Here is a 72,089-nt window from a genome sequence, read left to right as displayed (position 1 = left end):
CTTCGGGGGTACCTCAACAATATAAGTCAAATAAGGCAACCATGAGGGGGATGGAGTACAGTGAATGAACACCCAAGTTCATTAACACCTACAGGTGGCGAACCTACTAATGTTTCCACAAGACTATCTAGAAAAGTATGTGGTCATCATCTAAACTCTGCTAGATGACTAAATCAAACAACAACGAGGCCTCTCATCTAATTATTACACACCAACTATCTACTCATGTTCTACCCAACATATTAGTAGATAAAAATATACGTTTTTATACATAGATAAAAACCTGTATAGCATGCTTTAATCAACACATATTTCACATAACATATGAGGCACACACACACATAACACATATTTCATAGAGAATAAATCATATCTATGAGTTAGAAGAAAATGAATACACATTCACACACATAACCACAAAATTATACACCTAATACGTATTCCGTATAAAATACTTCATAATTATGCGTTAGAAGAAAGTAACTACACACTCACTTGATCAGAAGATGATCGGACAGCACTACGACTTGCAGAAGTAGTAATCCTCAGCAGATCTGGAAGATCTTCACAAAAATCAAACTTCTCGCGGGTAGAGCTTCGGCTTGGGAATCACGCTCTTCGGGATTATCGGGGCTTCGGAACTTGCTTCGGGGTTCAGGAATATTACCGGGGCTTCGGGGTACTTTGGGCACGCAAAACGAGGTAAAACGGGAGAGAGAAGAGAGAAAATGAACAAAAGAATCGGCTGCCTTCGGATCCTATTTATAGGAGGCTGGAGACTCGGAGTACGCGGGGCGTACTGCGTTACGCGGGGCGTACTGCTCCGAAACATCATTGCTTACGTACCGAAGTCCTCGAGTGTGAGTGTCGACATCCTCGGTGTACGCGAGGCATACACGAGTACGTTGGGCGTACTCCGGGTGAGTCCGGCGGTGACCCATCTTCGGATAATACCAAATTTGATAATTAAATTTAATTATAAAATATTTAATAAACTTCAGAAATTCATATCTTCTTCATACGAACTCCATTTTCGACGTTCTTTATATCCACGCGTAGGTGAGACTACGCTCTACAACTTTCTATTAGACTCCGTCGGCTAATTTTGAATTTATTTTTATTATTTATTTTTAATAGGCCGGGACAGAAAATTTCGTTATCAATTCATAACTTCTTCGTTTGACGTCCGTTCTTGCCTAACTTTTTATCGCTTCGATACCAACAATGAGACCTTCGATCCTCGTTTAGATTGCTTCGGCTAAAAACCGCTCGATCTCAAATCGAGTATTTCAGGCTGCACACTACTAAGCCGAAACTTCGATAAATCATAACTTCCTCATACGAAGTCAGATTTTGGCGTTCTATATATATTCGGAAACCTTGTTTCAACTACTACAACATTATCCAATGATATCAAGTTTATTTTACACTTAAATTTTAACACTTATTTTTATTCTTAATTAATCAAACCACATAATTAAGCAATTAAGGACAAAACACATAATACTCAAATAATACAATCTTATTATTTCAAAACGGGGTACAGAGGTTAACCTAGACTATTACATTGCTAAAAATGGCAAGCCCAGAAACATAGGCGTTACATTCTCCATCTCAAATTCATTCTCCCTCTCCCGATCCCTAGCAATCATGTCATCCAGCGTTTTACAGCTGGACCGGCTCACAAACTGGCGGATATTGCTCTGCAGCATCTCATGATAACGGGCCTTCTTCATTTCCACATCGACTACATACTGAGGAATGAGAAGAGCCCTCTCTCTGAATTTGGCGGTGATCTCCGCCACGGTCTCTGTAGTCTGGGTGAGGTCCTGAAACTCTCTGGCTAACTGTTGCACCTCAATAACTGGTGCAAACTCCGCCCTGAACCTGGTGGAGAAATCAGCCCAGGTCATGGCATCTAGCGCTGCATCATCTCCAATGGTATGCCCGACCTCTTCCCACCAATCTCGTGCCCTGTCCTTCAGAAGACAGGACGCCAATCTAACCTTGTCCCCCTCAGGACACCTGGTCGTGCGGAAAGCGTTGGCCACATCTGCCAACCATCTAGTACTTTCTATGGGGTCCCGCGCCCCGTGGTAATCTGGAGCTCCACATGCCCTGAACTCCCTGAACGTAAGTGTGCGCGACCCCATCATGGCTGCCACCTCGGCACGGAAGGTGACCAATCTCTCATCCATCAGCTCTAGGATACCCTCCTTGATCGAACCGAAGATCACAGGAGTCTGCTCCAGTATGATACGAGTAATCTCTGAAGAAAGAAACTCTCTGGTCTGCTCATCCAACTGCCCGGCCTCCGGGCCTGATCCTGATCCCCCTCCGACACTTGAACTGCTGACTGTTGGCCTCGAACGCAAAACTACCATTCTGAAACAAATCATAGCAACATCAGAAAACTAAAATATCTCAAGGGATCATTGATACCAATACTAGTTTCCTGGTCTTGGCTCAGCCTTCCTTGATTCGAGTACGGATCCTCTGCTTTCAGTAGTACGGGCCCATACTACCTTCCACATCTATCCGTACTTTCCTCAAGAACTGCCTTGACTCCACCAAGTCACTTCTACTACTACTGATCTCTACTACTCTCATCCTAGGCTTGCCCTAGGGAAATCTCTGACTCCATTCAAACCAGTCCTCAATTGCTGAAGGCCTCCTTGTAATACTAATTAGTCATCACCTGAATACCCTCACATGTGATGAGGCTCAGATAATCCTTCGAGTAAAAGACTCGTCCCTACAACGGTTAGACTCAAACAAGAGCTGCGCAATAGGTCCAAATCCAACACTCTGAGATTATTCAACCCTGATCCCATATGATGTGACGTATTCACCTAATGGCTAACTCCCATCACTCAGAGTCCCATAAAGCACGAAGCAAGCAGCATTCGGATACAGGAAACTACTCAAGCAAATCTATTCTCATAACGAGATACTGTACTAGCATACAATGCTAAGCTCATACTATCAAGCATAACCTAAACAGGCTATCCTACTATTGTCTACTCAATACTAGCATGCAAAACTTGTAAAGCTGAAACACATATAGCAGGCACATAAGGCATCCTCTTAGATCCTTAGTCCTATTCTAGCATGCTGTTCTACTGAAACTAAAACTGACAATCATAACATAAGTTGTATGGGTAATTTGGGAGTACTTACTTGAGCTCGGTTGATCGCATATGCCACACCATTTTCCTTTTATAAAAACTCTTCTTCTTTCTAAATTCTTTTTCAAAAACCATTTTCAAAGACATTTTTCTTTTGAAAATCTTTACCGTTTCCTTAGTTTGAGTTCAGACACACCCGAAAGTGCATCTGAATCCCTTAAACAAAGTATCTGATACCAACTTGAAACATCCCAAAATACGACCCAAAATTTTTTGTTTAATAATTACTAAAAACACCATGTTAATATCATAAAGTAAAACTCGTACGTCAATATCTCAAAAACAATAGCAAGGTGTTATGAGTAAACTGTATCAAGACTGTATCAAATCACATAGATAAAAAAACTAAAAACAACTCCCAGGACAACTGAAACTGTGGTGTGTGCGATACCATCAACCCGAGCTCTTCCATTTGCTTGAGGAAGTACCTGAAACCAAAACTGAAACTGTAAGCACGAAGCTTAGTGAGCTCCCCCAAACTATCACATACCATACAATACATATAAACAAATACTGGGCCTTGCCCACTGCATCAGACCGAAGTCCGGAAACTGCATCGGACCGAAGTCCGGAACTAACCAAGGCCTTGCCCTCTACATCGGACCGAAGTCCGGAACTACTGAGGCCTTGCCTCCTGCATCGGACCGAAATCCGGAACTAACTGCATCGGACCGAAGTCCGGAACTAACTGCATCGGACCGGAGTCTGAAACTAACTACATTGGACCGAAGTCCAGAACTAACTGCATCGGACTGAAGTTCGGAACTGAATGCATCAGACAGAAGTCCGGAACTACTGAACATATCATAGCATAAACATATCAACTAGCATGAACACATAAACTGCATAATGCATCGGGCTGAAGCCCGGAACACATAACACATAAATCCTGTCTGAGCCATGAAGGCATCAAACATACTAAAATCTGCATCGGACCGAAGTCCGGAAACTACTACTAGCTAAACGGGCCGGCATTGTGGCCTTAGACCCGTTCCTACTGGAAGGAACCTCACCTCGTGATTTGGCTGCTGAGTGTATGGCTCTGGAAGCTATCTACTGCTGCTTTGGTATCTCCCGGGCTACAATTCCACAAATACACTCAATCAAATACTAATAACTGTGTTGGGGTAAAATGACTCTTTTACCCCTGGCTAAAGTCAACTCTCCTGTTCAAAGTCAACTTACAGTTGACCTGACTTGCCGAGTTGGACCGCCAACTTGCCGAGTCCCTACTCTCACTTCTCAACCCTGTTCGCTGTTACTCGTCGAGTATGGTATCAACTCAACGAGTTCCCTTTCGATTCTAGAACTCAGGTTATCTGCATCCGACCCGCCGAGTTATATGAACAACTCGACGAGTTGTTCTTGAATCTATGAAGATTGCCTTAGACTCGCCGAGTTGTATGAACAACTCGTCGAGTCCCTCCATTACTGAGTCTAACCTCCGGCTCACTGAGTCCATTCTACTACTCACTGGTCCCCACTCGGAATCACTCAAAGGGGGAAAATCGGGGACTCGCGGCTCGACTCGCCGAGTCGCATGCATGCAGTTATTAAAAACTCGATTCTGCTTACAATTTATAGATCTGGGTTCCTAAGGCTTGTTTACCATGTAAAGTTTCCAACTTTACGTGTACATATGCATGAAAAGGGATTTAAAGGCTGAAAAGACACTTAAAATAGTAGATCTAGGGCTATTATGCAAAATGGCTCCATAATGGTGTTAGATCTACGTTTTTGGAACTGAAACATGGGTAGATCCGAAGGCTAAACAATCCAATGTGATCTCTCTACTATAAACAAGCTAAGAAATGGATAAAATGGACTAAATGTGCTTATAATGGAGAATCAATCATAGAAACAGAAGGAATCCAATTATTACCTCAATAAACTCTGTAGTGGATGCAAGATCTTGGATCTTCTTCTACTCCTTTGGATCTAGCCTCCTTCTTCTCTTCAAAACTTCAAGATTCACACAAGAAATGCTCAAATACTCAAGGGAATGGTTAGGGTTTGCTAAATGATGCTCTGAGGGTGAAGGAGACGAGTTTGGGACTCATAAGATGGTTTAAATAGGGTGCAAACCCGGGGATTTAGGGTTTCTACCTGGCAGGCGGACTCGCCGAGTCCCAAATATGGACTCGTCGAGTCACCGATCTATACGCTGCTCAAAATCCCGTCTCTACTCGACGAGTCAGGAAATAGACTCGTCGAGTCCCTATTGAAACTTCTAAATAAATAACATGAAAACAACATACCAGAGACAGGTCGTTCCAAAAACCTAGTATAAAACATATTTACGTGTAAAAATGTTCGTTTGTTCTTGTACATGATAGTAACTTCTTGAAATAGTATTTCCAGTATGTAAAAGTTCGTAGTGTTCTCGTAAAACTATACCTATTATAGTTTCTTAAAAGTGTGTTTCATTTGTATAAAAATCCCTAGTGGAAATATTCACGTGTTATGAAAAGTATAATCTTTGTAGTGTCCAAAACCGACACACATAATATAGTATAACCAGAGTGTCTGATTTACATAAATACATAAATCATTTCTTATTTCAAAAGATAAGATGTTAACGTGGTATAATTTGCATATGAAAGTTTCCCTATAACAGTTATAAATCGCATATGATTCCGTTGATAAAAAGCATATAATGAACTTTATATAACACACAATAATAATCGTGTGTTTTACTTGTATTCCCCCCCCCCCCCCTTAAAAGCATATAAAAGTACTTATAAAACATTTAAAAGTGTGAATTATAGGGGTATGAACTCACTTGAAAGATCAGAGAAGGCGGGATGAAAACCGGACAGAATTTCGACTCGAGAAAGCGGATTTTCTCGGGAGCACAAACAACCCTCGGGACTTGAGAAATGTGACCGGGACTTTGGGATACAGGCACGGAAAACGAGGCAAAAACGCAAGAGAAATGAGAGAGAAAGGCCCTTTTCTTCGGAACCCTCGCATCCCTGTTATAGGGGGTGTGAACCGACCTCGTACGTGGGGCGTACGGGCGTACGCTGGGCATACCCGTGCGTCACGCATGAGCGCATCCTCGACTGCTTTGGACTCCGGATGGGACGGGGCACAGCTTCGCATAGGGCGCGACATGGACGATCTGAGGTCAAGGCCTCGCGTACGTTGGGCGTACGAGCTTACGCTGGGCGTAACTCGGCCCTATCTGATGACTCGCCTTCGGATAATACCAAGGTTTATAATTAAAATTTATATTTTAATTATTTAATAAACTTCAAAAATTCATATCTTCTTCATACGACCTCCGTTTTCGACGTTCTTTATATCCACGCGTAGGTGAGACTACGCTCTACAGCTTTCGTTTAGATTCCGTCGGCAAAATTTGAAATTTTTTTTATTATTTATTTTTAAAAGGTCGCGTTAAGAAAATTTCATTAGAAATTCATAATTTCTTTATCTGACGTCTGTTTTTGCCAGACTTATTACCGCTGAAATACCATTGTCGAGACCTTCGATTCTCGTTTAGGTCATTCCGGCCAAAAGTCACTCGATCTCCGATTCGAGTTTTTAGCTGTCTGTTGCTAAGCCGAACTTGGAAAAATCATAACTTCAATATATGAAGTCGGATTTGGGCATTCTTTTTACGTACGATCACGGGTTAATGACATCAGACATAGTAGGTAATTAAATAGAAACTTTTTGGACATTTTATTTTCGAAGTTAATTTCATTATAACAAATGTGGTTACAATACTTGACTTTTTAGGTCGTTTACATAGAGTTGAAATATCGGGTTGTCACATCATCCCCCTGTTAAAGGGAATTTCGTCCCGAAATTTAAAGTAAGAAAGACGCAAGTGAATCAGAGAAAAAGATGTGGGTACTTTTGTTTCATCTGATCTTCGCGTTCCCATGTGAATTCAGGTCCTCGTTTGGCGTTCCAATGGACTTTCATGATGGGTATGCGACTTTGTTTCGTTTGTTTGACCTCTCGGTCCATGATTTCTACCGATTCTTCCACGAAGTTGAGGCTCTCGTTTATCTCGATCTCATAGAGTGGGATAACAAGAGTCTCATCGGACAGACACTTTTTCAAATTCGATACGTAGAAGGTTAGGTGTATGTTACTAAGTTCCCGTGGTAGATTTAGTTTGTAAGCTACAAGGCCGATTCTGGCGAGAATCTCGAAAGGACCTATGTACCTTGGATTTAGCTTTCCACGCTTTCCAAAGTGTATTAAGCCTTTCCACGGCGAGACTTTCAATAGAACGCAGTCTCCTACCTGGAATTCCAAAGGTTTCCTCCATTGGTCAGCGTAGCTTTTCTGTCGGTCTCTAGAGGCTTTCAACCGTTCACGAATTTGCACGATCTTCTCTGTTGTTTCTTGTATGATTTCCGGACCGGTGAGAGTGTTTTTAGTATGTCATCCTTTAGCTAACTGTGTGTTGCCAACTTCAGCCCAGCACAGAGGGGACCTGCACTTACGGCCATAGAGGGCTTCAAATGGAGCAGCCTTTATGCTCATATGATAACTAGTGTTGTATGAAAATTCGACAAGAAGTAAATGGATATCCCATGCCTTTCCAAAGTCAATCACACAGGCTCTCAGCATATCTTCCAAAGTTTGTATCGTTCTCTCACTTTGCCCGTCTGTTTGTGGATGGTAGGTTGTACTCATGTCTAGTCTAGTCCCTAGGGAACTTTGTAGCAATTGCCAGAATCTTGATGTAAATCTACTATCTCTATCAGAGATAATAGACATCGGAACACCATGTAATCATACTATTTCCCTTATGTAAGTTCTTGTAAGCCTTTCCATCTTTTCAGTCTCCTTGATTGGTAGAAAATGCGCGGATTTGGTCAATCTATCGATGATGACCCATATGGTATCAAGTCCACCCGTTGTCTTGGGCAACTTGGTTATGAAATCCATAGCAATTCGTTCCCATTTCCATTCCGGTATCTCTGGTTGTTGTAGTAATCCTGAAGGTTTCTGGTATTCGACCTTAACCTTAGCGTAAGTAAGACATTTACTTACAAAGGTAGCAATCTCTGCTTTCATGTTAGGCCACCAGTACAGTTTCTTAAGATCCGGATACATTTTATCTGAACCTGGGTGGACGGAATACCTCGTGTTGTGCGCTTCAGTCATGACCACATCCCTAAAACCACCAAGCCTTGGTGTCCAGATACGGTCCATGAGATAATAGGCTCCGCCACCCTTGATTTCTAGATTCTTTTCCATTCCTCTCAGGGATTCACCTGTCACATGCTCGGGTTGTAAAGCTTCCTGTTGAGCCTCCTTAATTTTTGTGGATAAGTGGGAATGGATGGTCATATTCAGAGATTTGACTCTCCGACCAGTGTATTCTTTTCGACTGAGGGCGTCAGCTACTACGTTGGCCTTGCTAGGATGATAACGAATCTCACATTCGTAATCATTGAGTAACTCGACCCATCGTTGTTGTCGCATGTTAAGCTCCTTCTGATCGAAAATGTGTTGAAGGCTCTTGTGGTCAGTGTAAATAGTACTCTTCGTTCCATACAAGTAGTGTCTCTAGATCTTTAAAGCAAATACCACTGATCCAAACTAAAGATCGTTTGTTGTATAGTTTACTGCGTGTGTCTTAAGTTGACGGGAGGCATAAGCAATAACCTTCCGTCGTTTCATAAGAACATAACCAAGCCCTTGATTTGATGCATCGCAATACACTACAAAATCTTCTATCCCTTCGAGGAGGGATAGTATCGGTACAGTGCACAAGGCTTGTTTCAGTGTTTGGAATGCCTTCACTTGTTTTGCTTCCCAATCAAAGACCACGCCTTTCTAGGTTAATGTAGTAAGAGGTTTCGCAATGCTAGAGAAGTTCTTTATGAATCTGTGATAGTAGCCAGCTAGACCTAGAAATTGACGAATCTCTGTGGGTGTCTTTGGTGTCGACCAGTTCTTAATGGCCTTAATTTTGGAGGGGTCCACATGTATCCCTTTTTCGCTAACAACGTGGCCCAAAAATTCGACTCTTCGAATCCAAAATTCACATTTAGAGAACTTTGCATAGAGCTTCTCTGAGCGTAGTGTTTCTAAGACTCTTCGTAGGTGTTGACTATGTTCTTCCTTACTTTGGGAGTAGATAAGTATATCATTAATGAATACGATGACAAACTGATTCAAGTAAGGACGGAACACTCTATTCATTAGGTCCATGAATACTTCTAGTGCGTTGGTTAATCCAAACGACATCACTACAAATTTGTAGTGTCCATAAAGGGTTCGGAAGGTTGTCTTGGGAACTTCTTCCTCTAGCACTCGTAACTGGTGATATCCGGATCGTAGATCTATCTTTGAGAAGTAACTCGCTCCTTGAAGTTGATCAAATAGGTTGTCAATGCGGGGCAGAGGGTAATGATTTTTGACAGTGAGTTTGTTCAGCTCTCGGTAGTCGATCCACATCTGGAACAATCCGTCTTTCTTCTTCACAAACAAGACCGGTGCTCCCCAGGGTGAGAAACTTGGTCTGATCAATCCTTTTTGTTGGAGTTCGTTAATCTGACTGGAAAGTTCTTGCATCTCTGTTGGTGCCAGATGATAAGGCGATTTTGCTACAGGGGTAGCCCCTGGAACTAAATCGATTCTGAACTCGACTTGGCATTATGGTGGTAATCCCGGTAGTTCTTCTGGAAAGATATCCGGAAACTTATGTACCTCTAGAATGCTATTAATATCCTTTACTTCGGGGACTCGTATTGACGATGTGTGCAAGAAATGCCTAATAATCCTTCCGCAAACACTTTCGAGCTTGGATGCACGAAATGATGCGAAGGTTTGTGCTTGATTTGTCGTCGTAAATCACTAATGTTTCATTGTTATGGAGATTTAGACGAACGGCTTTTTCATAGCACATGATGTCGGTGCGAAGAGGACTTAACCAATCCATACCAACTATGACGTCAAAACAATTGATTTGGACTGGCATGAGGTTGATTGGGAAAGAGTGACCATCTAAAGTTAATGTACAACCCATGTATATGCAGTTAGTGTTTTATGTTTTTTCATTTTCCATTTCTACAGTGAATGATTCTTCTAACATGCTAGGTTTATGTTTAAGTAAGTGAATAAAGTTTTGGCTCACGAAGCTTCTCTCTGCTCCACTATCGAACAGTAACCATGCATATGAATTATCAAGAAGAAATGTACCAGCAACTACTGTAGGATCAGCTACGGCTTCCTCGTGACCCATAACTAAAACTCGTCCCACTCCGCTGGTATTCGCTGCCTTTGGGCAATTTCTTCTGTAGTGGCCCACCTCGCCACAACCGTAGCATGCTTGGCCTACACCAGTACTGGGAACTTGAGTGATCGGCTTTGCGGGGGCCTTGCAGAAATGGGCAGTGTGTCCCTTTCTGTTGCAGTTGGAGCACTGCATTTCCTGAAAAGGTCCATGGTGATGGTAATTACATTTAGTGCACTTTGGGAGGTTGCCCACATAAGGCTTTGTTGGGTAGAGATTTGTAGGAACGGTAGTAGGTACAGTCGTAGCATTCACTGTAACCAGTTGTTTTTTCTTCGAGGATTCTTGAGAATTCCCACTCTTCCCTTTATACCACCCTCTCTTCTTCTTGTTGTTGTTATTGTTGTTTCCCTTTTGTGGTTCTGGTGCAGAAGTTGTTGAGTTTTGATGATTTCCGTGATCAATAAGCGTCTGTGCCAGCTCCTTGGCACTTTCAAAAGTGTCAGGTTTTGAAGCTAACACGCTTGACTGAATTTGGGGCGATAGTCCCCAAATGTATCGCTCTATTTTCTTGCTCTCGGGAGAAATCATATATGGGCAAAGGATTGCCAGATCGCAAAATCTGTTGGTATAAGTTGTTATGTCTGTACCAATCATTTCTAGAGTCCAGATTTTGTGCTCGAGTTTTTGAATCTCTCCTCGTGGACAGTACTCCCTCATTAGCATGATTTTCAAGCTTTCCTAGCTTATTGAGTTTGCCACTGTTAGGGTAAGTACCTTAACGCGGCCATTCCACCAAGTTAATTCCCTATCAGTAAGTGTGTAAGTTGCAAACTTGACTTTGCTCTACTCGGGGCAAGAACAGATTTCAAAGATTGATTCTGTCCTTTCAATCCACTGCCTTAAAATCATCACACCACCCGTTCCATTAAACATCCAGGGTTTAGCATTGGTAAAGTCTTTATAGGTGCACTCCCGGAGTTGCCCATGACTATCGCCATGGTTTGAAGGGTGTATCCCAACACCTGAACCAGTAGTAGCAGGGGTATTGATTTGTGACATGGCAGCTGCTACAACTGCGGTGACTGCTGCCAGGAACATGACAACATCAAATTGAGGAGGTGGAGGTGGTGGTGGTATCGGTGCTTCCCCATTGTTGTTTCGTCTCGGATTTCTACGTGGAGGCATCCTTCAACTAAAGATTGAAAAGACAAGGGTAAGAAGTCTGTAGTATAGAAAATGTATGTCTCATGAACTAAATCGCTATAGTTCAACAACAGATGATAGTATGAGTCTCAAAGATAAAAAGAACAAAGTTTATTCGTAACTCCAAATATATGAACAAGCGTATGGTTTTCGCCATAATTTTTTAAAGATTGAATGAGATACTCAACGTAGTAATAATAGCGTGCAAATTATATTAATATAATAGATGATACAACGATCACGAAAATTTAACCCTTAAAAGGGTCTCCGATTACAAGAATTTTAAGAAAGTAAAAACTTTTAGCCGAGGTCCTAACTTATAACAAAATTTGAGGTTCTCGCAAGTACTACTTGCGATGCGTGTTGCGCTTGGAGCTTGACTCCGCATCCGATTGCTTTGACTTCATAAGACGCCTATCGAAGGCGGCTTGTTGTTCCCTCAACTCTGCGAGGGTCGCATTCATTTTTGTTTGGAATGCGTTGGCGCGAAGGTGGGTATCATTCTGTAACATCTCCAGACGACGGATGTCAGCCGTGTGAACTTGTGCTTCCACGTTGACTTCGCGGATTCGATTTGCTTGGACCCCTGATTGATAAGACTCGTTGGCCAGTTTACCTACCATAACCGGAAGTGCTCTGTCGGCTGAACCTCCGTTCCTGATGTCGTAGAAGTTTCGACACATACCGTAGGGAGTGCGTATCCCTTGTTGTTGGCTCCAATGGGTGAGGTGACTTACCCAAACGGGAGTCGGTCCCTGAAAGTTCCTCCTAATGGCTGGAGGGTTGACTACTTCTGGATCCGAGTCTGTACCAGATTTGTCCCCTTCTTCCAACTCGATAGGTTCTTCATCCTCTTCCGGATCCTCCTCTACCCATCCTCCGTTGCCTTGGTTCGGGTAGTAGGGGTCCCCTTGTGGGTGAAATCCAGCCATTTGACTATACGAGAATAGGGTTATAAGATTTGAACAAAACTTGAAAACATGTAACACTAATTAATCTATTGTATGTATCAAATACTCCTATAGTATTTAAATTGTGCGTTTGATACTAGTGTCCACTTTGGTAAGTTTTGATTTGTTGCTCACTACGATCATTCCTCGATATACGTTAGTCCAATCTCGGATAAATATAGTTGATCAGACTATATTCATCCCAAGTTTGATTACATATCTCGAGAACTAATCGTAGTGCCCAACTCGTCTTGATACTTTTTGTATAGTTCTCATCATGAAAATATGTTGTTGTATGCATGTATTTTGTATTTTTCATGACCTAAAATAATTTATTTATATGAAATAAAGATTTTAGGTGTGAAAACCTTTTGTCAGAGACTTTGAGTCCCTAAGCATTTATAGTTTGTATATCTTATGAGGTTCGATATACTTAGTTCACTATAAACATTACTCTGATACTAATCTGTCACACCCCCAAACCGGAACGGCGGAAACGTTCGGGGGCGGATGACTTCATGTGGTAACGTAACAAATGAATACATAGTAAAGAAAGCAATACAACCATCATATATATAATTTAAAGTTTACATTGTTTAAAAGAGTACATGTTCAAAACCAATTACAATATGATGTCAAAATATGAATTTAAACTAGTGTCGCTGCGTTCCTTCTTCAAAAGTTGGTTAGTACATGTAATTACTGCGTACCTGGGACATACAAGTAGTTTTGAAAGAGTAGATCAGCATTTAAGCTGGTGAGTTTCATAAGCATTTAATGATAGTTTTTGTATGAAAACGAAATGGTTCGTTTTTGTTTGTTAATCTCTAGAAAATCTCATATTTCCTACTAGTATAAACGTAGCCTTAAATCAAGACAAATATATGTTAAAAAGTTGATGTTTTCCCACCTATGAATGATGGTTAAAAGTTCCAAACATATATCACAAGTTGGTTTTTCATGCGTAAAGTAAATGAATCTATGTACGTATAAAATCTCCATTTCATCTGTAAAGCCTCGTAAATCAATGTGTTCTTAATACTCTATGTGAGTTTTATAACCATGCTATTGACAATGAATGCCTATACACAACGTTCTTCAGGCGTTGGAATGTTCTGACATTTGTCACCCCAAATGGTGTACTGTAGCTAACAGTCAGGGTGCGGGATTGTCAATCCCATATAGATCTATACACAAACACCATGCTCCCCCTCCAAGGGATTCTGGTATATAATACAGCACTTGAAATGTGTACTCGAGCGTACGTGAAGCTTAATGTCTAACAAAACCTAGTATAAAACAGATTTACGTGTAAAAATGTTCGTTTGTTCTTGTACATGATAGTAACTTCTTGAAATAGTATTTCCAGTATGTAAAAGTTCGTAGTATTCTCGTAAAACTATACCTATTATAGTTTCTTAAAAGTGTGTTTCGTTTGTATAAAAATCCCTAGTGGAAATATTCACGTGTTATGAAAAGTATAATCTTTGTAGTGTCCAAAACCGACACACATAATATAGTATAAGCAGAGTGTCTGATTTACATAAATACATAAATCATTTCTTATTTCAAAAGATAAGATGTTATCGTGGTATAATTTGCATATGAAAGTTTCCCTATAATAGTTATAAATCGCATATGATCCCGTTGATAAAAAGCGTATAATGAACTTTATATAACACACAATAATAATCGTGTGTTTTACTTGTATTCCCCCCCCCCCCCCCCCCCCTTAAAAGCATATAAAAGTATTTATAAACCATTTAAAAGTGTAAATTATAGGGGTATGAACTCACTTGAAAGATCGGAGAAGGCGGGATGAAAACCGGATAGAATTTCGACTCGAGAAAGCGGATTTTCTCGGGATTCTCGGGAATCTCAGGAGCACAAACAACCCTCGGGACTTGAGAAATGTGACCGGGACTTTGGGATAGCACAGGCACAGAAAACGAGGCAAAAATGCAAGAGAAATGAGAGAGAAAGGCCCTTTTCTTCGGAACCCTCGCATCCCTTTTATAGGGGGTGTGAACCGACCTCGTACGCGGGGCATACGGGCGTACGCTGGGCGTACCCGTGCGTCACGCATGAGCGCATCCTCGACTGCTTCGGACTCCGGATGGGACGGGGCATAGCCTCGCATAGGGCGCGACGTGGATGATCTGAGGCCAAGGCTTCGCGTACGCTGGGCGTACGAGCTTACGCTAGGCGTAACTCGACCCTATCTGATGACTCGCCTTCGGATAATACCAAGGTTTATAATTAAAATTTATATTTTAATTATTTAATAAACTTCAAAAATTCATATCTTCTTCATACGAACTCCGTTTTCGACGTTCTTTATATCCACGCGAAGGTGAGACTACGCTCTACAACTTTCGTTTTGATTCGGTCGGCAAATTTTAAAATTATTTTTATTATTTATTTTTAAAAGGTCGCGTTAAGAAAATTTCGTTAGAAATTCATAACTTCTTTATCTGACGTCTGTTTTTGCCAGACTTTTTACTGCTGAAATACCATTGTCGAGACCGTCGATTCTCGTTTCAGTCATTCCAGCCAAAGGTCGCTTGATCTCCGATTCGAGTTTTTAGCTGTCAGTTGCTAAGCCGAACTTGGAAAAATCATAACTTCAATATATGAAGTCGGATTTGGGTGTTCTTTTTACGTACGATCACGAGTTAATGAAATCAAACATAGTAGGTAATTAAATAGAAACTCTTTGGACATTTTATTTTCGAAGTTAATTTCATTATAACAAACGTGGTTACGATACTTGACTTTTCAGGTCGTTTAGATAGAGTTGAAATATCGGGTTGTCACAGATAAGTACGTTGAGCGTACTCCTATGTACGCTAAGCGTACTGACCAAATGGTGCCCACGCTAGCCGTACCTGCATGTACGCTCAACGTACTCCCCTGTTAAGTCATTTTTCCATTAAGTGCTTAATAGTTAGATCCAGAAGCTACAAACATAGATCAAAACCCTTTTCAACGTCTTAATCCATAAAGTTACTGACTTGGTGACTTTGCATGCCCCAAACAAGTCCAAACTCCAAAAATGATAATCTACTTCCATGAAAGTGGTCTTAACTCTTGTATGAACCCATTAAGACCACCAAGATGACAACTTTTTGTCCTAGGGAGTCATTTAGCCCCAAAGGTGGCAACCCTTAGCCTAGAAATTGGATTTGGACTATAAAGCTTCAACCTTTAGACCAAAAATGACTTCAAAACTAAGCCACACTAAATCTAAGCACTCTTAGGTAAATTTTATAGCTTTATACCTCCAAGTGATTTGAAATGGAAACCCAAACCCGGATCTACTGCTTCCCCTTTGATCTACCACCTTGCTATACTCTTCATTTGCTTGGAAATGGCTTCACAATCACAAAAATATTCTCTAATGACCTCCAAAGCTCCAAGAACACTCAAAGGAGGGTTAGGGTTTCATGGTGGCTATATAAAGATGAGAGGGAGGCTGATAACCAGGGTGTTATGTTCTTTATATAGCTTCATGCCCTAAAAATTAGGGTTTAGGGTCTCTGAGAGTACGCTGGGCGTACTTCTCGTACGTTGGGCGTACTCCCCCCACACTCGCGATCATTTACTCTACTACACTGGGCGTACCCAGCCGAACACGTGCATGCTTCCCTTGCATGTATGGGACTTGCTTGCCAAACATTTCCATCATGGACCATTTATGCCAATAACTTCAAAGTGTTATAACGTCTTCATTCTAAGTTCGTTTCCGACAAACTTTATATCTACGAAAGGGTGGCGAGAAGCCCTACGCTCCTGTCTACACACCCAAGCCATAAACCTTCCGAATAAATCCCGAGACCCCTAAAAGACCGAATTTCTCATACCTTGGGTCTCCGAGACCGCCACCAAATACTTTTCAAAACAGGGTGTTACATGTTGGTTTTTATTACTTAGAATGGTTTAATATAACTTCTCAAATATAATTGTTTTTAATCTCTATTAGTTGGTTTTTTCCCAGGCTAATACAAAAAAATGGATTTACAGGTTTACAAAACATGCATCACAAGTGTTTGATGTAATGTTTTAAAGAAATTTGGACCCAAATTTCACTATTGTTATCTCTCGACCTTCTCTCAACCTGGTATGAGTTTACCCTTCCCATTTCTATTAGCTTTTCAAACTATTTTTGATTCTTTTATTTTATTTTAGTATTTCTTAGATTATGGAGATGGATACTGGACCTCTAACCAATGGGTCTTCACCAAATAGGAAATGCAATGATAGTTCTTGAATGTAGTCCTTAATTATATTAAAGAATATATAATTCTACTAAAATGTCAAAATTATGCACTATTACTTTAAAAATAACTCATAATTTCCTTGATAATCCATAATACTTTCGGCCTCCAAATTAATTGTTGAAGCTCCGCCCCTATACCCATGCACACCCGAACCAGCAAAGCTTTACATGTTTTCTATCTTCAAAATAAATGAGCTGCACTCCCTGTACTTCTGTTATATACACTTCAGCAATTCTTACTTTGTAGCGAATTGCATTTTCTACCCTTAAGATTATTTTGCATTAAATGTATTAAATTACAACCCTTAAAAATACTTAATGTTAATCTTGTATGTGCAAATATTATTCTCAACACTTTAGAGTGTTGCTCATCGCAAGGGCTCCTTATATATGTGTTCACTCTGCACAACCTTATTTGTAAATAGATCACTGTATAAACCCCTTTTGGCACAAATAAATCATGGAAACACCAAAATGATATTGTGATTGGTTGACACTAAAATCAATGTTCATAAAATCACTAACGGTGAACGAAACGAAATCAAAGAATCAATTCTTGACAAAGAGCAACCACCAGCATCACATCAATCCAAATTCATACAAGGAAACCCCTTTCTACAAAACAGAGTTGTAGTGGAGAGCCATGGTGGCTTTCACCATGGGATTTTCAGCATGTATCAAAGAAAACGACTACACCCCATCCATATAAAAGCACCATCATCTCAATCATAAAAAGGTGTTGTTTAACATGTACCGTTACCTACAATTGGCAAGCAAAAAGTGGCAATATCCTTCCATTTGTCTATGTTGTATAGCATTCTACTTTCATATATTTTAATTATATCTGGGTCCCCCAGCATCACACAGGAGTGCACCCTCTAGTTAGATGTATTTTCAAAATACAATGTCATAATGTGAAAATAATATAATACAGTGAAATAACAGATTGAAACTAATTATATGCAAATAAATAAAGATACATTGCTTGTTCTTGCATGAACTTTCAGCTCACTTATCAAACAAGACAGAAAATTGGATTTAAGCATCGAAAAAAGTACATCTTTGTACACTTAACTTCAGATTCTCTTATAATCTATAACTGGTAGATGAAAGCAAAGAAGAAATCCTAATGATGAGCCGTTGTGGCATTCACAATGGAATATTAACAATCTCTTGGATTTCCAGCTGGTATTAGTTACAAGAAATGACTATATTACCACATCCAATAAATGGCTTGATCATCTCAATAATAAAGAGGTTAGAGGATAAAACCACAAATTGATATGAATTAAAGCATATCTATTAGCCACACATCTCAAAGAAAGGACACCAAATCACATAAAAGGAAAACAAATAGAAAATAGTAGTTGTGAAAAATATACAAAAGTAAGAGTGGTTAAAAGTCATGGAACGTGTAAGAGATTCACATTCAAACATTCATGAGGAAAATACCATTGAACTGCAATAAAGAACCTTCCGTTTCCGCCTCCTTCATAAACAACATATCTCCCAAGCTCTAACCCCCACAACTCTTGTTTAGCAGCAGCACCATGACTCAAGTGGCTAAGAAAGAAAGCAAAATCATGTTCGTCTTCCGTATATTGAAAAGGCACCCATTCTTCACCAAAATCTAATTTATAAACCTTCAAGTTTTCCCTCACATAAATATTTTCACCCCAACTTACAAGCTCATGGAACGATAGGTCCTTATGAAGAAGATTCTTGGTTTCTAGTAAAGTCAGTTTGGGCTCAGGCTCGAGTGTGAGTTCGCAAAAATGACCTCTATTACTTACACTATATATCCTCCCCTTGAAAACATGTAAATCCTTAAAGGTAAAGTCGAAAGTGGAGGAAACAAAATTCCATGCTCCCTCACTCTCTATAGAAAACCATATTTGATTACTGGCTAAGATAACAAACACAAATCTAGATATTGAAGGTGAAAAGAAAAGGACAGAAGTGATTTTTGATACATAATCAGACACACAAGGAGCAGGAGGGAAACGAAGTTCACGCCTCGTGATAGGATTCACAAGCCAGAAGTCGTATGTTTTCCACCTCAACAAAATCAAGTAACCACAAGTTAATCCAACACATCCCCAGCCAGCAGAATGGGGAATTATGGTTTTGAACTCTTTTCCTTCAGAATCCACTAGCCAGCATTGCCTATCATTATTACCATCGGGAGGGATCAACATCAGCATTGGTGGTTTGGATGCCATATATGTTTTCCAGTTACTGAGTGCTACTGATCTCCATGACTTGCAAACTCCACTGAATGCAAGAAAATCGATGACTCCAAGTTGCATCATGACTAACGAAAGCACATCATGATTGAGGTATGACCATGGTACCACATCATCAGTTTTGATAGTCATACTGCTAGATGCATCATCATGATTCTGGTTACTAGTCTCTGTCGTTGACATATCCATTCCTGCATTAGAAATATACAAAATAAACACAGTTGGCAAATGAAAATTTCCTCATTATCACACAAGACACGTAAACAGAAAAAGAGAAAACAAGCACACGAATGAAAATGATCCCCAACTGAAAAGAAATGCAATATCTACAACATACAATCTAATTAGCAGTCCTACAAGTGATCAACGTCATGGTAAAAATGTTTCTGGTAAACTTATAAAAAGGTTATGTCGATGAACCTTACATGTAAAACATCAAATTCAAACGAACCCTAGATAATCCAAACACTTAAAAAAACGATATATCAATTATCCAACTATCATAAGACATCATAATCAACAAAGCTTAATAACCGAACAATCACACAATCAAAACAGTTCTGGTAATCAAATCAGCCGAACGAACCTAAATGGATTACCAGAATTCCGATCAAATTAACTCCACTTCCTAAATAATCAAAATATCTAGGGTTAATTAGACGCGTGATGAAGAGAAATAGCCACCGTTTGTGTGACGATAGTCAGTTTTGGGAGAGAAAATTGTTTACAAATTAGAATATTTGGAATTGCTTGTTTTAATTTGAATATTTGGTTACGATGCAGAGCAAAGGGGAATAGCTAATGAACAGTACGAATGTTTTGGGTTTGTGTGCTAGGGTGCGAATTTTATCTTCGTAGTATTAAACAAAGGAGTAAATTACACATTTGGTCCCTGTGGCTGCATTTGTTGCATTTATGGTAGGTCATCTTACTCTTTTTAATATTTTTTTCTTTATCTTTTACACATTTGGTCCATGAAGCAAGGAGTAGTACGTACTACACCTTAATTTTTCTAGAAAAGTGTGTCATGACCCTTTCATCTTTCTTGTTGGCGATTAGTTATCATGGTCAAGAAGTAGCACCAATCAAGTATCACCTCCTATATCTTTAATGATTTCTCTTTTGCTTTTTTAGAGTAAATTACAAGAATGGTCCCTATGGTTTGATGTAATTTGTGCGTTTGGTCTTTAACTTATTTTTTTTAACTCGGAACGTCCATACTATTTGTTTTTGTTGCGCGCTTGATCCCAACTATTTGTTGTTGTTACACGTTCGGTCTCTGTCTTAACTAAAAAGATGATTATTTGAATAGGGGAAAATTGTGGAGTATGTAAGGTAAAGTAAGGAGAGCGTGTTGGGGGTGTGTTTATTTAAATAAATTAAAAAATCAAGGGAAACTAGTCTTTTTATGTAAAACAGGGACCACGCGCGTAACAAAAACAAACAATAGGGACCTTCCAAATTAAAAAAATAAGTTAGAGACCAACACGCAAATTACCCTAAACCATAAGGACCATTCGCGTAATTTACTCTCTTTTTTTATTGAAAAAGCCTTATTTATCTTTTTTGGTTCCATGCGATCACATATTCACACACACATAAGCACATAATCTAACCGTCAAACTGATTTGATTAATCATTTATTTTTTGAAAATTTAAACTCTACTTAGATGGATTTAATCCAAATATTAAGGAATTTGGTTAAGGCTTGGATGCATAATGAATTTAATCTAAAGTTAAGAATGGTGCCCTCGATGGTGTTAAAGCAATTTCTTCTAATGTTTTAAAGATGGATTCTAAAGTTCTTAATGTGTTTTGCTCATTTGAAGCATGGATTCATGCCACACACTACCGCCTTGTTCCCGAGTTGCAATTAGCAAGGGAAGTCAAGAGAAAAGAATGGAATTGGAGAGAAAGACTAATTCAGTGGCGTTCCCGAGTTAATTTTTTGGAGTGATTTGGGAAGAAATGAAAGGAAATCGGAGATATTTTTTCTCTCATAATCTTCCTCCTAAATTGGAGAGATTTGGAGAGAAGAGAATCAATGGAGGATATAGAAAATCACGTGATTACCATATTACCCTTGAACCATATAAAATCACGTAACAGCATCAAAACACAGGAAAATACAATTGTTGCTACAGTGCTTCTTCCTCCTTCACGCTGCTACTGTGTTTCTTCCTTCTTCACGCTCTGTTGAAGTTGTTGACTGTTGAAGTTGTTGACTTCCAAGATCAGGTATCTTTTTTTTTTATATCTTTTAATACGATTCTTCTTCTTCTGAACACGGTTCATCGATTTCTTTTGTATGATTATTATCTTATGATTATTATCTACCACATCAGGAACCTGTGATTATAGAACTCATCTAGAAATTTATTAACAATTAAAATTGAAACAAACAAAATACTATAAACACAACGAATATAATTTTTAAACTAACGTGATAATTCTCTTATTCAACAATTTTGATGATAGGAACAACCAATTTACCTTGTGTTCATTGAATAGTTGTGAATTCATTAATGTTCTTGAGGAATTAGGCTCTGGTACAAGAACTACATGTCAACTTATTTTGCTATGCTTTAGAGATTCGAAATACCATGAAATTTTCCAGCATCTTCCCCATTTTATTTTCTGTATTAATTCAAAATTAAAAGCCTTTACATCAAACAGATGAACCACAAAATGTTTTGATATTTCTGATCAAAATCAAGATTTTTTTATCTAATAATGATTCATTCAGTCTTCCAGATTGTAAACTTTCTGTGTTTCTCTATAGTTATGGTAATTTTTGGTATAAAACACAGTAATACTCATAAAAATTCTACTTGAAACTCAAAAACAATCGACTTTATTTGTTAAGTAAAACTCAGAACATATACATACTTAATATACTAGCTGATAGTATAATTACATATATACCCTTTGATATGATTGCCATGTATCAAGATATATAGCTATGGAGATGATCAAACAATCAATCCCATATGTAACTCTGTTTAGATATAGACTTAGTTATCACAATTTTAGAACCATTGCATTGAAATAAATACTAAAAAATCAAGTCATAGGCTCCTTAACTAATCCTAGTTGTTATATATCTATCTAACCTATAAAACAAGACTCATAGTTTAATAATTTTCATAAAATAGGTAACGATGGATAGTGACATACAAACACCTGCTCAATTTCTCAGAGTCGGGCAAAGACAAGTAATTCATCTGATTTGCTTGTTGATGGCCATTTCGACACATCGTGCCCTTGCCAACACAAACCGTCCCAAATTACCTTCTAGAAAACTTATTTTAAAGCGGCGACATATACGTGAACAGTTGTTACACGACCTTTCAAATGGTGGACAATGTCGTGAACTTATCCGTATGAGTGAGCAGGCTTTTAAGAAATTGTGCACTATCTTACAACAAGTTTGTGGTCTCCGAGCTACTCAATGCATGTCCATTGAAGAGCATGTTGCAAGATTTTTGCACATTGTCGGGAATGATTTTAGAAATCGATTTGTGTCTTGGCTATACCGTCGCTCTAAATCCACTACTAGTAGGTGCTTCCATAGAGTTCTTCGAGCAATTATATCACTGGAAAGTCATTATATTCAACAACCAAAATGTGACGTTGTACAAAAAGAAATTCAAGAAAAAAAACGATTTTATCCTTACTTTAAGAATTGTATAGGTGCAATTGACAGGACACATGTTCATGTCAAAGTACCTAACAAAGATGCCCCTAGATATCATGGTCGCAAGGGATACCCTACGATAAATGTCTTGGCTGCTTGTACGTTTGATTTAAAGTTTACGTACATTTTAAGTGGCTAGGAGGGTACAACATCAAACTCAAGGATACTAAAGAATGCACTCACTAGAGAAGATAAACTAGTAATTCCAAAGGGTAAATTTATAATACCAAAATTAGTCTTATGTGTAATCTAATTTTTAATACATAATTAATTACAAGTTATTTGTAGGCCGATACTATTTGGTAGATGCTGGTTTGCCTCATACAAATACACTAATGGCACCATATCGCGGTGTCAGATATCATTTGAAGGAGTATTTTGCTAGGGCCCCTGAGAATGCAAAAGAGTTGTTTAATCTCCGCCATGCTTCATTACGTAATGCTATAGAACGGGCATTTGGTGTTCTAAAGAGAAGGTTTCCTATCATTAGAAGTACACAAGAACCTTTTTATTCTTGTGAAACACAGTCAGACATTTTCTTGGCATGTTGTATTTTACATAACTTTTTGTTAGAAGAAGATCGAGACAAAAATCTTGAAGATGAGGTCCTACAGGAGATGTTAAATGAACCAAGAGAGGAAATGCGCCATAATATAAGAGAGACAAGTGAGAGTAATGCTGTGGTAGAGCGAATGAGGAACTTAATTGCAAATCAAATGTGGACTGATTACTTGCCAAATCGAAACCATGAGATAAATATGTCAATGTAGCTACTAGTTTTTATTATATCATTTCAATTTGATTTTGTATGGATCTTTTGTGTTTGACTTGATTTTGTATGAATCGTTAGTGTTTTGACTTTATTTGTGTTATTTATCTTTTGGACATGTTATTTACTAATTATTTGTACATCCTCTAAGTATGTATTTTTTATGTTATCAATGCTTGGTTTGTTTATTTATGATGTTATGCAGGTCAAAATGATGAAGGAAGAACAAGTTACTAAGAAAGAAGACATAAAATGGATAGATTGGATGGATTATTGTTTTATTCAATCTATGATGACACAAGATGAGAAAGGATTAAGGATTAATGGGAGTTTCATCCCACAAGCGTACTCTAACATGGTGGAAGAGCTTAATGAAAAGTTTGGGAAGAGTTTAACAAAAAGTCATTTAAAGAGTCGTTTGAAAACTTTAAAATCAGGTTTCTCGCAATGGTATGACATGTTCCGCGGAACTTCATTGAGTGGGTTCGGTTGGAATTCTGAAACACAACTAATTGAAGCGGACGAAGAAGTTTGGGCCAACCTAATTAATGTAAGTTTCTTTTATTTTATGTTACTTAGTTTGTATACATTTATGTTATTTTTCTTAACGATAATTCTATTTGGGATTGTGTGTTACAGTCAAAGCCAGAGGCAATTTCATTGAAGTCCAAAAAAATACCAAACTAAAACGAAATGATAGCTTTGTTTGCAAAAGATAGGGCTTCAGGGGTGCATGCTGAAACCCCGAAAGAGAAGAATGCTCGATTGAACAAGACTGGGGATATCAAAGTAGAAACAATTGACGAAGTGGATCAGTTACTAGCAAGCAATGACATAACACTTGAGAAACAACAAAAAAATAATGATGATGATGACGATGGTCTTGATGATATTCAAGTGTTATCTCCTACATGCTTTTCACCGGTGCAAAATTCAAGTTCTAAGAAGTACAAAAGTAAAAAAAGGAAACATGAAATCGAAGATGAAGATGAACTTGAAGTTGAACCTAAATCGTTTGAAAAGGTTATTATGAGTGCAGTTAAAGATGTGGCTTCTGCTATGAGGGAGGGTAACAAAATCTTCGAAAACTCTCATCATCGGGTTTATACTGATGATGAAATTTATAAAGAGTTAGAGCCAATGGATTTGGAACCAGATGAATTAGCAGAAGCTCTCATGTTTTTGTCGTGAAATCAATCTGATCCGGGGACATTATTTAAAGTTCCATTTAAAATACGAAAAAGTTTGCTGAAAAAAATGATGGGGGCAAGTAAATGACTTACTTAGGATGGTAGTTTTTTGATTTTTTATCAGTTTGACTTCATACTTTTTGGTTTTTGGTTTGAGTTCATACATTGGAATTTGTTTGATTATGCTTACATTGAGTTTAAATTGCTTTCTTATGATTTTGTTTGATTATTCATACATTTATGTTATTTTTGGTTTTAGTTTATTTACTTCTTTTACCTTTTATATTGATTTTGTTTGAAAAATTTATATAACTGAAGAATATACTAGAATTGTGATTAATAATGAATTATGCATTAACGATTTTTATATAAATAATCATGTAAAAAAAATAATTAAGGAAAAATAATTTAGGCATAATTTTGTTTTCAAAATAATTGTGTGGTATATATTTGAAATTATGGAAAAAGGTGACAAGGGTATAGTTGTCCATGTTTAGTTTTCATTTCTTTTCCTTCCAACTCGGGAACACAAAGAAAAATAATTTTCCTTTCCTTTCTCTCGAACTCGCGAGAACAGAAAAGTACACTTTACTTTCCTTTCCATTCTTTTCTTTTCTCTCTACATTTGTCTTCTTTTCTTTTCTTTCCTTTAAATTCCACTCGGGAACACGGTGTACATGTTTGCTTTAAGTCCTGAAATAAATCATTTTACGTATATGGATTGATGTAAAACACTAAAACTTATGGTTATGTGTTATTTTAATGTATTTGAATTGATTTACAACTTATTTTTATGTGTATTTTTAATCTTTGAACTTGTAAACATTAAATTCATGATTTACATATGTATGTAAGTGTAGGAAAATAGGAAAAATGATGTAAATTATAGAAACCGATTGACCCGGCGGTCGAACCGGTTAAACTAGTTGGAAACCGGTCACCATACCGGTTCAACTAAAAAACCGATTTTTAAAACACTGATTATTTTCCTAGATCTGTCTATACTAAAGATGGTGTTATTTTACAGGATTTGATAGATAAAGAGATCTCAAAGTGAATCCTCTCTAAAGCACTTTCGTGCTAGGATTCAAGGTTTGGCTTCTAATTTATATCAATGGCAACTGCAGTGAGGGTAATTTAGTATTCCATATGATCATGTTGTCCTTATCTTTTTGTAGATGTGTATCTATAGCAATTATCAGGGGCGTAGCCATATAGGTGCAAGAGTGGGCTTTGGCCCCTTTTGGCACTCATATAAATCATGGAAAGGCCAAAAATGATCCCGTGATCGGATCCGCAAGTGAAAACAAACACAAAATATCTACACACTACAACATATACAATCTAACTAGCAGTTATACAAAGATGAATGCCCTTAATAAAGAAAAGGTAGATCAGCCACGTTGTAAAATGTTCCTTTATGAACTAGAAAAAGAACGGTATGGCTACAGTGATATCTTTCCTTACCATAATGCTTTTTCATATGAAGATGTTTCTTGTAATCAGAAGCAAAAATACCAAATTCAAAAAAAACCCTAGATAATCCAAACACTTAAAAGAAACATTATATCAATTATCCAACTATCATAACACGTTATATATAATAAACAAAGCTTAGAAGACCAAATATTCACAGAATAAAAACACTTCAAGTAAAATTGATACTCAACATAGGAAACGAAACTCAAATTAGTAAACACTTCATAATGCATTTCATGAAACACATAAAGATAACCAATTCATATAAACTAACCTGAGTGACGTTTCCCGATAAATTAACTCCGGTTTTCTAAATAATCAAAAGAGCTAGGGTCAAGTGCATGGCAAAGGGGAATAGCTAATGAACCGCATGAATGGTTTGGGGTTTCTAAGGTCATTTTGTCTTCATCATATTCAACTAAGGAGTATATTACACATTTTACCGCTTGTGATTTGACCAAAATTCACAAGTTTGGCCCTATTATTAGACTTTAATTTGACCGGTCTATGTGGTTTGATTTTGTTGAACTTGTGGTTACTAATCCATATAAAAGGAACATCTTAGTTGTAATTATGTATTCTATAACCACATTCATACATTCATTAGATATTCAAACAAAATATACACAATCTAAATAAATCTCTATTCTATAAAAGAAAAGTATTCTATAACCACATTCATGAATAATGAAACAATGATAGAGAAGTAAACACGAATACATATGGGATAATGACCTATTCTATTTTTGTGCTAATAGTGTAACCTTTTATGTCTTAATATTGATAGTAGGTTTGACTTATTAATCAAAATAATCAAAAGAAATTGATGAAGTTGTGCATTACTCATGAAAATCACAAGAAAAATAACACACTATATGATGAAGTCATGGTTTCCATACACACACAAAAAAACATATTTTTCACAATAAACGCTACTGTTAAAAAGAAAGGAAATCTTTAGAAAAATCTCAATATTTTAGAAAGTTTTTTAATAAAGTCATCAGTTTTATTTTTTGAACTAAAATGTCCCAACTTTTTAACTTTTTGAATAGAAAAGCCTAAGAAACCAGGTAATTTATTCACATTAGCCCTTTTTGACCTGTTCACTAGATCATGAGACCAAATCGTTAATTATTCAAAAATAATGAAACTTTTCTGTAGATTTCATCAAAACTTGTATATATAATATATAAATGTAATTTTTACGTATTTATGTAACTTTGTTAAGTTTTTATGTGTATATGTTTACGTATTTTTATGTATTTTAAATGTAGAAATGTATATTATATATATATATATATATATATATATATATATATATATATATATATTTATATATATACACACACACATAAAAATATATATAAATACATAATACATAGAAAATAACACATAAAAAATATGTAAAATATTTAAAAATATATATAAATACATAATACATAGAAAATAACACATAAAAAATTTTGGCCTGTATTTTTGGGATTATATATGTATATATATATATATATATATATATATGTATATATATATATATATATATAACATCCCAAAAATACAAGCCAAAATTTTCGTTTTAATCAAGTTATTACATAAAACCATCCATATAAAAACATTCATAATAATATCTCATGTCAAAACCAAAATGTCAATAATCAAAACATAGTATCATGAAACCATATCATAGTGTAATCCCAAAGATCTCGTGTGCGGAAAACATGGTGTGATGCCTTCCGATCGAGCCGACTCCTTTCCTTTGAAAACGAAGTACCTGAAACCAAAACTGAAAACCGTAAGCACGAAGCTTAGTGAGTTCCCCCGTCATACCACGTACCATACAAATGACATACTGCCAGACATAACAGGCTGCCCGACCTACCCCATGTCAAGCATATTTGGGTGCCCGACCTACCCTGCTGAGTATACCGGAGTGCTCAACCTACCCCTGTTAGGCATACCGAGGTGCCCAACCTACCCCTTCGTTCCTGCCGATCGGTAACAACAGACTATTTCACCCCTACTACTACCACATAATATCATATCACATATATCATAATTTGTCTAGCATAGCTAGGTATTAAACTACCCTTTCGGCCCTATCGACTGGTAACCGGGACTATTCCCCTACTACCACTATCACATAACATCATATCATGCTAGCACATAAACATATCAGATAGTGGCTAACCATACAATTATCACAAAGATAATTATCTAACAAACAACTCCTACTAGTGGGATGACATTGTGGTCTTAGACCCACTTCTACTAGAAGGTAACTCACCTCGTACTGCTGAAGCTTTCTGCAGGAAATCCTTCATTGCTGACCAAGCTACTCCTCGTTGTCCATACCAACAAATCACCCAATTAGCAATTGGGTTTCAAACCATAATCCGTAATCCATACATGGGGTAAAACGACCATTCTACCCCTAGCCCAGTATGATGGAACACTAAGGCCCAACCCAAAATGAAAGTCCAACACTATAATGTCCATAAATCCATCATTGGCCCAACTTTCCAAATTGGGCCCAAACCTTTCTAATGGGTCTTATCCTAAAATCCAATAATTTCCTTAGTCCATAATCATGTTTCAAATTGGCCCAAGAAGGTCCATAGTAACCTAGTCCAAAAATTGGCCCAAACTGAGGCCCATAATGCGAAATCCATTTCTATATTGGGCCACAAGGCCCAATAGGCCCAACTTTTCCATTATTGGCCCAAAGATACATTTAAACCCAACTATTAGAAAATCTAGGCCCAAAACCATTATGGCCTAAAGGTCTGAAGTCCATAAAAGCCCAAACCTCCTGAGCGCGTACGCCCAACGTACCTCTTCTGTACGCTTAGCGTACTGGGCAAAAGGGTTGTACACCCAGCGTACTACATTGTACGCCCAGCGTACCAACGACTTATGCACAAAATACATTAAGTGCTTAATGCGTCAAACCAAGGGACCAAATTACAGACCTGATCTCTACTTAACGTCATAATCCATAAAGTCACTAACTTGTTCACTTATATGACCCACATGAACCCAAACTCAAAGTATAGCAATCTACTTCCATAAAAATTACCATAACTCTTTCATGAACCCATTAAGACCTCCAAGATGGCAACTTTCCTACCTAAGGGACTTAAATAGCTTCATGGGTGGCAACCCTAAATCCGGAAACAGATTTGCACCATAAAAATACATTCTTGAAACCAAAAAGGGGCAATATACATGAGAACCTAGATCTATGATGTAAAAGAAACAAGATGAGAACTTTATACCTTCAATAGGCTGGAAATGAGGTAAAACCTCTGAATCTACAAGCTCTCTTCAATCTCTTGATTCTTCTCTAAACACCTTCTTCTTCAAATCACCCAAGATACTCCTCTAGTGGCCATCCAAGCTCCAAAATCACTCAAATGAGGACTAAGGGTTGATTTTTTGAGTTTAGAGGGTGGAGGCTTAAGATATTAGGGTTAGGTTATGAGATAAGGAGCTTAAATAGGGTCCAAGACCCTAAAATAGGGTTCTGATCTGACTGGCGTACACCCAATGTACTCGGAAGAACATCCGCGACCATCCTGGTTAGTACGTCCAGCGTACTCCAAGTTACACCCCGCGTACTGCCTTCTTATGTAGTAGGCCCTAGGTACTCTTTGTGTACGCCCCGTGTACTCGGTTAAGCCTGAAAACCACAAAACTTCTAAAGGCCATAACTTCTTTATTATAAATCCGATTCCAACGATCCTTATATCCACGGAAAGGTGACGAGAAGCTCTACACTTCTATCAACTTTTATCTTCCTTAAGACCTTCCGAACAAAAGTCTATTTTCCACAAAATCCCAAACTGACAATTTACCAAAACACCCCTAGGCTCCAAAACACGAACCGAACATCCGGATCACTTCTAAGACATCACTAGAACCCAAATGGGTATGGATCTTACATTTTCAAAAGCCATAATCCTTATAATGACCAACCTTCAGGTCACAGCCTCAGACTAGGAGTCAATTCGGAACAGGGTGTTACATTTCTCCCCCACTTAAATTAGATTTCATCTTCGAAATCATTCGTTACCATCCCCGATAAACCAGACGACCTGAACAATATGGCCGCAAACCCGGGAATACCATAGCCTTCCCATGGTTTGAGTTCCATAATGGTGTATCTCCCTGACCGACTGCCTTCATTGTATTGGTACCATACTCAAACCTTGTCGAACAATTGATCAACCACAGAACTTCCAACTCTGATGAATTTAATGCAACCTTCGAAGATAAATTCCCTAACCATAATCCCACTCTTATACTTGATAGAAGACTCAGATAATCCTTTGAGTAGAAGATTCATCCCTAAAATGGTTAGACTCATACGAGAGCTGCACAACAGGGTCAAATTAACTACTCTAGGATTATTTAATCCCACTGCAAGTGACTTGACACTTCCCAATCTATTAGTTACTCCGTCTAAACTTGCAAACCTGAAACACTAATACTGTCTGAGACACCGAAATCGTCCGAAACACTGAACTGCCTGAAACAGTATGCTACCTCCTGGCTGCTCTCCAAAATCCACCGAGACCTCCCTGGTCTCAATTCGTTTATCAGTCATCTGGAATACCGGGTTTTGGCCTGGATGTGGAGGCAAAGGACCCCTACTTAGTCACCTCACATGAAATCTGAACGAAATCCTTGTCTATCAATGGTTACCACTAGTTATCTTGACACTATGGTTCTAACAACCTCCTAATCCAATCGATCGGGTCCATGCGTCGAATCCTGAAGTTACCAAATCCAAGGCTAAGAGTGATTGCTACATAACCAATGGTAGCCTTATATCACAAATGACCTTAAGCAATCCATTGCTTCCATGATCTCATAACTGTTATGGTGTTCCTATAATCTTATCACTGGCTTAACCAAGTCTAATCCCTCTTGGGAAATCCATAAACCAATACGTGGAGTTATCACGTCATCACTGTTGCACCCGAACTGGTGGGTACTATTGTTCCTTCTGTGCTCTAACAATACGCTCATGCCATCTACCAACCTAGTGAATGTTACGGCTACACCCGTAGTCTCACAACACTTTATCATTATCAGCTAACCATGTGAATGCTACTGCTACACCCTTAGACTTACAACACTTCCCACACTACCTGTGACAACCGTCAAAATTCGAGTCGGCTCTAGATTTGACTAGACTTAGTTGCACATATAGGCACTATACATACTAGACTTACTAACTAGAAGCTAAGTTATAACCTAGTATAATCTTGGAAACAGATAGAAACAATGGATGGTGTACTTAGATTTCACATTGGTATGCGAATTCTACTACTACTAAACTGTAGTGACTATCCATATTTGGGTCACTCTTTGACTCGAACACCATTTCATGAATCATATACACATATCATGCACTTGACCTAGAAGTAGAAGTTAGTTCAAAGTCTCATAGAAACTTAAGTCAAGTTGATGAGTAGGACTAGTATACTTGATTCCTCGATTTCGCTTGAATCTTAGAATCACTACATAGAATGCCAATCAACCGATAAAAATAAATTACAAACATTATTTATAACTATAAAAGAGTTATAATACCATAAGATAATTTAAAGTCTCAAATATTCTATTTATTTCGATAGCCAAAGATTTATTAAATCTTAAAACCCTTAAATGCCTAAAACCAAAATTTATAAAATTTAACCTTAAAAACTCTATAAAAATAGTTATGAACCTTATAATATGTTCTTATAATAATTAAAATTATGAAAATGAATTCAAGGAAAATAAAATTTAAATTATCAATATTTATTCCTAATTAACAAGTTAAATCAATAATTTAATAAAACAAATCATGGCTTAATGCATACTTTATAAAAAATGGGAAAATTTATAAAAATTGAGGGAAAATTTTATAAAATAAATGGAAGAGGTGGGGAGTCTCTCTCCTCATTGAAAATTCGGATTTCCCTCCCCATATCTCTCCTCTTCCCAACACAAAATCATTCTTCTTCTCTCTCACACTCCATTTTCCCTCATTCTCTCTCATTTCTCTCTCACACTCTCACACACATTTTCTCTCTTCCTCCCACTATGAACCACGAAATTTTACAGCCAACATGTCCAAGAACACTCAAGATACTCAAAATCTTCATCATCTAATGGTGTTCATTAAGGTAGAACATGATTTCCTTTCATTTTACTTCAAGTTTTCATGGATTTTCTTGCATTTCTTTGTTCTTCTACACCATTCTAATGAAAGATCATGAACACATAAACATACGCACACACAAACTCACGGTTTTGATGATGATGGTGGTAGGATTTCACCCAAAAACAACATGCATGTTGTTAATGGTGAAATCCAAGGACCAAAACCTAAGTCAAAATCAACATAATGCACTTTTCTACAAGTTTTGGGTAAAAATCACCACATGCACTCTAAGTTTCTCTTTTAAAAATGATTTTTGAACATTTCAAACTCATGAATGATCTTTAAACCAACATGCATGTGATGATCTTCAAGCTTAGATGCTAGATCATCAAAGTATGTTGTTAAAAGCTTTCAAATATGTTCATGAAGGATTTATTTCCAAATAAATATATAAAACTCCTTTTCTAAGTAAATCCGATTTTTCCCAGATTCCCATTAACAAAATAAGATGCTTTGTTATTGTTTAACATGTTTTTGAATTTTCTTTTTGTTTGGCTTCAATAAATCATAAAACCACTTTAGAGAAGGTGAAAGGGCAACCTAACAATTTTCGCAACTTATACTCTCTGTGGGAGACCTATAAAAATATTTTCAGAAGTTTTCATAATGTATTCCTATTTTTCTTTGATTTTTGTATTTATAATGGTCTAAAAACAGGAAAAATAGTTTTACTGTTCCACAAATTATGAAAATTTACCAGAACATCTTGTAGTACATTAGGATGCTACATAAGAATTTTGATAATTTTTCTCTTCTGTATACTTGTTTTCTTCTATTTTCCCAAGATTAAATACACTTAAACCCAATTTTTATTAGAATAAATACACAAAAATCATAAAATTCAGTTAAACAGTTTAGAAATTCATTTTTATATTTTTCCCACCTTAATAATGTTTAATAATAGTGTTGCAAAAAATTTGGGCAATTTTGGAAACTGTTTTCTATTTATTTCAATTTTTATTAGAATAAATGCTTAAAAATCATAAAATTAGGTTAAATAGTTTGGAAATCCATTTTTATATTTTTCTCAGCTTACTTATGCGTAATGGCAGTATTATAAAAAGTTTGGTGTATTTTGTTAACTGATTGCTATTTTTCATGAATTTTTATCTATTTAGAGAATTAAATATATGAAAAATAGTTATACATATCCATAATCCATGAAAATTAATCTAGAAGTCTTTTAACACATTTAGAACAAAAATCTGAAGTTTGATAATTTTTATTAACTGTTTAGTATTTTTCATGATTTTATGGTTATTCAAGAAACTAAAATGGTGAAAAAAATAGTTAGACGAATAAAAAATTCAAGAAAATTTATCTTGAGGTCTTTGACTTCAATTAAAACTGAAATGCAAAGTTTGGGAAATTTTAGAGCTTAACTGATTTATGTTGATGTGGATGAAGAGGAAGATGAAGCGAGAAACTTGTCAACTTTTTCATTTAGATCTTTTAAGTGTCGCTTTGTAAAGGGTGCATCATCATTATCCTCACTTTGAACTCTATAAGGACTGTAGTAATAAGATTCAAATTCAACATCTTCTCCAGCAAGAACTTGGAAAGAGTATGTGGAATGAGATGGAGAAATGGGTGTGGAAGTGATAGGGGTTTCAGTTCCTGAGGTAGGTGCCCCCGTATCAGATACGTTGACATGAACTGGAGGTTCAGGTGTGTTGGTTGTTGTTGAAGTTGCTTGAGTGAAGATCGATGGAGGGAGAGGTGCAGTGGAGGTAGGTTGAGAAGAAGTAGGTGGTGGAAGTGGTGCAATGGAAATAGGTACTATAGTATGAAATGGAGAAGGAGGAGGAGTTGGAATTGAGTCATTAAGTGGTACCTCGGGAGATAGAGAACGTGGAGGCGTATCTCTTCTCGGTGATCCTTCAAGGTGAGCATCTTCACCTTTGGCTGATTTCTCTTGATCGTGATCAGAAGGAATGTAATATGAATCACTAGGCGAAGCTTCCTTGGGTTTCCTTGCCATCTTCTTCACCTTTCGCTTCTTTGGTGCAGAAGGAGCTGCTTGTTCGGCCTTACGCTTTTTGGGCATAGAGGCTTTGGAGGATTGACCTTCTTTCTCCTGCTTCTTTTGATCAGGCTTCTTCCCACGTTTTGCTGGCCTGTCAGCTTCATCAGGGATTTCTGCATCTTAGGAGTGAGTTGTCTCGGTCCTGAAGAAGGAAGCTTTTTGTATTCCCTGATGACCTAGCTTTCAGTAGAGACACACTGATACATTGATCCGGGAATGGAACCGACAAACAAGAATTTGGTTGTATCTGAGATAATGATCTTGGTGGTGTGGAAGGTGCCAATTGACGATCTCAGTGCATCAACCATGATAGGAGCATTAAACTTCTCAATTACCCATTGAGTGACAAGGGTCCAAAACCCGCCACAGGAGATTTTAGAGTGTCGAGAATAGGAATAGCGGCTTTGTACCAGTTGGGACCAGAAAATGGATCCATAATCCAAGTTTATGTTGTGATAAAGACCATAGAGTAAGGTCATTAATGCCTTGCTAGCCCTATCTGACCAAACAACCCTTTCAACAAATGCCTTGAAAAGAAGGGTAAATAATTCGTTCCACTTTGATGGAAGGCAAGATTTCTTGAACTTGGTCACCGTTGTAAGAAGATCAGTATACCCCATATCATAGAACATTGTGAAAAGCTGAGTCGTAGATATGGAGTCAGGATTAACCAAGGAAGAATCAGAAGCTAGCCCTAACTGTTGGGTTATGAGCATTCTAACACACCTAAGTGTACATGCAACCCTAAATACCTTGGATCTATGTTTTCTCTATTATACATGCAAATATGAACATCCAAGGTATTATCCTAATCTAGCATACAAAACTATCAATATAACAAGATAGAATACATACCTCTTTGATGTAGAATGTCTTCATGAAGCTTGAGTGCCTAGTGCCCCAAGTGTGACACCTCAAATGGTTCACACAACACCAAATACACTTGGAATAACTTGAGAGAATTCTACACTTCATAAAATCGGCTAGCCCTCTCTAGAATAATCTAGTGGCCGATTTTGTCAAGAATAAGATCTTTATATAGTGTTACAATTAGGGCAAACCCTAATTGTCATGACTTTCCATTTCCTTGGATCCATGGGTTCAAATACACAATGGAGCATCCAAGGAGCATCATATGGGTTTTGGCCCAACTAGATAATCCATGGAGCATTAGCCCACTATACAAGTATGGATGATTTACACAATCAACCCATATATTTAATTAGTCTTCTTTTGATCACTTAATTAATCCTAGATTAATTCTTGATCAATACTAATTAAATAATCTTATTATTCTTATTATTAATATACTAGAACTTATAATATATTAATAACCATAAGTGTCTTATTTCTCTCATTATAGTCTATCCAAGTGCATGATGCCATGCAACCCAAATGGACCATGCCGGGTCGGGTCAAGTCTTACCAATTATAGTTATGGACTTAGACATTAATCCAACAGTCTCCTACTTGGATAAGTCTAAAACTATTTTTGCGTATGACTTCAGGAACCAACTGGCAATCGTAGCTCTCAAAAGCTTCTGTCGAACTCTGACCTTGTAGATGAACTATGATCTTGTCAATGACTTGTCCATTAGATAAGGGATCATATATTCCTACATTCTAGATATCATATGGACTGAGACATGGATTATAATCATTCTCTCTGTCCATTTGTTGTTTCCCGATTTCCGATTTATGACGACTGACTAATTGAACAAATCAAATCAGTCCTGGCCCGGCCAAGCACTTCCATTTGTCATCATCAAATCATCGAGGGGCCCACAGATATCGCTTTTATCCCGAAGGTAAAAGGAATGGATAAACTTCGATTCATATGGCTTGTTCTACTACTTGTTGAATCATACACAAAGACACGTTTTATAACATCGAGTTACCAATGCGTTTCGTGCAATCAATGTACAACCAACTCATAGTAACAACTCATATCTCTAGGTTTGAAGAATATAAGATATTATCGTCTCATGATCACTCGTGATAAAATCCATGAAGTGATTCCAATGAGCGCGGGTTGAATCCAATACTCAGAACTTATGAGCACTCATGAGTGTTGTAGCCCTTTGTCCAACAACTTAGACCTCTACAAGCCAACCCATGACAGTCTTAATTCATATCTACTTCCAACATATGACCGACTGTGGATGGTTTGAATAACGTAGTCATTCCGGATGAATAAACTAGTTTATTTGGGAAGTCAAAACATGCAAAGTGAAACACAATAATAATTGAATCCAATATGGTCTCAGAACTTATGAATATAAATAAAACACCTTTTATTTATCACCATATGATTACACATTATTCATTGTATACTGTTTCAGCTATCAACATTATTCTTGAATTTAAAACAATAGTTGTCCCATGCTCCAAGCATGCACACTATGTTTTCTAAACACTAGTCATGCCATACACCAAGTATGCATAATATGTTTGTCTATGATCTTTATTTTGTGAACTAGATCAAATGAACATAACTTCAATGATTCTCTTTTCACACTCCCAAATCCTTACTGCAAATGCAAGAATTCCAAATTCATGTCATTTACTGAAATCTGTTAGATTCTAAACTTATATGCATCGATCCTCTTGTAATGATTATGCACAAAGTCAGAAAGACTTAACAACAATCATTACAGAGCATTCCAAAGGAGATCAAGTCCTTGGAACCATCCTTCTTGCATTAAGTTTCCTTAATCTTACACAAATTGAAAATTCTAACTTAGAAACATTTCCAGATTCCATTTCGACTATCACTTCTGAACAAGAGTTGCCTCCTTACAGATTATGTCAATATGGTCCTTCCAGAATTATCACTATACTTCTAACTGTCATTGAGCAACCAATCTTTGGTAAACCTTAGATTGTCCTCGACAATTGTTTAATCCTTTTAGTCATATCCAGTTCTAAACCTTTTCCCTTCTTAATGCCCCAGGCATTTGGAAATTTTTAGAAAGGATGAATATAGCACATGTAATAGATCCTATATCCGAAGCATATGGGACACGATTCATGATGTCTCACATAAAGACTAAACCAGTCTTTTGCTATAACATTTCCATTTCAATTTGCCAAGTTCTCATAATTCAAATTATGAAAAGGGATGCCGTAATCATAATCGAATTTAAGAACGCAAATAATGGACCCATATACAGAATTTCCTTATGTTGAGCCATTCCAACATGAAATTCATATATATCCTTGACTAAATGATTAAAACCTCATGATCTAAGCTTATAGATTTGAGATGAAGTATAATTTCCTCTCCCTTAATTATAGCAAAACAACTTTTTCCCAATTGAAACCTTTTGTTTTCTATAATTAACATTGCTAGCTTGCAATACTTATCGTAATTATCATGCTCCCACTAACATGATGATTATTAGCATAACACTTATGCTCCCACTAGCTTTGACATGTACTCAGAAAGCTCAACTTCTAGAAATCAATACTTTATTGACTTTCTGACCAAAGTTCAGATTTCTGATACTAGATTGTTTTGATAAGACTTTATCAAAAAACATACACCTTCCCTTAGATAGCACATTTGTGTGTCTAAACAATTATGAAGAGGGATGCCGTAATCATAATGGTTAGACCTTTTTGCCACTTCTCACAAGTCCAAGTTAGTGTGCCGGTAAACCACACACGCTCCACTAACGACTTTGAGAATGCAAATATCCTAATTGCTATCTAGCTAAAATCTACTTAGTGGAAGTGTTTCCTCACCATCATTTTCATGAATCAGAGAGAAACCTTATGACACTTAGATTTATTGGTGTATGAGTTCCTACCCATATGAATTTGTCAAAACCATAATCACAAGACAAGGATAATGACAAATCCAAAACCATATGGATTGAACTCAATCTTAATTTCTTGCCACCTGGCAGCTCAAGGGCCTACCATTGCTTCCAAGTTGTTGTGCAACACATTGAGAACTCTAAGAACTCATATGCAAAGCCAACTTTAACTAGAATGGGCACAGAATATGTCAACACGATAGGTTATAAACCTCAAGTCGTGTGCTAGTGAAGAACTTCAGGTTTCATTCTTGATTAGTTCTTGAGAATTTCAAGACCTTTAAAACTCCCACTGTCCTCTTGACCTATAAGACTCCCTTGTCAAACATCCAAGAGATAGTGCGGATTCTAATCAAGACAAACACTTCACACAATTGGCCTTAGTTGGTCTTTGTTTTATCCAAAACATCACAACTTACCAATTTCAAATGTACAAGAGTAGAAAACTTTTACTCTTACATTTGATAAGTGTTTTAAACCTTCTTTAAGACATGTCACTCAAATTACAATCTTGGAGTACGACTCTAAGACTTGTATTGGAACGAAGTATGACTCATCTTCTTGATTTAACCATTTCAACAATTCAAGATCCCTTCTTCTTAGTCATAAGAATGCACTAAGACTTCCTTAGAGAACTAATTTTGATATGGTTTCTTAATCATTAAGATGATCACAAAACTGATACTAAAGTACTCTCCCATCTTTTTAGATTTGAGAAACTTTTATCCTTCTGCCTAATTTGATTCTTCTTATCCGCTCTGCTATGCATTGGAACCTTTTCCAATGTCTCAGAGTTACACATAAGCTTGTAAGTATAATCATATTTACTGAACTCTAGTAAAATATGACGAATAGTCTTATATCTTTTGTGGTGGACTTAATCAGTGCACATGACTATGTACTCGATCCCTTAGTCCATTACTTGACTCACACATCCATGTGAATAAGTAATTAGTCTTAATTTTTCCAATACTTGAAAAGTTCTCATTCATCATGCTATACAACTTGCATGATTCCAAGTCCCGGTCCAATTGAGACTTTGGATGATGAGAATCTTTCCTTATTTGGTAAATTTAGACATTACCACAAATGAATGAATCAATTTCATATTTCCACTCTTGCTATTAATGGAATCATATAAGCAACAATTTTTTCCTCAAATGCCATTGTAAGGATATTTTTAAAATAAATAAAATCAAAATTTTCTTTTATTTTAAAAACTATGCGGAAAAACTTATCCTTACAATCCATATAAAAACTTGTTGTTATCTATTCCTTAGCAATATCTCATAACTCCTAAAAAGTAGCTCAAGAATCCGATTTTCAAACTACGCGATAGAAATCCATCTATGCGATCAGATTCAGCATATTCTTTCTTTAAGTTCCTTTACTTTTCTTTGATTCTTAAAACATTACCATGTGACCCAGTCACATCATGCATCAAGAATCTCAGAATAGAAACTTAACAGAGTTAGAGTAGTGGACTTTACCTGAAGTAGAGTCAACCTTATTGACTTTAACACCCTTAGGTAAATTTGGCAGCTTCGCAAATAATGACCCTTTCTTTGGCAATATAAACATATGGACCCTTTGATAATGGTACATGGGACTATCACAGACTTAGCTTTTCTCTTTACCATTTGTTCAACCGAGTTGACTATGGCCGATCCCTTTCCATTGGGAAGAGAATGCTTTTTCTGTATTTCCAGTGTCACCATTGTCAATGTCCATAAAGTTTCAGGAAGTTGATCTTAACAATAGATAAGATCATTAAGGGTCTTGTCATAGTCTATTTTATAGGTGTCCCAAAGAAACTCACTATGTGACTTAGAAAGTGATTGAACCACCAACTTTCTCAAGACATTGACACCCAACTCTCCCGGCTTGTCAATATGTGACTACATCTCCAAGATGTGATCACACCTAGACCTTGTCTTGCCAATAGGGTTCGAGTGACCTTAAATTTTTCAAGAACTTGTGGGTTAGGGAGAATAATTGGAGGAGGAGAGAGAAATATGATATCCATGGGACATCATATTCATTTAGGAAAGCTTGTTTCAAGAGATTTGGGAAGATTATAAATGTCTAAACCAGACATGTTTTGGGAGATATTCAAGATAGTTGATTTAAAGTCCTTAATATGACACCCAATATGAAATATTAAGGCTAGGACCCAACAGACTATTTTATAACTTAGAAGAGGTATGCCGTAATCCAAGATATAAAACAATTTAAAGGTAGGTGAATGACGATTCACCAATTTCCACCAAGATAAACGAAATGTATTATTAGGTTTTAATTGGATTTGGAATTCCTAGATCTTTTGAGATTCATTGAACTGTTCAATGGCATGTTTCAATCTCGAGTGTGCCCTTCAGGTTTTGTGACTGGGATGCCGAGGATCACAAAACAAGGTGTGAAGTAACCATGCAAATTACTTGGTACCCTTAAGTGTTTACCCCTCAATCGATGTGCCGGTTAACCACACACGCTCCATCGATACTATGATAAACATTAAGTTACCCTTTGCCTACCTTGTTAAATACGAGTTAGTGTGCCGGTTAACCACACACGCTCCACTAACCGACTTAAACAAAGTGCAAAGTCTAATTTCATGGATTAGCACCTTATTCACATTTTCCTAAGTAACTAAGATTGGGAATTATTAAGAGTTTAGTTACTTAGTATTTATCATTAATACTTTTAATGAAGGGAGAATTATAGTCATGTCAAACCCGTTCGGCTAACGACCCTCCACCAGTCAAGCAAGCGGTGGGTGAGAGTGGACACCCATTAAGTTGCCATTTTATAGGCAACAACCTTATACCCTCCTTATAGACCGGCTTCGTGAATGAGGCGTACTAGCGGTAAGACCGACTTTACTCTTATACACATATATATATATATATATATATATATATATATATATATATATATATATATATATATATTATTAACTTATAATATTATAAAGTATAAGGGTTGAATTTTAACTTTTAAAATTCTAAGGGCTAACTTGGAATTAAAGTATTCATAAGAGAAAACTTTACAAATTCCAAAACTTGAGGGCAAGTTTTGAAACTATTCAAAACTAATTAATTCCATAACTTATGTGTTTAAAGTAGTTTTAATCCAAAAACTCTTCAAGTTCCATAACTTGAGGACAATTTATGGAAGACTTTAAACTAATAAAGAATTAACTTTTTCTTTATTTTATAACTTATGAAATTAATTAAGGTTACATTTATTTTTTTTTTTATATATTTATTTAATGAAGAGACTCTTGGTCCTCCATAACTTGAGGACAAATTATGGAGTCATAACTCCAATTAATTAGAACTAGACTCTTCATTTTTTGTAACCTTTGCCAACTTTATGAGTTTTATGAGTCTTTAATGTGACTCTTCATGTAACTTGAGGATAAGTTACACAAACACATTTTATACTCAACTCTTAGATTAAAATGGATTGAAACCAACTATTTCATTCAACTTTTCTATTAATCTAAGAAACTCATAAGAACAAGATAATTCAAATCAAACTTTTTCATGTAATTAGTCTAACCTTTAAACTAATACAAAACATGAATCTATTGACAATTATCTTTGAAAAATGGATTAGCATGAACATTACCACATTAAAAAACAAGTTTATAAGTTCAAAAACAACTTAGGGTAATGTTCCTAGTCCATTTTTAGCCAAAAACCTCGAGGATATGCTGTCTGGGGTCCAACTCGTTGAGTGCATGAACAAAACTCGACGAGTTGGATGCATTTTGCCTTGGACTTGTCGAGTCCCTTCATGGACTCGGCGAGTCTGCTGGGCTGACAGCACCAATTTCGATTTTTCAGCTTCTATTGCAGGTATAACAAGAAAACAAGCCTAGGCTCTGATACCACTGTTGGGTTATGAGCATTCTAACACTCCTAAGTGTACATGCAACCCTAAATACCTTGGATCTATGTTTTCTCTATTATACATGCAAATATGAACATCCAAGGTATTATCCTAATCTAGCATACAAAACTATCAATATAACAAGATAGAATACATACCTCTTTGATGTAGAATGTCTTCATGAAGCTTGAGTGCCTAGTACCCCAAGTGTGACACCTCAAATGGTTCACACAACACCAAATACACTTGGAATAACTTGAGAGAATTCTACACTTCATAAAATCGGCTAGCCCTCTCTAGAATAATCTAGTGGCTGATTTTGTCAAGAATAAGATCTTTATATAGTGTTACAATTAGGGCAAACCCTAATTGTCATGACTTTCCATTTCCTTGGATCCATGGGTTCAAATACACCATGGAGCATCCAAGGAGCATCATATGGGTTTTGGCCCAACTAGATAATCCATGGAGCATTAGCCCACTATACAAGTATTGATGATTTACACAATCAACCCATATATTTAATTAGTCTTCTTTTGATCACTTAATTAATCCTAGATTAATTCTTGATCAATACTAATTAAATAATCTTATTATTCTTATTATTAATATACTAGAACTTATAATATATTAATAACCATAAGTGTCTTATTTCTCTCATTATAGTCTATCCATGTGCATGATGCCATGCAACCCAAATGGACCATGCCGGGTCGGGTCAAGTCTTACCAATTATAGTTATGGACTTAGACATTAATCCAACACTAACATGGAGCAAAATCATACTCTGGAGGCAGAACTTTTGTGATGGAAAATCTCAAAGAAAATGCGTTCCTTACTTTTGTCATAAGAAACCTTTGTATAGACTTGAGAGAGCAAAGACATCGGAACGGATTCAACCTGGTTCATAGCGATCACGAGTGTTGAATATTTGAGGAATTCAATCACTTGGGCATATAGGGATCATAAAGAAAAGGATTCAGATCGATAATCAGGTTCTGGTTGGGCTTGATGGACAACAGAGAGGAAGAGGCAGTTTGTTCATGAACGGATAAAGATTCAGCCATTGTTGTAGGTGTGAAGAAGAAGATGAATAGTAGAAGTTCACCGGTGTGTTCTTGAGAGAGTTTGGATGTGGTAAAGTGGCACAAGGGATGCGAGAAGACCTTATATACCATTTCCAGGAGACAGAAAGAATCCGTAGTAATGATGCTACGATTTTCTGAATTGACGCCTAGAAAAAGCGCGATTTGGCAGCTGTGTTTCCCTAAGAAGACGTCATCAGGCGTGATGTTAGGAACTGTTTCAAATTCACGCGCCCGTTGCAAATATTATACAATGACTCGGTTTGAATCTTATCTTGATACCTCCTTTTCAACTTTGAAAACTTTTCAAATTCCTTTTCAAACTGTGACAAACCCTTTCGCTTCATATAAGGTTGGAAACATTCACGCCTTAACATAGTGTACCACCATAGAATTTACAACCGAAGCATCAAATCTGAAAAATTGCCATTAGTGTCGCGAACAAGAATTGGGAAAATCATAAAGATCTTCGTGCAAGAGTGTGAAAATAGAAAAGAAATAAAGCAAAGTATTTGTGGGATTTAAGTGATGTCTATTTAGACACGAAACTATGGATCCCGGGCACGAATCGCTTCCTTCAAAGTCAAGAGAGACTTAGAAGTGTCTGTGTGGTTTCCCGTTGAAATACGATCAAATGTTTATTATGGCTTAGCTTCAATCGAACTTCAGTACTTGGCATAAGACCGAAGGTTGGATGAAGTAATTGTGAGACCAGTGTAGCCTATGAAACAAGTAGGTTAGATAATATATTTAGTGACTTGGTGATATTTATGTTGAAATCTTAAAAAAAATAAAAACCGGATCTTTTAGGAAGAAAAGTCTTAGTGTTAGACAAATTCATAAAGATCACACAAGAATAAAAAGATTTCAAGATACAGACCATCAAAGAGGTTTCGTTAATTCATGGGTGAAAAACTAGAACTTTGGAGTGTTCACCGTCAATTCGTTTAAGGCATTGGATTTTGGATCTCACTTAGCACGTGGTGAAACGAAACTAAGATCATCAACACAGATGTTGTGTAACCGTAAACCTTAGTGGTAAATGTTCAGAGTCTCAAGGGTTACGATTATGAACCGAAATGAGATGGAGAAATAAGAATACGTGGTTAAATAACCGAAAGTACCTCTGCTATTAAAGACGGACCAAGTAGATAACTCTTAACTCAATGTGAGAAGAGTAAGGTAGCTCATGACTTGAGTGATTTTATCAGCCTAATTGGGAAGAAATGATTTGTATATATCGAATCAGTAAGGCTTCACTCAAAGTCTTGGAGGCTTCAGTCGACATGCAACAGCCTGCTTCTAAGGACACTTAGCTAGTACATAGATAAAGAGTGTTATACCTGCCCCGGCTCCATCACGTAAGTGCATTTGTGATACTGAAGTATAATATTTTGGAATTTTCAAATTATTCGATAAAAGAAAAGAAAAATAATTAAACTAAGTAAAACTGTCACAACTAGCATTTTTGCTAGGAAATTCTACTCTCATGCAATCATTCACCTAGTGTAATAACTTGTACTCTAAGTGAATTTTATACTCCATTCTCATTCCAAATACATCTCATGTGTTCAAATAAGGGTTGGAAACCCTTGAAATTCCGGTTTAAGTCCATTATGGACTAGAATTTCCTTATTGGGCCTAATGGACCAATAAGCTTCCAATTTAACTATCTTGAACTTAGAACTCTCAAGTGGGCCCTAATTGGACCCATATACATGAAACATAATATTTTGGGCCTTATAAGCCTAAAATGAACTAGGTTAACTTTAAAGAGCCTTATTGGGCCATAACAAATCTAACTAGCTCTAGTGGGTCATAAAAAAAATCATTCCTTTATTTATTTTGGGGCCAAAAATCACCTAATTGGATCATCACAAGGGCTTAAGCATAAAAAGGCCCAATCTCTCTTCTTTCTTTTCCTCTTCTCGGCCCAAACTACATAATTGGAGGAAGGGTTGACTTTGTACTTGCTACCTCACCATTATATATGGGATATCCATGCAATTCATCCCATGTTTCCATGCACCACCCTTATATCCCCTCTCCTTCATAATCTCGGCCATAGAGCTAAAAATCACCACCACACACTCATTTTCACTTACAAAATCTCTTAAGGAAAGCTTTCAACAAACCCCTACATCCTCCTTCAAATTTCGAGATCTTATGTGTATCTTCAAAAAGGTTTTCATCTAGATCATAATATTTGGTAAGTTGTTGTCATACTTAAGTCTTTGATTTTCATCCTTAATCTAAGAACACTCCCTTATAAAGCCTCATTTCGTGATCTATGTTTCATAGAGTCCAAAATCATTCAAGAAGCTTACTAGGGCCGAAAACCACACCATCTTCTTCTTATCTTCATCAAAACCAAAATCAAAACCCTAAGGTGAGTTCATACCCCCTTGTTTTTGGTTTTTACTTGTTTTTGGGGGAGAATACAAGTTGATTTGTGTATATCTATGTGTATATGCATGATTATGTATGATTTCCTTGAAAGATTTGGTGATTATGTGTGATTTCTTCACTAATCTTCAAATATGTTAAGAAACTTGAAGTGTATCACTAGGATCTTCATATGAAACATGAGAAAAGTATGTTTTATCACAAGTATTACATGTAAACATGTAGATCTGGGATTTTTATACTTTATATAGCAAAAATAAGTGTTGTGTTCAAAGATTTATAAACTAAACTCACAAAACAGCTATTGACAGAAAAGTTTTGGTCCAATCTCGGACTGTTTTGACCATTCAAATGGAAGTATTTTTCAAAACTGTTTTACATGGATAAAGTTCAGGTTTATACCTTTAAAATGACTACTCACACGTTTTCATACGATTTTTCTACAATTTTTGGAGAATTTTACAAAACTGCCTATCATATTTGAAATAATTTCGGACCAACCTATGAAGATGAGAAATTTCACACTTGTTAGAAGCCATTTATTACTATGAGAAAATTGTTGAATACAGTAGATAAAATTTATAAACTTTGAGAGTTTACGGATCCAAATTTCGACTTACGATGATTTTTCTACAAATTTTCAAACAACTAGGTCGGAAAAGCTCAAAAACCAGAAAATGTGTATTTTCACAAAAATCAAGCCAAGAATATTATTTTTGACAAAAAGGGGTTTTAAAATGTTATTTTTACTACAAAATAGTTATCAAAACAAGTTTTGAAAAAAAAAATAGAGACTAAAGTGTTATTCTTACAAAAATTGGGCCTTAATCCTAAATTTTTCGCTTATTGGGTAAAGAACATCATTTTTACAAAACGTGGGCTTTATATATATATATATATATATATATATATATATATATATATATATATATATATATATATATATATATATATTGTAAATAATCAAGCTAAAATAAACAAAACAATAACAAACGGGTTTAAAACAATATTCATATCCTTATTGTGCCTGGAAATAATATACATGTTTAGTGGAAGTTAGTGTCCTTTTACATGTATATTGGGCTCGGGATATGTATTCATATCCTTATTGGTCCTGGAAATAATATACATGTTTAGTGGGCCTTAGTGTCCTTTTACACGTAAATTGGGCTTATTATGGACATTCACATTCCTTTTGAGCCTGGAAATAATAGACACGTAAGTGGGCCTTAGTGGTTCACTTACATGTTTATTGGGCCTAGGAATGGGTTTTATATTTGTTCTTCTTTGTATGCTATTTTAGTGAATACTTGAACTAAAACCAATGATAAACCAACAAATTGATTTAATTTGATCATTTTCTAGGTTATTGGGCCTTAGTGACCCATTTTTATGTGTGAGAGATCATGTATATGTTTATTGGGCCTCATTGACCCATTAACATGTGCGACGGACCTTGGATACTATTTGTGTGTCATTTGAGCCTGTAAATGCTTTACATGTGAAATGGGCCTTAGTTGTCATTTCATATATATTTCGGGCCCATGTTATATAATCTCATTCCAATTGGGTCCTGAAATGATTTACATGTTTAGTGATGCCTTAGTGGTTCACTTATATGGATCATTGGGCCTGGAAGGAGTTTATACCTTTTTTCTTCACGTAAATTCAATTAAGGATCTAGCGAGTTTTTGTCGGTTGGCACCTATTAAGTGTACGATCTTAGCCTGTAGTTATAACCAGAGTCTCTTGGAGGGAGAACGGGGATTTGTGTATAGATCTATACGGGGTTGACACCCCACACCTCAGTTGTTCACTACAATTAGACTAACTCAGTCTAGGGTGACGAAAACCTTATAATCAAAGTCAAAACTGGCGTCCAACGACGCCAAGACAGGTGAAATTGTCATTATTTAGTATGGTTATGACGGCTCGCTTAGAGGAATTAACGTTATGAAGTTTATGGAAGAACCTTTTTTTTAGGCAACATCGGGTTGTCTGGGAACATTCTCTTTACATGCTCTTACATTCTCTCTACATTCTCTCTACACTCTCTTTACCTTTTTAGTCAAATAAACAATAACATACATGCATTAATACAAGATCTAACGCAAACATACTAAACAGTTTTCAGAAAATATCAGATTTTCTGGTGGTTTTCAAAGTTATACAAATCATTTTCACAAACATGCTTATGAAATCACCAACATTTTTATGTTGGCCGTTTTTCAAAATAACTTGTATTCTTAGGAAACCGTTGAAGCAGGATGAACGAAACAAACTAATGGATATTATGTTATATTTTGTTTCATCATACTCTTAATATTTTAGCATGTAATATTCAAATACAATACTCGATGTAAACAATGAATGTTGTTATATTACATGTGTGATGATATGATGTTATGTTTCAATTATATTCACTGTAATGATATTTCAAGATGAAGTCACGCACAAGCCCCCGGACGTTTCCGCCGTCTGGTTCGGGGGTGTGACAAAAATGGAAATATTTTTGTTGATTTTAGTAATTCTGAAAAAGAAGAAAAACAGAAAAGAATAATGTTTTTGGATTTTGAAATTAATTGAAGACATAAAGTAGAGTAAGCAAAAGATATACATAATATACAAAGGATATGTAAGTTCCAAACCATAAGATGAAACAATTGCTCGCTTTGAAAAATTATAAGAGGTGAAATAGACCGAGCCTTCGGTTCATTTCGGTTCCCGAGGAATCAGGTGACGAGATAGACCGAGCGTTCGGGTCATTTTGGTTGTTAGAGAATTTTAATAAAGTGAAAGCGAAAGTTATACTTAATGAAATGAGTGTGGTTTTGGAACTGAATCAACTTCCATCATTCCTAAGCCTTGTAATATTTTATTAAACGATGCTTCAGGTAAGGCCTTAGTAAAGATTTCAGCCAATTGATCAGAGGACCGAACGAAGTGAATTTCAACATTCACATCTTCTACGTGATCCTTGATGAAGTGATATCTCAGTGCTATGTGTTTTGTCTTGGAATGTTGCATTGGATTATGACAAATCCTGATGGTATAAAGAGGACTCTTCTTCATATTCAGTCCATAATCTCTTAATTGGCTTTGGATCCAAATGACCTGGGAAGTGAAAAATGTTTCAACAATATATTCAGCTTCGGCTGTAGAGAGTGAAACACATGTTTGTTTCTTGGACTACCAGCTGACGATTTTACCATCGAAGAATTGACATCCTCCTATAGTGCTCTTTTGGTCCAAACTGCATCATCTAAGATCAGCATCAGAGAATGTTTGAACGAAAAATCCTGATTTAGCAGGATACCACAGACCGAGAGATTGGGTTCCCTTCAAATATCTGAAGTTGTTCTTAACAGCCACCATATGAGGTTCGCGTGGATTAGCTTGGAACCTGGCACAATAACAAACGGAAAACATAATATCTGGTCTACTAGATGTTAGATACATTAGAGACCCTATCATTTGCCGATAGAGGGTAATATCAACAGCCGGTTTCTCCAAAGATGGTGTTAACTTCGTTCCAAATGCTATAGGAACCTTTACTTTGGAATCTCCCATCATGACAAACTTACCCAGTAGGGTCTTCGTGTAAGCTTCCTGATTGATAAATATGCCTTCGGGTCCCTGTCAAATATTCAAGCCAAGGAAAAAGTTAATTGGACCCATTGAGCTCATATAAAACTTAGTCTCCATCAACTTCCTGAATTTAGCTGTTAGGTTGGGATTCGTGGAACTGAAAATGATGTCATCGATGTAAATTAGGACGATCATTAAGTGGTCACCCTCTTTCGCACTTTCTTGCGAAAGAAGGTTGGGTCAACCGAAACTTGTTTAAACTTGGACATTTTTAGAAATCGAGTAAGGGTTTCATACTAGGCTCTAGGAGCTTGCTTCAAACCATAGACAGCTTTATCCAGAATATAGCAATGATTAGGATACCTTTCGTTCATGAAACCCAGCGGTTGCTCAACATATACAGTCTCCTCTAGTTATCCATTTAGGAAGGCATACTTAACATCCATTTGAAATACTTCAAAGTTTTTGTGTGCAACATATGCCAGAAAGATTCGCACTAATTCTAACCTTGCTACAGGAGTGAAGGTTTCTCATAGTCTATACCTTCTTCCTGACAATATCCCTTCACAACCAAACTTGATTTATTACGAATCACATTCCCTTCTTTATCCATTTTGTTTCTAAAAACCCATTTTAAGTCAACTATAGATGCATCCTTTGGTGTGGGAATTAATCTCCAAAATCGATTTCGCTCAAACTCATGGAATTCGTCTTGCATTGCCTGTACCCAATCGGAGTGATCGAGTGCAATATTAACCTTTTTTGGTTCTATTTTTGAGACTTACGAATTAAACATGCAAAATTCTACTTGAGAGAAACAGAGCAGTTTGCTTCGCTTTTATTTGAGACCGAGTAAGAACTCCCTCAGATGATTCACCGATTACTTGAGTTTTTAGATGATCTCTTGTCTATTTTGTGAGAGGAGGTTAGTTTGGATCATAGGCAGTATCTAATTCGAAATTTATTTCCTCTTCCAATTCTAATTGAGTATCTAAATCATCATTTGTATTAGGATTCTCCCCCTCGAATGATGAGACGGTTTCAACATCAGGTTCAGAATGCTTGCCCTCGAATGGAACTTCATGGGTCTTTGCTGGTAATGGATTTCCCCCCCTGAAAAGACGAGTCAGAGTTATCTGATGTAGATGAACCCTCCCCTTGAAATATAGAACTTTAGACCTGCCTGTTCGGTTGGTCCTTGATGTTCGCTTTCCATTTCTTTTGCTGTTTCATCGATAATTTTCTTCAAGTTGTCGATCTTGTTTCATCGATAAGGAGGCGAAGTTGAGCATGGTTCAGGCTGCTTCACACAACGAGCGGTTTTGCTGTTTAACTATGTCGCTTTGTTGTGGAGTGTAGGGAGCAGAGAAGCGGTGAGATACTCCCTTGTCAATAAGAAATTATTCGGACTCTTGATTTTTGAATTCCAACATATTGTCACTTCGGACATTTCTAACCACCTTTCGCAGTTGAAGTTCCACTTGCTTTATAAATGTTTTGAGCTTTGGAGTCGCCTCTGATTTCTGATTAAGAAAGAAAACCCAGGTGAAACGTGAAAAGTCATCAATAATTACTAAAATGTACTTACTACCACAGATGCTTTTGATTGCTGAAGGACCACACAAGTCAATGTGTAGAAGTTCAAGTGGTTCGATGATCTTTGTGTTAACACGTGTGGGATGACTCTTTCGGCTTTTCTTTCCCATCTCGCATGCAGCACACAAGTGTTCCTTATCAAATTTGAGAAGTGGAAGTCCTCGTACATGATCACCGATAACCAACTTGTTGATATTCTTTAAGTTGAGATGTGAGAGCCTTCGGTGCCATAGCCAACTTTCTTCAGAGTGTGCTTTCATTAAAAGGCACACAACTGGCTTTCCTCGAACTGGGTTAAGATATAGAGGATACATTTTCCTTTTCGCTTGGATTTTAACAGGACAGTCTTCATCTTCTTTTTAGCAATCTCCGAACCTTCATCATCGAAGGAAACCTTCAAGCCAGTTCCCACAAGCGGTTGATAGATACTAATGAGATTGTGCTGCAATCCCTCTACATATGCTACCTTCCGGATTGAGAATTCACCGTTTGTGATCATTCCGTAGCCTTTGATCGTGTCATATGAATTATTCCTATATTTGACTGTAACATACACGTTCTGAAAATTGTGTATTGTTATTATTAAAAGTGAATAAAATTGAGTGTTGAGTTCTAACAGCTAGTTTTTACTAGAAATGAAGTAAAACTATGTTTAGAATCACTCATAAAATACTGGAAGTTTTATGAGATTCCAATTAATAGCCAAATAGTGAAATTTAGCGCAAATATAAAATTGGAAATAAGTAAAATTTTATTATTTGATGTTGTAAGTCATCTCGTTAGAACTTGTAGGCAAAAACCTCGTCAAAATCCGACTTATAACGAAGAAGTTATGACTAACCGAATATCTGCGACAAAACCGGTACGATGCCGAATGATGTAAAAAGTGAGTTTTTGATAAAATACTTTTTAGCCTTAGTAATCTAAATGAAAGTCGTAGTATTCGTTAAACCGAGAAATTCAATAAAAAGAACGCAAAAATCTGACTTCGTATGAGGAAGTTATGATTTTTCGAAGTTTCAACTTAGCAGTAGACAACTAAAAACTCGAATTTTAGATCGAGCGATATTTGACCAATACATTCTAAACGAGAATCGAAGGTCTCGTCATTTGTAGTACAACGGTAAAAAGGCTGACGAAAACGAATGTCGGATGAAGAAGTTATGAATTTTGAACGGATTTTCTTGTCCCGGTCTGTTAAAAATAATAATATTAAAAATAAAGTCAAAATTAGCCGACCAAGTCTAAATGAAAGTTATAGAGCGTAATTTTAGCTACGCGTGCATATAAAGAACGTCAAAAACAGAGCTCGTATGCGAAAGTTATGGATTTTAGAAGTTCGGGGCTCAAAATCCGAAGATTTTCGCATGAATAGTAACTGCCACGAAGCAGCCACGTCACCTCGCACGAAGCAGGTGCGTCACCGGAGACGTGGCCTCGCCTCGTAGTGCCACTTGTCACACAAGTGTCTGAAACACGCGAAGCCACCGGAGACCCTCGTTGCTGCCACGTCCCTCGCATGAAGTAGCTGCGTCACCGGAGTCGTGGCGTGTTCGAGGAGCGACGCGTGCCGCATACCTGTCCGAGTTTCGCAGCTGAAGCGTGTCACCCTCCGAGCCTCACACCTGGCCACCGAACCTCGCTTCAGCTGCTGCGTGGTCTTCGCTGCTGCTGTCACCTGCCCCTCCGGATCTGAACCTCGCCCTTATAAATAGGAGGGTGCGAACCCTCCCGGCTAGAATCTGAAAATTTCCATTTTTTGCCCCCTTTTCCATATTTTCTTTATTTTGACTTTTCCCGAAGCCCCGATATCAATTTTAGCAACCGAAACACATCCCGAGACCCCCGAGAAGCCCGAAAATTTTATCTTTTTGGTTTTGAAGCCCTACCTTCGCAGAGCCCGGTTTTCAATTAAGCTCCCGGTTTTCAACATAGAAAGACATATTTAAAGTCGGAATGTTGTCCAATTTACTATTTTAACCCATGGTTAACTTAAGGTGAGTTCAATATATATGAACAATTGTATGTTATGTGTTATATGTGCTATGTGCTTCTCAGTGTTATTATTCTTAGTTATTCTTCCGTGTTATTTTATTCGCTATGGTTATAGCAACTATAATACCTTTGACCATGTGATTAGTGAAAGGACTTAGATTCACATTGGTATTGGTACGTAGCCTCTGGCTATGTAGAACATGTCTCCGTAAGAGAATGACTTCTATTCTATAGCATTGGCAGAAAGTTAGATAGGAATGGTATGTAGCCTCCGACCATGTAGAGCATGACTCCGTAAGGGAATTGAACTCTATTCTATGGTATTAGCAAATGGTTAAACATGGCGTGAAAACCTGAAATCTACCAAAATGGTTAAACATGGCGTGAAAACCTGAAATCTACTGAAATGCTAAACAGGGCGTGAAAACCTGAAATCTATCATATTGATAATCAGAAATTATATGTCTTCTGTGCCATTTGGGCCAAAGCTTTATTGATGCATATCAAGTATTGAAATCGTTATGTCTCATTGAAAAGTATATCTTTGAATAAAGTCTTTGATTGATATGAACGCTTGTCACATGATTTCACATATGTCTTGTTGTTCCTCTTTGCTTTTGCCACATTGAAGTATATATAAGGCATAAGATTATATTGTATCTATTTATTGAATTCACTAAGCATTATCGCTTATTCCTCTCAGCATTTAACAATTGTAGGTGATGAGTATTCCAATATAGCTTTATACTACTGAAAGATTTAGAATAGTTAATAGTATTTCTCTGTATTTTTAATGTTCATGTATGTATATGAATAGTGGATTCCTGGGTATATATGAAATTGTAATAAAACTTAGTTGGTTGGTATCCAATCCTTTGTAATCATTTTATCAATATAAAATATTGTTTTATAAATATGGATGTAGCATGTTTTGAGGAAGTAACTTAAGAAATCTTTTGAAATAGTATGAAAGTTTGGGTCTTTCATAAATACGAAAGTTGGGGTCCTTCATTGACACATCCACCATCCTTAAGGGCCTGAAACTCCCTTAGCTTTTCCCTCCTTCCTGTCATGTGATGTAAGCAGCCACTGTCAATGTACCATTCCTCGTCGAACATATTGTTGGATAAGGTGTCTAAGTCCATAACTTATTTGGTATATACTTGACCCGACCGGCATGGTCCATTTGGGTTGCATCTCATCCAAACTATTATGGATAATTTTATGAGAGTTATACACATATGTTTATTAATATATTATGAGTTATAATATATTAATATGAAGTTACGTTATTTAATTAGTTTTAGTCTTAAATTAATTATGAATTAATTTAGAGATTAAAAGGAAGACTAATTAAATTATGGGCTATTTGTTTTTATATAGTGTGGGCTAATACTCATTTGTTAATGGGCTAGGCTTATGTGGAAGTCCATGGATGATCCATGGAGCTTTTAACCCATGGATCCTTGGAAAAGGAAAAGACATGGGTTATTAGGGTTTCACCCTAACCATGCATACTATATAAGCATGCTTATGGAGCATGAAATGGAGCCTAAGAGAAAACTAGTGAACTAGTGTGTGTGTGCATGTGTGTGGCCGATTTTATACAAGGTGTATACTCTCTCAAAGTTTTCCAAGAGTTTGTGGTGTTTGTGATTCCATTTGAGGCATTCACACTATTGGTGCTTGGCCCTCAAACTCCTTAGAACCAAACTCACCAAAAGGTATGTAATCTCTTCTAACTCTTTTATGTTGAAATATTCCCCATGCCATGTTAGATAGTTATAAACCTTGGAAAATTATTATTTTGCATGTATTTAGACAAACATAGATCCAAGGTTTATTAGGCTTGCATGCACACTTAGGAAGTGTTAGATTGCTCAAAACCCAACAGTGGTATCAGAGCCTAGGCTTACTTGTTTGATACTTGATGCAAAATAGTGAAAAAAGTCGAAATCGTTGCTGTCAGCATGGTGGACTCGCCGAGTCCATTGGGGGGACTCGACGAGTCCAAGGCAAACTTCAACCTACTCGACGAGTCAGTTCATGCACTCGACGAGTAGGATCGAAAGAGTGCAGATTCTCGACTTTTGCTGCTGGAAATGGACTAGAAACATTACCCTAAATTGTTTTTGTGTTATAAAACTTATTTTAGTTGGTGTAATGGTTGTTCTAATCCATTTACAATAGAATATATCAAAATTCCATGATTTTATGTGTTCATATAATTCTTGAATTTTTGATGATCATGTTCATGTTCTTATGAATTTAGAAGATGATAGAAATTATTTGCTGAATTGTTTAGGATTAATTCTTTATCATTTATGTGTTTTAATGGAGTCCATAATTTGCCCTCAAGTTATGGATTACCAAAGGTCACTTTCATTTAACACACACTTAAAACACATAAGTTACATGAAAATGAAGAGTCTTCATTTTTATGAACCTTTAATTCATAAGTTATGAAATGAAGAGTTTTGCAAAGTTACAAAACTTGCCCTCAAGTTTTGGAATTTGTAAAGTTTCACACACTTTAATAAACTTTAATTCCAAACCTTAGAGTTTTAATAGTTAAAATTCAACCCTTATACTATTTATAACATTAACGGTTAATTATTATATATATGTATAAGAATAAGTCGTTTTACCGTTAGTAGGACTCATTCACGAAGCCGGTCTATAAGGTGGGTATAAGATTGTTGCCTATAAAATGGCGACTTAATGGGTGTATACTCTCACCCACCGCTTGCTTGATCGGTGGAGGGTCGTTAGCCGAACGGGTAGAACAATGAATTTAAATCCTCATTAAAAGTATAATGAATATTATAAAATAACTAAACTCTTTTAATTCCCAATCTTAGTTATATTAGGAAAATGTGAACATGGTGCTAGTCCATGGAATTCACACTTTGTACCTTACCAAGTCGTTGGTGGAGCGTGTGTGGTTAACCGGCACACTAACTACGACTAGTAAGGATCACGAAGGGTGACTTAATGTTTGTCATAGATCAATGGAGCGTGTGTGGTTAACCGACACATTGATTAGGTGATAATATTAAGAGTACCAAGTGAATTAGCATGGTTATTCACACCTTGTTTTGTGATCCTCGGCATCCCAGTCACAAAACTTGAAGGGCACAATCGAGATTGAAACATGCCGTTGAAAAGTTCAATGAATCTCAAAAGAATCTAGGAATTTCAAATCCAATTAAACCTAATAAATCATTTCTTTTTCATGGTGGAAATTGGTGAATCGTCATTCACCTACCTTTCAAATATATTATTACTTAGATTACGACATCCCTCTTCTAAGTGTAATATATTGTGATTGGATCCTAGCCTTAATATTACATTTGGGTGTCTTATTAAGGATCCTACAAATATCTAATCTAAACTTACTCTCTTCTTTCAGATGTCTTCCAACACTAATGTTCCAGGCTCTAACCCAACTAGTTCTTTCTCTCTCACGAATCTTTGTGGGAGGGTCATCTTTGATGGTTCCAACTTCATGGATTGGATTAGGAACATCAGGATGGTTACTCGTTACGAGGACAAGGAATATGTCCTCAATAAGGAGTTAAAAGAACTTGATGAGTCTACTGCTACTCCTGAGGAGATCGCTGAATTCAGGACTCATGAGAGAGATGCTACTAAGGTGGCATGTATCATGATGGCCACGATGACAGCCGAGCTCCAAAAGTCGTATGAAGATTTCTACCCTTTTGAGATGCACCAAGACCTGATGGAAAGGTACCATCAGAGAGCGGTATGAAATAATCTCCTCCATAATAACTACCCGCATGAAGGACGGTGAATCCGTCACGGGCCACATGCAAAAGATGCAAAGGTATGTGGACCGTTTGCTGAAGCTAAATGTTAACATCCCTGAGGAGTTGGCAATTGACATCATTTTGCACTCCTTGCCTTCTTGTTATGATCATTTTCGAATGACATATCATATGAACAAGGAGGAAGTTACCCTCAGCAAGCTTCAAGGACTCTTGAAGACCGCTGAAACCGGTCTTAAGGGTAAAGCGGTTATTACCTCTACTACTCCTACTCCAACATCTACCCCTATTTTAGCTATTGGGCAAGGCAAAGGGAAGAAGAGGAAGCACCCTTCGAAGGGTACCAAGGGAAAGTCTCTTGAAGGCTCCTCATCAAAGGACAAGAACGGTTCTGCCACTCCTTCTGCCATTCCCAAGGATGCTGAATGCTTTTATTGCCATGAAAAGGCACACTGGAAGCGAAACTGCCCTAAGTACTTGCAGGATTTAAAGGATGGGAAAGTGAAACCCACCCATGCAGGTATTTACACCATATTGTCTAATTACTCAACATATTCTAACTCTTGGGTGCTTGATACAGGATGTGGTATTCTTATATGTTCTGATTTGCAGGGCCTAAGAAGAAGTGAGGATGTGGAGCACGGGAAGATAAACTTGATCATGGGGAATAGGAAGGCTTCACCTGTTTCCAAGATTGGAGTTTATACTTTGTTGCTTAATAATGGGTTAAAATTAGATTTGAATAAATGTGTGTACTCGTCTGAAATGGCGAGGAATATTATTTCTTTTCATGCTTTGTACAAACAAGGTTTTACCTTTTCATTTGATAATGAATGTGGTGGTATTAATGCTTTCTTTAATAATGTGTTTTATTTTAAAGCATTACCTTGTGATGGTGTGTATGAAACTGTGTCGATTGTAGACAACTTAGGAAATAATGTGTTGTATATTGATTCTTCTACTAGCCTAGATAAGGCATCATTGTGGCATTGTCGTCTTGTACATGTAAACAAGAAACGCATAGGCCAACTCCAAAAGAGTGGAGTTTTGGAATCATTTGACCTTAAATCGGATGATAATTGTGAATCTTGTCTACTTGGAAAAATGACAAAATCACCCTTCACTGGAAGTTGTGAGAGGGGTGAAGGTTTGTTGGACCTAATACATACTGATGTATGTGGGCCATTCAAAAACACCACAAGGGATGCTAATCGGTATTATGTGACTTTTATTGATGATTTTAGTAGATATGGGTATGTCTACTTAATCAAACATAAGTCAGAAACCTTTGAAAGGTTTAAGAAATTCAAACAGGAAGTAGAAAATCAATTGGGCAGGAACATTAAGATGCTTCGATCCGATCGAGGTGGTGAGTATCTTAGTACCGAGTTCCTTGACTATCTTAAGGAGTGTGGGATTGTCTCACAATTGACTCCTCCCAGGACACCACAGCTGAATGGTGTAGCTGAGAGGCGTAATCGAACCTTGTTGGACATGGTTCGCTCTATGATGAGTTGAGTTTTGTTACCAATCTCTTTTTGGGGGTATGCCTTAGAGACTGCCGCCCATGTCCTTAATCTAGTCCCTACAAAGAAGGTTACCAAAACACCTCATGAGATGTGGACTAGGAAGGTTCCCAATTTGGACCACATCAAAATTTGGGGTTGCGAAGCCTTCGTGAGGCGTGAAACTCATGATAAGCTTGAACCCCGAAGTGAAAGGTGTATTTTCATCGGCTACCCACAAAAATCCTTCGGTTACCTCTTCTACAGACCCAGTGAGAATGTGGTCTTTGTAGCACGAAGAGGGATCTTTCGCGAGAAAGAATTTATAAGCCAAGGAGACAGTGGGAAGCAGATTGATCTTGAAGAAATTCAAGAATCAATTGGTGAAGGAACCTCAGACACTAGCAATCAACCTAAGGAGGAAACTCCTGTTGATCCAGCTGACGAGTCTGTACCTCCGAGGCGTTCCACACGGGTTAGGAACACACCTTCGTTTTATTATGGTTTTCATATTACTACCGAAGGTGATACGTTTATTAGTGATAGCACACTAGTAAAATTTGGATGAACCTAGCAGTGTTAAGGAAGCCATGGCAGGCCCGGAGTCTGCTAAATGGAAGGAGGCTATGGACAGCGAGATACAATCCATGTATGACAATCAAGTTTGGAACTTGGTTGACAATGTACCAGGCCGTAAAACAGTCGGGTGCAAATGGATCTTCAAGAAGAAGACAGACATGGAAGGAAAAGTGCATACTTATAAGGCTCGACTGGTTGCGAAGGGTTTTACTCAAACTCAAGGTGTTGATTATGATGAAACCTTCTCGCCGGTAGCCAAGATTAAGTATATTAGGGTTATGTTAGCCATTGCAGCATTTCATGATTATGAAATATGGCAAATGGATGTCAAAACCGCTTTCCTTAATGGAAAGTTGGCTGAGGATGTGTACATGAATCAGCCAGAGGGTTTTGTCAATGCAGAGTACCCTAATAGAGTATGCAAGCTTGAGAAATCCATTTATGGATTACAACAAGCATCTCGTAGCTGGAATCTTTGTTTTGATGAGAAGGTAAAAGAGTTTGGCTTCTCGAGAAGCGAAGATGAGTCTTGCGTGTATGTCAGAGCTAGTGGGAGTATAGTTAGCTTCTTGGTACTGTATGTGGATGACATACTACTCATAGGAAATGACATCCCAACCTTGCAGGAGGTTAAGTCCTGGCTTGGGAAGTGCTTTGCTATGAAGGACCTAGGGGAGGCTACCTATATCCTAGGGATAAGGATATTAAGAGAAAGGAGTAGAAGACTAATTGGACTTAGTCAGAGTATCTACTTGGATAAGGTGTTGAAAAGGTTCAACATGGAGAATTCCAAGAAAGGAGATTTACCGATCCAAAGCAATACCAAACTGAGTAAGACTCAGAGTCCGAGTACAGAGGCAGAGATAGCTGAGATGAGCCAATTACCATATGCTTCCGCAGTTGGCTCGATCATGTATGCTATGACTTGTACCCGTCCTGATGTGGCATTTGCTTTGAGCATGGTCAGCAGGTATCAGGGGAACCCTGGCAAGGCTCATTGGACCGCGGTAAAGAACATTCTCAAGTACCTGCGGAGGACTAAGGATTGGGTCCTTACCCTTGGTGGCTGTGATGACTTGAAAGTATTAGGGTATAGTGATGCTGGTTTTCAGACTGATAGGGATAATTTCCGCTCTCAGTCGGGCTGGATCTTCACCTTAAATGGAGGGCCAATTTCTTGGAAGAGTTCCAAGCAGGAGACGGTGGCTGATTCGACTTGTGAATCAGAGTATATAGCAGCGAGTGAAGCAGCGAAGGAGGCGATATGGCTAAAGAACTGTTGGGTTTTGAGCATTCTAACACTCTTAAGTGTACATGCAACCCTAAATACCTTGGATCTATGTTTTCTCTATTATACATGCAAATAAGAATATCCAAGGTATTATCCTAATCTAGCATACAAAACAATGAGTGTAACAAGATAGAATACATACCTCTTTGATGTAGAAAGTCTTCATGAAGCTTGAGTGCCTAGCCCCAATAGTGTGGAAGCCTCAAATGGAATCACAGTTATCAAAACACTTAGAATAACTTGAGAGAGTTCTACACTTCATGAAATCGGCTAGCCCTTTTCTTCACTTTCTAGTGTGATTCTAGTGGCCGATTTTTGTCAAGAATAAGATCTTTATATAGTGTTACAATTAGGGTAAATCCTTAATTGTCATGGCTTTCCATTTCCTTGGATCCATGGGTTCAAATACACCATGGAGCATCCATGGACCATCCTATGGGTTTTAGCCCAACTTGATTATCCATGGAGCATTATCCCACTATATAAGTATGGATGATTTACACAATCAACCCATATATTTAATTAGTCTTCTTTTGATCACTTAATTAATCCTAGATTAATTCCTGATCAATACTAATTAAATAATCTTATTATTCTTATTATTAATATACTAGAACTTATAATATATTAATAACCATAAGTGTCTTATTTCTCTCATTATAGTCTATCCAAGTGCATGAAGGTTTGCAACCCAAATGGACCATGCCGGGTCGGGTCAAGTCTTACCAATTATAGTTATGGACTTAGACATTAATCCAACAGTCTCCCACTTGGATAAGTCTAAAACTATTATTGCGTATGACTTCAAGAACCAACTGGCAATCGTAGCTCTCAAAAGCTTCTATCGAACTCTGACCTTGTAGATGAACTCTGACCTTGTCAATGACTTGTCCATTAGATAATGGATCATATAATCCTCTGTTCTCATGATATCAGCCGGAAAAATACATGGAACAACATCGTACTTATTGTCCAGCAGTTTGTTTCCCGATTTTCGATTTGTTTGACAAAGAACTTAATCGAACACATTAATTCAACAGGCCGGTACATAGGTCACAACAAAATCATCGAGGGGCCCAGATATCGCTTCTATTTCTAGAAGGAACAGATAAACTTCGACTTATATGCTTGTTCTACTACTTGTTGAATTGTACACAAAGGCACATTTTATAACATCAAGTTACTGATGCGTTTACGTGCAATCAATGCACAACCAACTCATAGGTAACAACTCATATCTCTAGGTTTGAAGATTTATATGATATTACCGTCTCACGATCACTCGAGATATATTCCATGAAGTGATACAAGTGAGCGTGGGTTTATTCCAATACTCATAACTTATGAGCACTCATGAATGTTGTAGCAACCATTGCCATGACTAAACCCATTTAGCCATCTACAAACCCGATTCATGACAGTCTTGACTCATACCTACTTCCAACATATGAACGACTGTGGAGTGTTTAAATAACTTAGTCATTCAGAAAGAATAACCTAGCTATTTTGGAAGTCAAAACATGCAAAGTGAAACACAATAATAATCGAATCTAATATGGTCTCAGAACCCTTTTGAATATAAATAAAACCACCTTTTATTTATCACCATATTGATTACACATTATTCAATGTTTCAAATAATCAACTTAAGACTTGAATAAAAACAACAGTCATCCCATGCTCCTAGCATGTACACTTTGTTTTTCTAAACAATAGTTATGCCATACCCCAAGTATGCACACTATGTTTGTCTATGATCCTTACATTGTGATGTAGATCAATTGATCATAATTCCAATGATACTCATTTCACAATCCCAAATCCTTATTGTAAATGTAAGAATTTCTAATTTCTACCATTCACCAAAAATCTATTAGACTTTAAACTTATATGCATTGTTCCTCTTGTAATGATTATGCACGAAGTCAGAAAGACTTGACAACAACCATTACATAGCATTCCAAAGGAGATTAGCTCCTTGGGAACATTCTTCTTGCATTAAGTTTTCTAATCTTACATAGATTGAATAATTTCCACCTATGGAGACATTTCCATAGTCCCATTTTGAATATCACTTCCGAACAAGAGTTACTTCTTTTTAGAAAATGTCAATATGGTCCTGCTAAAATTAACACTATACTTCCAACTGTCCTTAAGAAACCAATCTTTGGCAAACCTCAGATTGTCCTCGACAATTGCTTAATCACTTTTAGTCATATCCAGTTCTAGACTTTTCCCTTCTCAATGCCTTAAGCATTTGGAAAATTTAGAAAGGATGAATATTATAGCACATGAAATCGATCCTATATCTGAAGCATATGGGACACGATTCATGATGTCTCACATAAAGACATGATACTAGACCAGTCTTTTGCTACAATATTTTTTATTTGCCATGTTTCCAAAATTTAACTATGAAGAGGGATGCCGTAATCATAATCGAATTTGAAAATGCAATATATATAGAATTTTCTTAAGTCGAACCATTCAGACATAAAATTCTTATATATATTCTTGACTAAAGATGATTAAAATCTCAATCTATGCTTTAGAATTGAAATGAAGTATAATTTCCTCTCCCTTAATTATAGCAAAACAACTTTTCAACCCCTGCAACTTCATGAATAGAAACTTTGTTTTCTATAATTAACATTGCTAGCTTGCAATACTAATCATAATAATCATGCTCCCACTAACATGATGATTATCAACATAAGACTTATGCTCCCACTAGCTCTGACATATTTTCAGAAATCTGCTGGACTTCTGAAATTTAGATTCATACACCTTTCCGTAGATAGCTTAGCTGTGTGTCTAAGAAATTTCAAGAACTATGAAAAGGGATGCCGTAATCATAGTCTCAATTGCTTAGGCATTTGTCATTTCTCACAAGTCCATGTTAGTGTGCCGGTTAACCACACGCGCTCCACTAACGACTTTTGAAAATGCAAATAACACAATTGCTATCTACGTAAAATCTACTTAGTGAAAGCGTTTCCTCACCATCATTTTCATGAATCGGAGAGAAACCTTATGACAGTTAGATTTTATAGTGTATGAGTTCCTATCCATGTGAATATGTCAAAACCATAATCACAAGATAAGGTTAGTGACAAATTCATCCTTACATGGATTAAACTTGTTGAATCTTAGTTTCTTGTCACCTTGGTAGCACAAAGCCCACCAATGCTTAAAAGTTGAACTCCGATAACTCACATGCAAACTCAACTTATTTGAAGTAGGTACAGAAATAAGAATCATGTCAACACGATAGGTTGCAAACCTTAAGTCGTGTGCTAGTGATAAATTACAGGTTTTACTCTTGATTAAATCTTGAAACTCTTTCAGGATCTTTAAGGCTCCCACTGTCCTCTTGACATATAAGTTTCCCCAGTCAAGAACCATTCCTTGACAAAACAAATATTCAAGGGATAGTGCGGATTCTTATCAAGACTAACACCTCACACAACTGGTCTTAGTTGGTCTTTGTCTCATCCAAGACATCACAACTTACCAATCTCAAATGTACAAGAGTAGAAACATTTCACATTACATTTGATAAGTGTTTTAAACCTTACTTTATGTCACTCAATGTTACAATCTTGGAGTATGGCTCTAAGAATTGTTTTGGAACGAAGTATGACTCATCTTCTTGATTTGAACCAATCCAACAATTCATGACCTCTCTTCTTAGCCATAACAATGCACTAAGACGTCCTTAGAGTATGAATTTGTGATATGGTTTCATAATCATTAAGATGATCATAAAACTGATACTAAAGCACTCTCCCATCTTTTCAGATTTGAGAAACTTTTATCCTTCTGCCTAATTTGATTCTTCTTATTTGTTTTGTCATACATTGTATCCTTTCCAATGTTATAGAATTATACTTAACCTTATAAGTATAATCATATTTACTAATCTTTTAGTAAATCATGACAAATCAATCTTTGTGGTGGACCTTGACCAGTGCACACCTAGTGTACCTAATTCCTTAGTCCTTCAATTGACTCACATATACATGTGATCAAAGAATTAGTCTTAATTTTTCAAAGATGAAAATTCTCATTCATCATACAATACAACTTGTATGATTCCAAGTTTCTGTCCAATTGAAACTTGGATGATGAAAAACTTTCTTCATTTGGTAAATCTAGACACTACCACAAATGAAAGAATCAAATCCACTTTCCAATATTGCTATTACTGGAAACATATAAGCAACACTTTTCCACAGATGCCATTGTAAGGATATTTTTTTTAAAATAAATAAAATTAAAACCCTTTTTTTCTTTTATTTTAAAACTTTTCGGAAAAACCTATACTTACAATCCACATGAAAAACTTGTTGTTATCTATTCACAAGCAATATATTATAACTCCTAAGAAGTAGCTCAAGAATCCGATCTTCAAACTACGCGATAGAAATCCATCTACGCGATCAGATTCAGCATATTCTTTCTTTAAGTTTCTTTACCTTTTCTTTGATTCTTAAAACATCACCATGTGACCCAGTCAGATCATGTATCAATAATCTCAGAATAGAAACTTAATAGAGTTAGACAGTGGACTTTACCTAAAGTAGAGTCAATCTTATCGACTTTAACATCCTTAGGTAAATTATGGCAGCTTTGCAACCAATGCCCCTTTCTTTGGCAATATAAACATATGGACCCTTTGATAATGGTACACGGGACTATCACAGACTTAGTTTTTCTCTTTACCATTTGGTCAACCGAGTTGACTATGGCCGGTCCCTTTCCATTGGGAAGAGAATGCTTTTCTGGATTTCCTGTGTCACTATTGTCAATGTCCATCAAGGTTTGAGGAAGTTGATCTTAACAAATAGATAAGATCATTAAGGGTCTTGTCATAGTCTGTTTCATAGGTGTTCCAAAAGAACTCACTATGTGACTTAGAAAGTGATTGAACCACCAAATTTCTCAAGACTTTGACACCCAACTCTCCCGGCTTGTCAATATGTGACTACATCTCCAAGATGTGACCACACCAAGACCTTTACTTGCCAATAGGGCTCGAGTGACCTTAAACTTTTCAAGAACTTGTGGGTGAGGGAGAATAATTAGAGGAGATAGAGGAAGTGAAGCATGATGTTGAGGAACATCATCTTCAAGAGATTTGGGAAGATCATAAATGTCTAAACCAGACATGTTTTGGGAGATATTCAAGATAGTTGATTTAAAGTCCTTAATATGACACCCAATATGAAATATTAAGGCTAGGACCCAACACAATATTTTATAATTTGGAAGAGGGATGCCGTAATCCAAGCTATAAAATATTTGAAGGTAGGCGAATGACGATTCACCAATTTCCACCATGAAAAACGAAATAATTTATTAGGTTTTAATTGGATTTGAAATTCCTAGATCTTTTGAGATTCATTGAACTTTTCAATGGCATGTTTCAATCTCGAGTGTGCCCTCTCAAATTTTGTGACTGGGATGCCGAGGATCACAAAACAAGGTGTGAATAACCATACCAATTCACTTGGTACCCTTAATATTATCACCTAATCAATGTGCCGGTTAACAACACACGCTCCATTGATCTATAACAAACATTAAGTCACCCTTTGTGGTCCTTACTAGTTTAAGTTAGTGTGCCGGTTAACCACACACGCTCCACCAACGACTTGGTAAGGTACAAAGTGTGAATTCCATGGGCTAGCACCAAATTCACATTTTTCCTAAAGTAACTAAGATTGGGAATTATTAAGATTTTAGTTACTTAGTATTTATCATTAATACTTTTAATGAAGGGAGAATTTAAAGTCATTGTCCTACCCGTTCGGCTAACGACCCTCCACCGATCAAGCAAGCGGTGGGTGAGAGTATACACCCATTAAGTCGCCATTTTATAGGCAACAACCTTATACCCACCTTATAGACCGGCTTCGTGAATGAGGCCTACTAACGGTAAAACGACTTGTTCTTATACATATATATAATAATTAACCATTAATGTTATAAATAGTATAAGTGTTGAATTTTAACTCTTTAGAATTCTAAGGGCTAACTTGAAATTAAAGTATTCATAAGAGAAAACTTTTCAAATTCCAAAACTTGAGGGCAAGTTTTGAAACTATTCAAAACTAATTAATTCCATAACTTATGTGTTTAAAGTAGTTTTAATCCAAAAAACTCTTCAAGTTCCATAACTTATGGAAGACTTTAAACTAATAAAAGAATTAACTTTTCTTTATTTTTATAACTTATGGAATTAATTAAGGTTACACTTTATTTATTTATTTATTAATGAAGTGATTCTTGAATTTCCATAACTTGAGGACAAGTTATGGAGTCATAAAAAATATTCAATGACACAAGACTCTTCATTTTGTAACCATTACCAACTTTTATGAGTTTTATGAGTCTTTAATGTGACTCTTCATGTAACTTGAGGACAAGTTACACAAACACATTTTATACTCAACTTTTAGATTAAAATGGATTGAAAACAACTATTTCAATTAACTTTTCTATTAATCTAAGCAACTCATAAGAACAAGATAATTCATATCAAACTTCTTCATGTAATTAGTCTAAACCTTAAACTAATACAAAACATGAATCTATTGACAATTATCTTTGAAAATGGATTAGCATGAACATTACCAAATTAAAAAACAAGTTTATAAGTTCAAAAACAACTTAGGGTAATGTTCCTAGTCCATTTCTAGCCAAAAACCTCGAAAATATGTTGTTTGGGGTCCAACTCGTCGAGTGCATGAACAAAACTCGGTGAGTTGGATACATTTTGCCTTGGACTCATCGAGTCCCTTCATGGACTCGACGAGTCTGCTGGGCTGACAGCATCAAAACTCGATTTTTCAGCTCCATTTGCAAGTATAACAAGAAAACAAGCCTAGTCTCTGATACCACTGTTGGGTTTTGAGCATTCTAACACTCTTAAGTGTACATGCAACCCTAAATACCTTGGATCTATGTTTTCTCTATTATACATGCAAATAAGAATATCCAAGGTATTATCCTAATCTAGCATACAAAACAATGAGTGTAACAAGATAGAATACATACCTCTTTGATGTAGAAAGTCTTCATGAAGCTTGAGTGCCTAGCCCCAATAGTGTGGAAGCCTCAAATGGAATCATAGTTATCAAAACACTTAGAATAACTTGAGAGAGTTCTACACTTCATGAAATCGGCTAGCCCTTTTCTTCACTTTCTAGTGTGATTCTAGTGGCCGATTTTTGTCAAGAATAAGATCTTTATATAGTGTTACAATTAGGGTAAATCCTTAATTATCATGGCTTTCCATTTCCTTGGATCCATGGGTTCAAATACACCATGGAGCATCCATGGACCATCCTATGGGTTTTAGCCCAACTTGATTATCCATGGAGCATTAGCCCACTATATAAGTATGGATGATTTACACAATCAACCCATATATTTAATTAGTCTTCTTTTGATCACTTAATTAATCCTAGATTAATTCTTGATCAATACTAATTAAATAATCTTATTATTCTTATTATTAATATACTAGAACTTATAATATATTAATAACCATAAGTGTCTTATTTCTCTCATTATAGTCTATCCAAGTGCATGAAGGTTTGCAACCCAAATGGACCATGCCGGGTCGGGTCAAGTCTTACCAATTATAGTTATGGACTTAGACATTAATCCAACAAGAACTTCATCGGACACCTTGGAGTTGTACCAGCTATTAAGGAACCTATAGAGATTTTCTGAGATTTTCTGTGACAACAATAGTGCGGTTATCTTAGCCAAGGAACCCAGAGATCATGGCAAATCCCGACACATTGACAGAAAATATCACTTCATAAGACACAAGATTGAAGAAGGACTCCTTGTGACAAGGAGGATATCGTCGGATGAGAATCCTGCAGATCCCCTCACGAAGGGACTGACAAGGGTTAAGCATTTTCAGCATGCGAGACGCATCGGGCTGAGGGACGATATTAGTTTTACAGATTAGATAGTTTTCCTGAGCTGCAATCATAGCTTTCTAAAGCCGCTATCAACTCTGATCCTATCAGATACGCGTGTCCTTTAGATAAGGGATCATATATTCCTCCATTATGGATATCGTATAAGACATGATTTGTAATCATTCTCTCTGTACTATTTCTCGAATTCCGATTTATGACGACTGACTAATTGAATAAATCAAATTAGCCCTAGCTCGGCCGAGCATTTACGTTTGTCATCACTAAATCATCGAGAGGCCAAAAGATATTGCTTTTATCCTACTTTGGATAAAAGGAACGGATAAACTTTGACTCAATGTTTGCTTGCACTCACTTACCGAATCACACGCAACAATATGTTTTATAACACCAAGTTACTAGTGCGTTTACATATTATCATTGTGCAACCGATTTGCAAGATACAACTCACACATCTCGGTTTCAAGAATATAAGATATTATTGTCTCACCAATCACTCGTGATAAAATCCATGAAGTGATCCAAGTGAGAGTGGGTTTAATCCAATGCTCAAATCATATTCATAAGCACTCATGAACGTTGTAACAAACATTTGCTTATGTCTAATGCTCTTTAGACAATCTACACACCAATTCACGACAATCTTCATTCATATCTACTTCCAACATATGAACGACTGTGGCCCATTCGAATAATTTGATTGTTCTGAACCAATTAAATTATTCAGGAAGTCAAAACATGCAAGGTGAAACACAAGAATAATACTAATCCCATGTGGCCTCAAACCTTTGAATATAAATAAAACACCTTTTATTTATCACCATATTGATTACTCATTATTTGTTGTTTCGGGTAATCAACTTCTTACTTGAATTACAACACTTGTCCCATGCTCTCCGCATGCACACAATGTTTACCTATGGTTCTTACTTTGTAAAATAGATTAAATGAACACATTTCCAATCATACTCATTTCACAACTCCTAATCCATTCCACAAGTAATAGAATATCAAATTCTTGCCACTTATAGAATATGTTAGATTCTAACATTTTATGCAATGATCCTTTCGTAATGTCACAGCACAAAAGTCACAAAGACTATTGCCAACGATATTACAAAGTCCTATATCGGAGATTGTTACAAGACAATTCCATAGATTTGATGTCTCTCACTCAAAGTACATTTCTTTGAACATCCTTTTGCATAAAGTTTCTAATCTAGACATAGATTCTCAATATCTAACTCCCAATATGGAAACTTTTCCATACTTACCATATCACAACTTTTTCTTAATAGAATCTTATCTATTCATAATAATGTCAATATGCTCCATCCAATATCATACTTCCAACTACTCACAAGCGACCAATCCTCGGCGAACTTTGGATTGTCCTTTGATAGTTGTTTAATGATCTTAGTCAGAACCGATTCTTGTCTTTTTCCCTCTAAATGCGCTAGACATTTGGAAAATTTTAGAATGGTCAAATATTATAGCATTTGCAATCAATCCTATACCCCGAAGCGTATGGTATGATACTTTATCAATCTTTTGCCATAATATTTTATGTATCACGTTCTCACAATTCGAACTATGAAGAGGGATGCAACAATCATAATCGAAATTTAAGAACACACTACGTATCCTTGACTAAATTATTAACATTCCACAACCTAAACTTTTAGATTTGAAATGAAGCATAATATTCTCTCCCATAATTATAGCAAAAACACTTTTCAACCATTGCGACTTTGCAAAGTATAACTCTTGTCTTTCTATAATTAATATTGCTAACTTGCAATACTTGCCTTAATAATCATACAATCATAACTTTTATGCTCCCACTATCATGATGATTATTATAAACATAACACTTATGCTCCCACTAGCTTTGACATGTATTCAGAAACCAGCTTAACTTCCAGAAAAACAATACTTATTGAATTTCTTAAATTTATGTTTCTAATACCTAATGCTTTGATAACCTTTTACCAAGGCTTCTTAATCTTATACACCTTTGTCTAAGATAGCTCATATGTGTGTCTAAACAATTAAGACTAATTGCCAAATCTCACAATTCGAATCATGGAAAGGGATACCGTAACCATAATCGAATTCAAGAATGTAATTTTGTAATTGCTATCTTCTTAAAATCTCTCTTAGTGAAAGCATTTCCTCACAATCATTTTCATGAAGGAGGGAATCTTATGACACTTATATTTTAATGGTGTATGTGTTCCTATCAATGTGAATTTGTCAAAACCAAAGTTTGCGACAAATCCAAACTCTTATGGACCGAACTTTCTTAATCTTGATTTCTTGCCTTATGGTAGCATAGCTGCCCACCATGTCTTCCAAGTAGTTAAGCAGCTCACCTTTTCCTATCAATGTACTTTTCATTGATCAAGGTCCTTGCCATTTATGCATTCAGATGAGAACTCATAGAACTCACATGCATAATTAACTCAATATGAACGGCACATAAATAATATAGTGTCAACACGATAGGTTGTAAACCTCAAGTCGTGTGCTAGTGATGTTAGATAAGATTTATTTTGATTTGTTCTTGAAACCTTTCATGACAATTAAGACTCCCAGTGACTCTTCGACATATAAGATTCTCTTGTCAATAAACATTTCTTGACAAATATTCAAGAGATAGTGTAGTTTTTATCAAAACACTTCATAAATAGGTACTAGTTGGTCTTTGTCTTATCCAAGACATCACAAATTTCCTCATTTGATGAATGTTATAAATCTTCTTATTACTCAATGTCACAATCTTAACTCTAAGACTTGTTTTGGAATGAAGTGTGATTGACTTTTTGATTTAACCATTTCTTCAATTCTTGATTCCTCTTCTTAAATATACAATTGTACTAAGACTTGCTTCGAGGATCAATTGAGATATGGTTCTTAATCATTAAGACCTATCATAAAACATAATAAAAGGTACTCTCCCTTCTTCTTAGAATAGAGAAACTTTTATCTTTCTGCCTACTTGATTCTTCTTATTCGTTCTGCTTATTGATTTAAACTTTTACTATCAATTCAGAATTACACTTAATCTTAAAATTATAATCATATTTACTAAACTTTTAGTAAATCATGACGAACATCTTTATTACTCTTGTGGTGGACTTGATCAATACACAAATTTGTGTACTCGATCTCCTTTCCTTCACTTGATACTTTGTCAACGAATTAGTCTAATTTCCAAATGTGAAAGTTTATTCATTCATCATACAATTCTTGTTGTACGATTCCAAATCTCTATCCAATAGAAACTTGGGCGATGAGAAACTTTTCCTATTTGGTAAAATCTTGACATTTCTAGAAACAACATAATGAAGAATCACATCCATTTGTTGTAAATATACGAACATCAATTTTTCATAAAGATTTCATTGCAAGGAAATAAATAAATAAACACGTCAAACAAAATTGATTTTATTTATAAAAGCAGCGGAAAACATTTGTCCTTACAATGCAAAATCAACTGAAAAACTATGTAATAAATATTCCTAACAACTCTATCTAAGCTCAAAAATCTAATCTTCGAATCCATGTCTTCGTGATTAGATTCATCTTGCTATTTCATCAAGCTTCCTCTCTTTTCACCGATCCTGCAAAACATTCAAATGCAATCTTATCACATTATGTATTAAGAATCAACGAATAGGAACTTAATCGAGTTAGATAGTGGATTTTACCTGAAGTACAACCATACTCTTTGACTCTCCCATCTTCTGGACTCTTCAGGCTCTTAGGGAAGACTTGTATCCAACACCCTTTCTCTTGGCAACAAACGCAGGTCGGTTCTCTTAGAACGTCCTCGGAAGCATAGTTGGTTGACTTTCCCAACAAATACGCTCCATTGCTTTGCCAAATCATTTCTGATTCAGCAGCAATGAGCATGTAAGTTAGGTCAATGAGGCTTTCGTCATGATCCATCATATAATACTTTCTTTTGAACTCATTATATGATTCAGGAAGTGACTGCAGAACCCAGTTCACAGCCAACTTATCCGGGAATGACACACCCAACATTTTCAACCTATCAATGTGTGATTTTATTCCTAGAATGTGTGCACACACGGGTTTACCATCTTCATGTTTCATTTCC

The 72,089-nt window shown here is 36.7% G+C and overlaps 2 protein-coding genes and 1 pseudogene across 3 annotated transcripts; 2 read left to right on the top strand and 1 right to left on the bottom strand.

The window, feature by feature from the left end:
- Positions 1–17,999: 17,999 nt before the first annotated feature.
- Positions 18,000–19,896, bottom strand: LOC145028858 (uncharacterized). Of its 2 annotated transcripts, none has more exons than XM_078977573.1 (2): positions 19,666–19,896; positions 18,000–19,270 (listed from the first exon to the last, which is right to left on the bottom strand). In XM_078977573.1, the coding sequence occupies exon 2, from the start codon at positions 19,266–19,268 to the stop codon at positions 18,237–18,239; it is 1,032 nt and encodes a 343-aa protein (XP_078833699.1). In that variant the 5' UTR covers positions 19,269–19,270; positions 19,666–19,896; the 3' UTR covers positions 18,000–18,236. The 2 variants fall into 2 exon arrangements, with proteins under 2 accessions (XP_078833699.1, XP_078833698.1); XM_078977572.1 differs by having other exon boundaries at positions 18,001–19,270; positions 19,679–19,896.
- Positions 19,897–22,240: 2,344 nt separating this feature from the next.
- On the top strand, positions 22,241–23,546 carry LOC145029681 (protein ANTAGONIST OF LIKE HETEROCHROMATIN PROTEIN 1-like). Its single transcript, XM_078978173.1, has 2 exons — positions 22,241–22,874; positions 23,065–23,546. The coding sequence occupies exons 1-2, from the start codon at positions 22,241–22,243 to the stop codon at positions 23,544–23,546; spliced, it is 1,116 nt and encodes a 371-aa protein (XP_078834299.1).
- A 354-nt stretch (positions 23,547–23,900) lies between these two features.
- On the top strand, positions 23,901–24,823 carry LOC145029680 (uncharacterized; annotated as a pseudogene).
- The last annotated feature ends 47,266 nt before the right edge of the window (positions 24,824–72,089 follow it).

The sequence above is a fragment of the Lactuca saligna genome, chromosome 2 (genome assembly GCF_052625555.1).
Source record: "Lactuca saligna cultivar CGN05327 chromosome 2, ASM5262555v1, whole genome shotgun sequence".
NCBI lineage: Eukaryota > Viridiplantae > Streptophyta > Magnoliopsida > Asterales > Asteraceae > Lactuca > Lactuca saligna.
This window is presented reverse-complemented; position numbering and strand designations above follow the sequence as displayed.

Excerpts from the sequence above, each read along its gene's own strand:
- LOC145028858 (XM_078977573.1), bottom strand. The coding sequence starts at position 19,268 with ATGGATATGTCAACGACAGAGACTAGTAACCAGAATCATGATGATGCA.
- LOC145029681 (XM_078978173.1), top strand. The coding sequence starts at position 22,241 with ATGGATAGTGACATACAAACACCTGCTCAATTTCTCAGAGTCGGGCAA. Across the intron at positions 22,875-23,064 it reads GATAAATGTCTTGGCTGCTT|GCCGATACTATTTGGTAGAT; the intron begins GTACGTTTGATT and ends AGTTATTTGTAG.